General features: G+C 33.9%; 4 protein-coding genes across 4 annotated transcripts; 2 read left to right on the top strand and 2 right to left on the bottom strand.

Annotated features, from left to right (window-relative positions):
• Positions 1-4,663: 4,663 nt before the first annotated feature.
• Positions 4,664-14,813, bottom strand: LOC134245805 (zinc finger protein 341-like). The gene is made up of 12 exons (XM_062728089.1): positions 14,692-14,813; positions 11,930-12,007; positions 10,933-11,162; positions 10,379-10,504; positions 9,913-10,159; positions 9,174-9,454; positions 8,868-8,984; positions 8,399-8,542; positions 7,486-7,685; positions 7,083-7,243; positions 6,184-6,384; positions 4,664-5,793 (listed from the first exon to the last, which is right to left on the bottom strand). The coding sequence occupies exons 1-12, from the start codon at positions 14,720-14,722 to the stop codon at positions 4,760-4,762; spliced, it is 2,850 nt and encodes a 949-aa protein (XP_062584073.1). The 5' UTR covers positions 14,723-14,813; the 3' UTR covers positions 4,664-4,759.
• LOC134245903 (N-acetylgalactosamine-6-sulfatase-like) lies at positions 14,814-35,300 on the top strand. The gene is made up of 14 exons (XM_062728170.1): positions 14,814-14,968; positions 15,990-16,113; positions 16,357-16,431; positions 18,042-18,144; positions 18,482-18,625; positions 19,001-19,064; positions 19,257-19,384; positions 20,069-20,205; positions 20,776-20,879; positions 22,198-22,334; positions 29,473-29,575; positions 30,269-30,390; positions 30,906-31,023; positions 34,691-35,300. The coding sequence occupies exons 1-14, from the start codon at positions 14,816-14,818 to the stop codon at positions 34,778-34,780; spliced, it is 1,602 nt and encodes a 533-aa protein (XP_062584154.1). The 5' UTR covers positions 14,814-14,815; the 3' UTR covers positions 34,781-35,300.
• Positions 35,301-61,029: 25,729 nt separating this feature from the next.
• Positions 61,030-66,219, bottom strand: LOC134245996 (uncharacterized). The gene is made up of 2 exons (XM_062728279.1): positions 66,191-66,219; positions 61,030-62,868 (listed from the first exon to the last, which is right to left on the bottom strand). Exon 2 carries the CDS (start codon positions 62,598-62,600, stop codon positions 61,263-61,265), a length of 1,338 nt encoding a protein of 445 aa, XP_062584263.1. The 5' UTR covers positions 62,601-62,868; positions 66,191-66,219; the 3' UTR covers positions 61,030-61,262.
• Positions 66,220-70,181: 3,962 nt separating this feature from the next.
• Positions 70,182-71,752, top strand: LOC134245705 (histamine H3 receptor-like). The gene has a single exon (XM_062727992.1). It carries the CDS (start codon positions 70,359-70,361, stop codon positions 71,640-71,642), a length of 1,284 nt encoding a protein of 427 aa, XP_062583976.1. The 5' UTR covers positions 70,182-70,358; the 3' UTR covers positions 71,643-71,752.
• The last annotated feature ends 337 nt before the right edge of the window (positions 71,753-72,089 follow it).

Below are 72,089 nucleotides of genomic sequence, written 5' to 3' on the forward strand. Positions count from 1 at the left end.
TATGACAAGTGCATTACCTGTGACAAGATATTTCCGAGCCATGTTATGATTTCTGTTCCCTTGAAATTGACTTCACAATTGACTTAATTTTCAAAAATTCAATTTCGGTGATAACCTCTGAATGACAAATGATAGGGCGTTCAAATTTGACACAATATGCCATTAAAAATGACATTTCACCCACAAAGACACCGAAAGCCGGGGACCAAAATTCTTTGAATTTGCTCGTTTCCTCCGTGTGTCATTTAACAGACTTAATATATATTATTCAAAACGTCTATGCAATTAAGCCGTTAAAGATACTTTCAATTAAAAAGTGAAATCAGGTCTATAGACTGTTCAAATGTTTTTAAAGTCTGAGAAAATAAAAGGATTTGTCTAGAATCTCAATCTCTTTATATACTCGTAATTGAAGATTCAGGGTTACATGAATTCAGTTTTTATCCGGTTTGTCTGAGGTCCACAAAAAACTTTAGTCTTACCCGTAACTTTTGACTTGGTGAGGTTATGGCTTTCATTTTTCACAGAACTTTCCTTTTACCAAACCTTTCCACACTTTATTATCTGGCCATAACGTTTGAAAAATCGGTGCTAGGGTTATATTGTGACACGATAGCGGTGTTTTTCTTTGAAGTTTACTGTTCTGTATTAGCAATACAGAACGGGACTGTGGTGGGCGGAGCTACTTTCCGTTCTGTATTAGCCCTGTATACAGTAAATTGTATTTGCGAACTATTCTGTATCTAAAATACAGCATGGTCTAAAAATAAATCTGATTCAATTTAGCAAAAGCACGTACAAGTAGTAAATGCTGATGTTTTCCTATTATAATTTTGGAGAAATACCCGGTATTTTCCTGAGAATGTAAAATGTCAAAATTTCTCAATCACTTTTTAAAAACTTATTCCACCCAGAATCTACATGTAATTTCGATCCAAAGTAAAGGGAAAATTCGCAATAACTGAAAACATCCTCTGTACGTAATTTCGATCCAAACGAAACGGAAAATTCGCAATAACGGAAAACATCCACTCTCCTCGTGCAAAATAATTCAAGTCCATTTTTTCCGCGTTTTTATTTTTTAAAATCCTTCTCGCTGACGACAGCCTCACATCTCTTTTATTTCGTTTTCAAAGTCGCAATTCCATTTGAAAATGAAATCCGTGACATCAAGGTCCATCGAAGAATTTTCTGTAAATCCTGTTTTTGTTAATCTAGTTAAACCGGGATTTTAAGACCCCTGAAATAAATTATGATAAATCTCCATCTACAATAGATCACAACAATGACGGTTAAATCCTCCAATTTATCCATTAAGAATGCCTATCACTCGATTCTGTCTACCCCGTTAAATTGTCAAAACTAATCTGACCGAATTTTACGTTTTCCGTGGAAATATATATACTGCGGATGCGTACTCCCCGTCGGGGCCTCATGTATAGAACTCTGGCGGAAGTTTGGATGCTGCAAAGTTATAAAGTGGGCGGAGCTATTGTGTCACAAATCATTTAGAGAACTCGACAGGTTCTGTATCGTAGATACAAATTTGGGGGTGGAGACTCGTGCTGCGCACTCGTATCCACCCCCAAATTTGTATCTACGATACAGAACCCGTCTCGTTCTCTAAATAATACATAATTCACGTGTTTTCATTGTGAAAAGATCTTTCAATGGGTATAAATATTTTTGACCTTGAAGTTTGACTTATTTAAACAAGAGGCCCATGGGCCACAACGCTCACCTGAGCACTGTGGCTAGGAAAAAGTAGAAATTGGTTTATTATTGAAAAGTTTAAATCCAAAAGTAGTCCCATGACCAATCATGGCTTTGCTATTCTTAAGAAGATGTTTTTTACAGAATTTTCCTGTATATTTCTATGTAAAACTTTGGTCGGCCATTGTGGCCCCGCCCTACCCCCGGGGGTCATGATTTGAACAAACTTGAATCTAAACTACCTGAGGATGCTTCCATATAAATATGATCAATTATGGCTCTGTTATTCTTGAGAAGAAGATTTTTAAAGAAATTTCCTATATATTTTTATATAAAAGTTTGGTCAGCCATTTTGGCCCCGCCCTACCCCCGGGGGTCATGATTTGAACAAACTTGAATCTACACAACCTGAGGATGCTTCCATATTAAAATGATCAATTAAGGCTTTGTCATTCTTGAGAAGAAAATTTTTAAAGAATTTTCCTATATATTTCTATGTAAAATTTTGATCGACCATTGTGGCCCTGCCCTACCCCCGGGGGTCATGATTTGAACAAACTTGAATCTACACTACCTGAGGATGTTTCCCCATAAGTTTCATCTTTCCTGGCACAGTGGTTCTTGAGAAGAAGATTTTTAAAACAAGCCACCAAATTTTCATAAATTCCCAATTATCTCCCCTTGAATGAGGACGTGGCCCTTCATTTGAACAAACTTGAATTCCCTTCACCCAAGGATGCTTTGTGGCAAGTTTGGTTGAAATTGGCCCAGCGATTCTTGCGAAGAAGTCGAAAATGTGAAAAGTTTACAAACAGACAGACAGACAGACAGACAGACAGACGGACGCCGGACAAAATGTGATCAGAAAAGCTCAATTGAGCCTTCGGCTCAGGTGAGCTAAAAAAAAACTTTAACCCTGGCCATAACTTTTTATAAGTATTATTTAGAGAACGAGACGGGTTCTGTGTCGTAGATAAAAACTTGGGGGTGGAGACGAGTGCGCGAGCACGAGTCTCCACCCCCAAATTTGTATCTACGATACAGAACCTGTCGAGTTCTCTAAATGATTTGTGACACGATCAATCAAAAATAGCTCCGCCCACTTTATAACTTTGCAGCATCCAAACTTCCGCCAGAGTTCTGTAGATGAGGCCCCGACGGGAAATGCGCATGCGCAGTATATATATATTTCCACGGAAAACGTAAAATTCGGTCAGATTAGTTTTGACAATTTAACGGGGTAGACGTAATCGAGTGATAGTCAGTCTTAATGGATAAGATGGGGGATTTAACCGTCATTGTTGTGATCTATTAAATTGAAGATGGAGATTTATCATAAATTTATTTCACTGAGGGGTCTTAAAATCCCGGTTTATCTAGATTAACAAAAACAGGAATTACAGAAAATTCTTCGATGGATTTTGATGTCACGGCTTTTTATTTTCAAATTTAATTGCGACATTAAAAGACGTGTGGCTGTCGTCAGCGAGAAGGATTTTAAAAAATAAAAACGCGGAAAAAATGGACTTGAAGGATTTTGCACGAGGAGAGTGGATGTTTTCTGTTATTGCGAATTTTCCGTTTCGTTTGGATCGAAATTACGTACAGAGGATGTTTTCCGTTATTGCGAATTTTCCTTTTACTTTGGATCGAAATTACGTGTAGATTCTGTGTGGAATAAGTTTTTAAAAAGTGATTGAGAAATTTTGACATTTTACATTCTCAGGAAAATACCGGGTATTTCTCCAAAATTTATAATAGGAAAACATCAGCATTTACTATTTGTACGTGCTTTTGCTAAATTGAATCAGATTTATTTTTAGACCGTGCTGTATTTTAGATACAGAATAGTTGGCAAATACAATGCTGTATACAGGGCTAATACAGAACGGAAAGTAGCTCCGCCCACCGTAGTCCCGTTCTGTATTGCTAATACAGAACAGTAAACTTCAAAGAAAACACCGCTATCGTGTCACAGTGTTTAAACAGAATACGATATACCTGTTCTACAAATATTTTATTCAAGCATGCACCCTTTACCGTGGTGTATGTAAAGTTTTACGTCATTTGAAGGCTCTCTCTCGATCAGTGCAGTCAGATCCTCACAAATATCATTATGGTCTGTTTTTTATTAATTATATGTTTTTCGTAAATATCAAAGTTGCGGAGAAGTCAAGATTTATTTGTATTATTAAAGTGGACATGTAATACTAAACTTACTTACGAGAACGCTTCTGTACCTATATACATGCTGTTATTTTTTATTTCATAAATTATTTATGTTCGTTTGAGTAAATATGACTATCATTAAGAGCATAAACCACAGTGCTGACACTGAACATGTTGATAATGCAGAATATGAAAAATGAAGTGATGTAGGCCTATTTATGAATCATGTTCAACATTAAGCCAACAAAGTCAATTTCTGTAGGTTCTTCCATGTTTGGGGGTAAAGAACGAGAAATGAACATTGAAAAACAACGGTGATCAAAATGCACTTTAAAATCTGCAATATTCATTTTGGCATGCCCTGATCTATGCAATTTCTCAGAACAATGTAGTCAGGAGGGGGGAGAGAATTTTTGGTTTGTATACAAAACCTTTTCTTTAAAAGTCACAATTTTATACAAAACCTTCCAATAATTTACCGCCTGTCAATCATATAAAAAACAATAGCTTCTGCACTTGCAGTGTATGAAAATTAAAACAGCATCAATGTAAAAGTCAAAACTTAAATCAAACAATTGATTCACTCATGTTGAAACAACTGCACATACTTTAATTCTTAAAAAAAAATAATTCAAGAAGACTAAATTTACATTTAATGTATACAATGTACAAATAAATTTTATATTAAAATAATTATTTTACGTTTCACTAAAACCAGACACAAAACACGTAATGTTGACCCTGATTACCAACACAGACTGTGTAATGCTATATATCCCACAAAAACTAAAACTTTCAATAAATAAATTATGCTTAAATAGATCAAAATAAATTACAAATGCAACCACGATCAGAATTTGTACTAGAAAAATACATGCTACTGAGCTGACTGCAGTATTTCAGCATGGGCCTTCAGCAGGTTTTCAGTGCCTTGTAAAACGGGGTCTCCCTCTGGCCCCGTAAAATCGTCCAGCTGTGAGGTGGGATACCCCTGGTCTTGTCCACTGGAGCTTACCACAACGTGAGTAGTCACCATGCTATCGGGATCATCTGAAGGCATCACAACCTGCATGGGGACACTCTCTATCACAGACACATTACTGTCACTCACAGAAACACCGCCTTGTAAGGAGGCCATCTGAAGAGATAGCTGGTCACTTAGAGCTACGTTCTCTAGATTAGTTACTTGTATAGGAATTGACTGAGTCTCTATAATGGTAACTGGTTGATAACTGGTGTGGGGGGACACAATGTTCTGATAACCTGCACCAGAGGTTGAAGTCTGCAGGAAATGTGTCTGAATGCCATGTCCCAGAAGGCTATTAGGCTGGGAAGCCATGTTGACAGTAACGTATCGTGGAACAGGAGGGGTGACTTTGACACAAAATGGTGGTTTTTCTGTTTTGACCTTGCTGCTTTCCTCTTCCTTGACGATGGTTTTTGGAGAGGGTTCTTCGATGGGCGGCTCTTCCACCACTTCTGCTTGGCTTTCTTCCACCACCGCCTCCCCACTCTCAGCCTGCATGACCATCACATTCTGAACTTCCACCTCACTGTCTTCCTCCACCTCACTCTTCTTGTTTCTATCTTTTCCTGCCTCCACCGTTATCATGCGTTTTCTGGGCCGGCCCACTTTTCTTTTATTTCTGGGTCGATACACCTTCGCTGGTGCCTCTCCATTTTTACCCGGTATACACTTGTGCTCCTTGAACAGTTTGGGTCGGAAAAATCCTCTATGACAGACTTCACATTTGAATTTGTAGTCTGCTCTGTGTCCTCTCTCGTGCTCGATCAAGTGTGGTTTTCTGCTGAAACATCTTCCACACTCTCCACACTTGTAAGGACGAAGACCACTGTGGGTTACTATGTGAGATTTCAGTTTATCAGTCCTACTGAATTCCTTAGTGCACCCTAAAAAACAAAAGCAAAATGTAAATGTTAGTATTGTCTAAGAATTAAAAAATCAGACTTATTCTTGTAGGTAAATAACATGTACAAATGTATGATGTACCAAAATACAATTATACTTCATGGGAATAAATTTCACTAAGAATGCTATAAAAGAAAGTGTACATTCCTTTCTTTGTTCCTTAATATTCTATCTTCTTCAAAAAATGCAAATGCCCCTCCATTTACATGTGCTCGGTAATCAAGAAAACATTTTTTTTTCAGTAATGAATTGATTCAATTTAAAGCAATTATCACCATAAAACACCACTAAAACTATTAATATCTTATCAAAAGAGCTGATCTTGAATGTGTACCTTACTCCTTTAATTCCTGTCCCACCAGAATTCTTACCTGTTACTGCTTTGAAAGGACACTTGTACCGCTTGGCTGGCTCATGGATCAGCATGTGTCTTTTGAGTTTGTCCTTACGGTTAAAGGCAGTGTGACAGATTTCACAGGAAAATGGCGTCTCTCCTGTGTGAATTAAGGCATGCATTTTCAGGTAGTGCTCGGCTTTGAATTTCTTTTCACAGATTGGACACTGAAATTGACCTACAAACAAAAGGGAGAACATACTGTATAATGTATTATATGTGGCATGTATGATATTTGGTGGAAATTCATTTTTCTACAAGTTAGCGTAACTTTGATTTAGCTCTCTCTGAATGTGCTAAATACATGTATGATATACCAGACATTTTGGCGATATTCCTCATTTAGTGCAGGGATTTTCCACTAACCCATGTAGGGCCGAATATGGGCCCCATTCCCAATTGCAAAACCCCTCCCTTTTTCCCAAAAATGAACTGCGTCTGCATATGTTCAATTTTTGATTGCAGAAGAACTTCAGAAGTTAACTTCATCATAATTCACAACATACAAACATGGTCAGGTTTGGAAATTGGGTAAAATTTTATCATAATGATCAATTCTCTCATTCAAAGTTCTAAAATAATCGTGTTAAACATCAATTTTATTCATCTTAGTGTTAATTTCTTGAAAAACATCATACTATGATACAATAAAAATTTCCCTATTAGTGATAAAATGACGTTAAATTTCCAATTCCAAGGGCCTGGGTCCTATTCGCAAAAGTAAGTGGAAAATCCCAGTAGTGGTCTCTGCTTTCTTCCTAAAGTGCTAAATAGAATACATTCCTGTATGTTATACATTTACATTAATTTTTGGTTGAATTCAATTTGGAACACCTCGTCGAAAAGTGAACAATTTTTTTAAAAAACACAACAAACCTTCTGATCCATGTGAGGGTAAATGACGACGTAGATATCTCTCACAGGTGAAGGACTTGTTACAGTGAGGACAGGGGTGGTCATGGGAGGAGGTGTTTATGTGGTGCTCCAAGGCCTCGGGGGTGGAGTACTTATTCATGCAGCGAGTGCACTGAAAATGCCTGCCAAAACAAAAGCTGAGTTTTTAAAAATCTATATTTTTAAGCAAAATCAAATCAGGATTGTTTATTTTCCCCATTTTCCAAGTAAATTTACATAATACGAAATTTCACTTGTTTTATTAAATACTTCATTTAATACAAATATAAATATATTACAAATATATTTATTTAGAAGTTCTTAGTGCCCAACATGAAAAGTCCCATTGAATAATTTTTAAACATGAAAATTCATTTTTAGCTACCTTGGTCCTGTCTTGGGCCCCTGGTGAGGGTAGAGACTGTGTGTGTATTGGTGGAGGCCCAATTCATACAAAGACACAAACATCTTACTACAGGTATGACAGCGATAGGACATCTCACATTCATGTTCCTTAATGTGCTCCAGAAAGGAGTCCAATTCTTTAAACACCCGACTACATTTAGCCATGGAACACTTGAAAACCTGTAAATAGTGAAAAAATGTTTATCAACATTCAAAAAAATTGCACATCTATTGATAAACTGCCAACATGTAGAATTCAAAGAACAGAGCCCTAAAAAGATGATTTTGAGTACTTCATGTGTACATCTACTACTAAGGCCATATAAAATTGAAATCTTGGTTCTCAGGCCCGCGCGCATCCGTTTTGAGGTAGCCGCATTGCCAATTTTATTGTATTTTTGATAAAATAAAAAGTTGGTGTTGCGGAGACCAATCCGGGAAAAAAATTCCGACCTCATTTGTTTCGTAGTTTAGTATTCAAATATCACTTCCGGTAGCCATTTACAATGAGATTTTGGCTACTTCGTTTGAAAATACATTCGAGGACATTACCTACGATGTTTACACGCTGTTAAGCAATGGATAAAGCAGAAATTTTGACCAGAAATGGAAAGTATATATGTGATTAAAAAAATTATCTTTATGTTAAAGAAAATTCGGAAATTAAAATTAAAAAAAATACCTCCCTCATCTACTTTATTGCCAATAAAATGAAAAATAAAATGCCGCCCTCCCGCATCTGTTTTGGAGAAAATTGGCCTGAGAACTAGGGAATTAAATTTAGATAGCCTAATCACTGGTAGGAAAAAAGGAGTTGTCTCATTTTGATTAGTTTGTTGTCTTTTGTTGTTGTATTTGATGGTGGAGGGTATTAAAAAAATTAACATACTAACCTGTTGGTTTTTGTGCTGCACCATGTGAGATTTGAGGTGGAAGTAGGACTTGAAGCGACTAGGACAATACTGACACACGTAGGAGTTGTCTATCATGACTTTGGTTCTAGTGTCTTCCTTAGGCTCAGCTGTAGTGTTGTTCTCCTATATAAGAATCACAATAAAATGAAGCACTGTCATCACATGTTTTTCATGATCATGCATGTATATAATACAAAATTTAATGTAATACAATAAATTCTATGATGTAAATTTAATTTTATCGTATGTCCTGTTTTATTTGGATTTCCCATAAATGCAATTTCATAAATTCACACAATTATGTATTGAACTGGATTTCAATTCAAACCAAGATTTTCTTTCTCTCATTAAGAATTCATAACTGACTAGCATTTATAAATAAGTCTGGAATAAAACATTTGATCTAAAACCGCTTTTTATATTAATTTTTCCTTCTATAGACACTGACCTGCTCTTTCTCACTGCCTGCGACTTTAGTGGTTTCTTCCCCTTGTTCAGTAGTAACATTTTCCACCTGTAGAGGGGGCTGTTCTGGTAATGTTTTCCCAGTTCCTGATGGCCAAACCTGAAAATACATGTATATGTATGTAATATGAATGTACATGTAACAACAAATCAATCTTCACTGATTTGATTATTTCTACAAAAAATTGTATCTTGATCACATTGCATTATAATTAGAGCACTACTTAAAATCTTTCCATTAGATTATAAATTAAACAAACAAAAAAAAAATAAGTTGAGAAATCCAAACCTTGTGTGTATTCATGTGTTTTTTGACATTGGACTTTTGAGCGAAGGCTCTCCCACAGACAATGCATTGGAAAGGTTTTTCTCCTGTGTGTGCTCGAATGTGCTGCTGGAGGTCAAAGTTTTTAGTGAAGGCTTTGTTGCAGTACTGGCAGATCAGTTTCTTCTTCTCTCCCTCCACTATCAAGCCACCATTTTTACATCGCCTCATCCTCACTCCTGCAGTTTCAGTCCCACTTGTCAGCACTGTGACTAGGTTAGCATGAGCCTGGGCAGATTTTCTCCCTAAAAAATTAGTAATCCACCAATACACCCCAAATACAACATCCAGATTAAACACATTTCACTTTAAATATGCATTTTTTGTCCCAATGGTTCTTGAAAAGTATATTTCTTAAAAGATACCATCAAATTTTCAGAATACTTTGGCTAGGATAAAGCAGAAATCAGTAATAAAGAGGTCATTTGCAAACATATTTTATTCCTTTCTACCTAAAGATGCTTCTAACTTCTACAAATTTAAAAATGTGAAAACCAATTTTATTGGACAACAGACACTATGTGATAAGAAAAGCTTGCTTGAGCTTTAAGCTCAAGTGAGCTAAAAATACAATGTAAAGTTAAGTATTTTGCTTTCTCTTTGAATTAAAATGTTTTCTAGAAACATGAAATAATCTGGAATGCCAAAGTTCAACTGTAATGTTTAAAAGTAAAAAAAAAAAACTTTAAAAACATGTATTTACCAGCTTTAGTGGGACTAGGTTTGACTATGGTGTTGGCGATACTCTTCTCTGCCCTCGTGACTAGTGTTGGCTGCTGAGTAGGGGCTGGCTGGATTTGAATATGAGTTGCCGAGTTAAAGGTGGTGGTGCCAGTAGGCAGGGTGGAGGCACTGTTGATGGGACCCAAGATAGTCACACTGTTAGGAGACTGGGAGGGATAGGATGCCACCTGAGACAGATAGGATCCACCTGATGAAACAGGAGGTCCCTGAAAGCCAAAAAATAATATATATACATGTACATCTACATACTTTGTTTTGCATCCAGGTGCAAATTTTTTTAACAATGGCTCTTTTCTGGCATTACTGATCATTTTTTTAGAGAGTTACTCTACAATAATGTAGAATTTTTTTAACGTACATTTTCGTACACATCAATTAAATATATAATAATTCTTTAAATCAACATCCCCCTGCCCTTCTCTTACCAGCTGTAATGTCTGGTTACCAAGGGATTGATCAATATTAGCGAATGACATCAGTTCATCTGTTAAGACCACATTCTGAGCAAGGGCTGAAGCTGGTGTCACGTTACTGTAGGAGGGAATGGAGGACTAAAAGAAAAATTCTAAACATATTATTCGTAACATACATTAAACACAATCCATGTACATGTAATCATCATGTTTTTTGTATCAAGAAAGTGCTGCACTCTTTAACTGCATGGCATACAACTAGACGTATCATGTACATGTGAAAAGCAATTGGTTTGTGAGGCCTAGGCTAGCTAGCATTTGTAGCGCATACATGGTTCACCATACTACACCGTATGTTACTGGTAATTTTTGCGTTGTACATGTACATATCTAACAATTGCTGCATTTTTTTAAATACAAGAAACTCTATGCTACACTTCAATCAATATAAAATGTTTTCTGCTGATTAATTTTTTTTTTATATTGCCATATTCTTACTTTCTTTTGGCAAGGAATTTCGATGGATGGAAAATAATAATTTTTTCCCCTACAAACAACAAACAAACCTGAATGATCTGTGGTGCCCTGCCAACAGTAACAGTTTCAGGGGCAGGGGCCGCCCCTCTAGCACTGGTGGCAAGGACAATGTCTTGAGCATTCTGATTGGTCCGAGAGACTGCCTGTTGCACTATGGGACGAGGGCCATTACAGCGTGACTGTTTGTGGCTCAGAAAGACTGACAGGGAGCAAAACTGCTTCTTGCACTTGCCACATTGAAAAACATCATCTTCATCAACTAAAACATGTAAAGAAAAGTTTAATTAAAAATTAAGGCAGAGGGCATATTAGAAAATTCAAGTAAAGAAAAAAATTCTCTCAACACTAATAATTAAATTCTGATATGCATCATTTAAAAATAACATACAATCATATACATTTTCTAATAAGACCTTTTGCGTTCCTTCTATCTCTTATTCTAAATATTATTCTCGCGGGTTGGAATTCCACTGTGTGACCTGGAGTCTGGTCTTTTGGATAAGACCATATAAATCGAGGTCCCGTGTCGCAGTAGGTGCTGGCAAGATGATCACTCACTGCTCAATGGCTCTGAGTGCTAAGTATAGGTCAAAATTTGTAGCTCTTCACCGGCAAGTGGTGGAGTCTCCACATGAGCGAAAAATTCTCGAGAGGGACGTTAAACAACATACAATCAATCAATCTATTGGTACAGAAATTTTGATCATGTCACCTCAACTGTGACCTTTGAACTACATTTGAATTTTGAAACCCTTATCAATAAAACATTGCACAAGTGTATATCACTTCAGTCTTCTCCAACTCTAGAATTGTGTTATCATTGCCTGAGGGCATAGTGTTTCACAAACACATCTGATTTCAAATTATTTCTGAGCATCTAAAACATGTCAAATGCCATTTATATTGAACCCTAAAATTGATGAGGGAGAAACCTTTATATTTTAGCTTTGAAGGTCTGAAATTTCTTTTATGGAACATTTCAAGAACAAATTTATATGTTGGATATTTATAAGTTATCTTTCTTACCAGGAGTAGTCTCCGTGATGACCTGGGAATCAATCAGGGACTGGACGGCCACGGCTGTCTGGTTGTCCATACCTGGCACTATAATGTAAAAGGACATTCAGGATTGAAAGATCAATATTTAACATTTACAAAGATTTGATTATTAATTATTTATATTCCATATAAGTGGACATTTTAGTGAGGATTTTATCTTAATGGCATTAATATATAAACATGGGTGCTGAGATTGCTAAAATTGAATATTGCTAAAAATCAATTGCGTTTATTTTAAAACTTGTAATAGCTTCTTAAGTGAGCATTTTAACATTGCTAAAATTATTTCTCGCTAAAAATAAAATACCAATTTTTAAGGAGAAATTGCTTAATTTGTGTCTCGCTAAAATTTCCACTTATACAGTAAGTATACTACACTGACTCTGACTGAGACTGTATTTCATTTGTATGACAGGAAAGGAGTTAATGGGAGAAAAAAGGATTCAAAGGAAGATAAAAGGGAATGAGAGAAATAATTAAGACCAAATGAGAAAGAGAGAGCACATGCATGCATCAACTGATCAAGACAAGGCTTCATTTATTGTTACAATTAAATGCTTTCTTTATATTTGATTTGTAGAAGATGTTTTGTAACATTGCAGAATAAGCAGGTTTAAGCAGATTCATGAGTTTTTTCTGCAACAAACATTGAATGATTATGACATTTTAATGTTAAGATTTAATTCAATCGGTCTTTATTCATGTGAATGTAGTCAAAGTAAAGATTGTATTAAATATTGATCTCTGATTAGTGTACGTAACATTGTGGAAAATCCTTTTACATTTTCTCATATTGGGAGTAATAGATGGCAGTCGAAAAGAAAACATGCATATATCTTAATTACTATAGTTTAGGACTAACTTACAATCGCAACCAAATTCTCAGGCCTTTTTCACAAGCATTTTAGCTCACCTGAGCCAAAGGCTCAAGTGAGCTTTTCTGATCAAAATTTGTCCGTTGTCTGTCGTCGTCGTTGTCGTCGTCGTTGTAAACTTTTCACATTTTCATCTTCTTCTCAAGAACCACTGGGCCAATTTCAACCAAACTTGCTACAAAGTATTCTTGGGTGAAGGGGATTCAAGTTTGTTCAAATGAAGGGCCACGCCCTTTTCCAAGGGGAGATAATTATGAATTAGAGAAAAATTAATGGCATTTTTAAAAAATCTTCTTCTCAAGCTACACTGGGCCAGGAAAGATGAAACTCATGTGGAATCATCCTCAGATAGTGTAAACTCAAATTTGTTCAAATCATGACCCCCAGGGCTAGGGTGGGGCCAAAATGGAATCAAATTTTTACATAGGAATATATAGGAAAAATCTTTAAAAATCTTCTTCTCAAGAACCACTGGGCCAGGAAAGATGAAACTCATGTGGATTTCATCCTCAGGTAGTGTAGATTCAAGTTTGTTCAATTCATGACCCCCGGGGGTAGGGTGGGGCCAAAATGGCAGATCAAAGTTTTACATAGGAATATATAGGAAAAATCTTTAAAAATCTTCTTCTCGAGAACCACTTGGCCAGGAAAGATGAAACTCATGTGAAATTAACCTCAGGTAGTGTAGACTTCAAGTTTGTCCAAATCATGACCCTCGGGGGTAGGGTAGGGCCAAAATGGCCGATCAAAGTTTAACATAGGTATATATAGCGAAAACTTTTAAAATCCTCTTTTCAAGTACTTCAAATCCATGCTTAGTGATATTTATATGGAATCATTCTCAGGTAGTGTAGATTCTAGTTTGTTCAAACCATGACCCCCTGGGAGGTTAAAATTCAAGCCCCCCCCCCCCCCCCCCCCCCCCCCCCAAACTGAGTAAACTTTCAGTTCTGATCTGATATGTACTTTTTCCTAGCTAATTGCTCAGGTGAGCCATGTGGCCCCTGGGCCTCTTGTTTTTTCATGAATTTTGAAAAAATTTAGATCTAGGTCAACCTTGAAGTGAATTCAAGAACCATGAAGAAAGATGTGATTGAAATAGATTTTTAAAAATATGAGAAAAATTGTTCCATAGAAAAAATTAGAAAGCAGAAAAATATTATTTAGTACATGCAGCATGGGTTAAGTATTAATTTGTAATTAAATTTTCAATAGTGATAAATATTGTCATATCCATATCAGCTTTCATCCACCTTTTTTGTGATCAATCCCAGTATTAAAGTATTGCAGTGGATAAATCTATAAAATTTGTTTATGTCTAATATTTTCTATATTTTTTAAAACGCCATGATAATTAATTTTTATTTTATTGGATTTTCTATTTTGCAAGAAACATTTTAAAAGCCGTAGTATTTTTTTATGATATTTTATGTAATTTCCTTAATTAACAGATCGAAATAAGTTGTATCAAAAATACTTCAAAGCCTCTAAGCACAAAACATGTAATACTATGAATTAGATCCGCCACATAACACTGCCATTCCATTGACCTTCCCAACACCCATTTTACACCCTCCGGGATGCATTGTGTTTCAAATTTTAAAACCAAATTCCAATATGTTATTTAAAGATTCTCGTAAATTTTCCATCAAAAAGGCATTAAATGACGTTAATTTAAAATTTAAATGTTTAATAATTGGAGCAAATGTAAAATCTTATTCAAGATATGTCCAACATTGTTTCGAGTAATCAAAATGGCGGAACACCTGCATCCGACGCTTCACAATTGATAGAACAGCCTAAGTTTTGTATCTCAAAAAATAATCGCTCAAACATATGAATAAAAATGATAACCTGTATATGTCTCTAAGAACTGTTGATTCATGGTCAACTATGTTGCATGTATTCTGACTAAAATCTGACACCAATCTTCATTTCCAATGTCAATATCCCAGTTATCGTTCCTGAATGATGACGTATGATCACGTGCCTCTCAAAACTGAAAGTAAAAGAAGGCCGGCAACTTCACACGAAAACAAAAAACAAAATGATTTTCTTGTTTATAATAACTGTGCAGTTCAGCATTTTGAATGCTATGAAGCCAAACTTTATTTTAATGCTGATGGATGATGTAAGTTTGATAATGTGTCATTCTATAGATCTTCTGTATCTGACATCCGTATTGATCAGTTGATCAGATCCTGTTCGGCTGTTGATCTGCTGACAGCTGACAACCTCTTTACCTGTTCTACATGTAGTGGGTGTGTTTGAACGATGTAACCAAACAAGAATGTTTTGCATATAATCTGAGAGACATTGGAAGAAATAGAGATATAAGCTTAGGATTTAGGATCCAGGATTTTTTTCCCTGGGAGGGGGGGGGGGGGGGGTTCCACGCCAGTCACAAAAATCCAGCACTGAAATTTCTTGGCAAGCAAAGCAAAAAAAACCCTCCTTTTTCAAACTTGATAAACCATTTTTTTTTCAGCCACTTTGCAATCACTCTTTCTTGGTTTAGTATATACATTTAAAATCTCTGAAAAATCTGGGGGGAGGGGGTGGGGGCTCCCTAACCCCCTTCTAGCTCGCGCATTAATACCAACATTTGCAAGATTTGTGAAACACTTAATTAATTAAGTCTATATATAATCAAATGATTATAAAAACATTTAAAGGCTAAAGTACATCAGAGAACTATAAAAAATATATATTTAAAAATCGTTTTTAAGTGTCTCAGGTACTATGATACTTCGATGATCACAAATCTGCCCCTGGACCTCTTCATAAAAACTATTAAAATGCTTGTGAGTTCAGATTTCTATTGATATCTATCAGTCAGGGAGAAATTATGTGATACTCTGGAGACTCCAGCTAGATTACCATGTACTAGTATAATCAACCACTGAGTTACTGGTTGACATGTACAAGTATCCAATCCTGGTTCTGCACTTTTCCTCTTTTTTAAGGTCCTCAAAACACTAATCTAAGACGACTCATAAATTCTGCTGTTTAATTAAGCAAGAATGATTTTGGCAGACTTGTCGCTAAGGCTTTCACCCGAGGTACTCTATTCAAAGGATGAAATAATAGAAATATGTCTTAGTGATATGTGTAATTCATTATCCATCTAATTTGCATGATTGTACATATAGATGGGATGGGGTGACCTAGGAGTATTTGGAGAACCCAACAAAGAGACACCATTCCTGGATCAGATGGCAGAGGAGGGCATGCTGTTTCCTGACTTCTACTCTGCCAATCCATTATGCTCACCATGTAGGTTTCAAAAAGAACTCTGATAATTCAATATTTCAATTATTTAATATATGCAGAGTTGTTCATATATTGATGTATTTCTGCACATAAAATTATAATTCTTGGAAGTTATTTAAAGGTAGAATTTCAATTACCAGTACACTTTTCTTTCTCAACAATGTAGATAATTTTTACTGGAAATTGATTTAAATCAATCTCTCCAATGTGGCGGTATGTAAATTATGTCTTCCTTCTTTCTTGTAGCCAGGGCTGCACTTTTGACTGGACGTTTACCAATAAGGAATGGATTCTACACTACGAATGACCATGCACGGAATGGTACTTAAATTATTAATCAAAAAAGTTCACTAAAATTGTTAATTTTTAGCTCTACTGGTCAGAGACCAGAAGAGCTTATGCGATAGTAATGCGTCCATCGTCCGTCCGTCGTCCGTCCGTCTGTCTGTCCGTCTGTCTATCTGTCTGTCCGTCTGTCTGTAAACAATTTTTCAAAATGCTACTCCTCCTACAGTTTTGCTCTGATTTTAATATAACTTGGCACACAAGTAGATTATACTAAGATACATGATTCTGTATATCGGTTTTTGATTTCGATAAACGGTGTTGCCGTGGAAACTAAAAATAGAAATTTCTGTGAAATTCTTTCAAAATGCTACTTCTCCTACAGTTTTGGTCTGATTTCAATATAATTTGACACACAAGTAGACTACACTAAGATACATAATTCTCTTTATCGGTTTTTGATTTCGATAAACGGTGTTGCTGTGGTAACTAAAAATAGAAATTTCTGTGAAATTTCTTTTAAAATGCTACTCCTCCTACAGTTTTGGTCTGATTTCAATATAACTTGGCAAACAAGTGGATTACACTAAGATACATAATTCTGTTTATCAGTTTTTGATTTCGATAAACGATGTTGCCGTGGCTACTAAAAATAGAAATTGCTGTGAAATTCTTTCAAAATGCTCCTACTCCTCCTACAGTTTTGCTCTGATTTCCATAAGCGTGGGATTCAATGAGTCTTGAACAAGAGACATAATTCTGTTTATCGGTTTTTGACTTCAATGAACGGTGTTGCCTTGGTTACTAAAAATAGAAATTTCTGTGAAATTCTTTCAAAATGCTACTTCTCCTACAGTTTTGGTCTGATTTCAATATAACTTGGCACACAAGTAGACTACACTAAGATACATAATTATTGATATCGGTTTTTAATTTCGATAAACGGTGTTGCCGTGGTAACTAAAAATAGAAATTTCTGTGAAATTTCTTTCAAAATGCTACTCCTCCTACAGTTTTGGTCTGATTTCAATATAACTTGGCACATAAGTAGATTACACTAAGATACATAATTCTGTGTATCGGTTTTTAATTTCCATGAACGGTGTTGTCATGGTTACTAAAAATAGAAATTTCATTAAAATGGTTTCAAAATGCTACTCCTCCTACAGTTTTGGTCTGATTTCAATATAACTTGGCACACAAGTAGACTGCACCAAGATACATAATTAGATTTATCGGTTTTTGATTTCCTTGAACGGTGTTGTCGTGGTTACTAAAAATAGAAATTTCTGTAAAATTGTTTCAAAATGCTACTCCTCCTACAGTTTTGGTCTGGTTTCAATAAAGCTTGGGACACAAGTAGACTACACTAAGAACATAAAGAGACTTTATCAAGGATCATTGTTCTATTTATTGCTGTTGTAAAGTTTCAATCCCCAATTGCTTAAGTACTTTTCTCTTCCTTTGCTATAAGTACAAACCAGTAGAGCTTCAGTCTTGACAGAGACTTCTGGTTGTTTGTTTAAATTGTTTTTGCTGCAGCTAGACTATTACTGATATTTTTAAGAGAATGTCGTGAATGTAACCTTTCATTTTGCATATATAGTGCAAGACTTTTTTTAAAATCATTCTATTTTTCACAATAGCATACACCCCACAGAATATTGTGGGTGGAATTCCAGATGAAGAAATTTTGCTGCCAGAACTTCTTCATAAAGTGGGATATCAGAATAAGCTAGTTGGAAAATGGTAGGTGCTGGGTACTTGTATCTGCATGCAGTTAAAGCCGTCTGAAATTGTATACCACAGTTAATATAAGATGGTAAAGTCTGCCATAATTTGCATTGGGATCAATGTTGAATGCTTGTAGTAGTGTAAGATACAAGGCATCCTACTGGCTTGGGCTAGTAGGATAACTCTTTTGGTGGAGCAATTGACTGGCAAGCCAGAGGCCCAGGTTCAATCCCTTCAAGCAGAGGCATTAAATGACTCTGTTACATGCTGTCTTGATTTAAAGATCTTTTTGCTTTTTGAGAGGGGATGCTCCACTTCATGAGTTGCTTTGCTATTTTTAACGTCATTTCAGGCACTTGGGTCAACAGAAACAATACCTACCTCTCCAGCATGGATTTGATGAATGGTTTGGAGCACCAAACTGCCATTTTGGTCCCTATGACAACGTTCACACTCCTAACATTCCGGTATATAGGAACTCAGAAATGATAGGGAGGTGGGTGAAATCAAATCTCCACTGGAAAAAAATTGATGGAATTGAATGATAAATTTGAAATGTATTTTAATCATTCAAATAGAGAACTTAAATACTGTATTTTTTAATTTCTTGCTGGTAATAGATATATTATACTTTAAATTATTGATCCGTATTTAATGAGTATGATAAGAGAGAGGAAAATCAAGAGGCTTTTATTTAAATTATATGCTTCATATCAATTTTAAAAAAAAGTCTTGTACAATGTTAAATCTTGGTACCTTGAACACTGATATCTCAAAAACTTTGAATTTGTCAAAGTGATTTAGATGTCCCAACCATTATGCTTTAAGTATTTTACATTTGGTAAAAATGTTATTATGTAATATTTTTCAGATATTATCAAGATTATAAAATTGAAAAGAATGGGGAATCCAACTTAACACAACTTTACATGCAGGTTTGAGAATTTTGAATTTCTTTTTCTGATTCATCTTTCAGTTAATTCTAATGTTGAGATATATACACATAGCATTTTGGTGCTATGCATAATGGGATTAGAGTATACATGTACATTTATAATTATCCTTTCTACCATGATTTGATTTTCTACCATGATTTGATTTTCTACCATGATTTGATTTTCTTGAAGGAGGCAATAGAATTTATTACCAGGATGCACAATAAATCCAAGCCATTTTTCCTGTACTTGGCTGTAGATGCTACCCATGAACCATTGTATGCTTCCAAGTCTTTCCTGGGAACCAGTAAAAGAGGATTGTGAGTACCAGTCAATAGTAGAATTTTTAGTGCTTCTTAAATCTAAAAAAGTTTACTTTCTATTTATTTGGAACCAGATGTACATATTACATATTTTAATCATTTTTCATGCATCATTATTTTACACATGTTGTGTATTGATTATGAAAAACATATTTACTGATCAGAAACACTGAGGTTTCCATGAAATTTAATACCAGTTCCTTGGAAAAAAATATGAATCAATAATTTTTTTGTGATTATTTTAATTTGTGATGTCTTTAATACATTATTTTAATTTCTTAAAAAGAAATGCAAAAGGTCTGTTCATAACAGATATTGACACACACGATGTGACTCTTAGTTATACCCCCCGCAAATGAAGTTCAAGGTCACTGGAAGTAAAATTCATAATTTGTGTCCGGTCCATATCTTTCTTATGGATAAACTTGGTAGGTTCTCATTCCACACAAAGATTGCCCATGACCCAAGGGTTTGTAATAACCTTGACCCAAGGTCATTTGGGGAAGTTCAAGGTCACTGGAAGAAAAATTTCGTAATTCATGTGTGATACATATCTTTATTATGGAAAAACTTACTTCTGAAAAACCCAGCGGGGGGTATTTTGTCCCATTTGGACAGTTCTAGTTTATACCTGATATGAACAGTGTTCAAAATGATAGTTTTTTATCATCAACTCTTTAGGTATGGTGATGTTGTAAGAGAACTGGATTTTGCTGTGGGAAAAATTCTCACCACATTAAAGAAGCTAAAAATAGACAATAATACTCTGGTATTTTTCTCCTCCGACAATGGTGGTGCTACATATGCCAAAGAACATGGTAATTTTATACTTAGATTTTCTTGAATTTAACAATTAAAAAGAAAAGAAGAAAAAAAATAACTATGAAATACAGTGCATCAAGTTTCTAAAAGCCTTAAGAATTAATAAAAAGCTTTTTATCAAAGGCTGTTTGAGAGATAAAAAGTGGACAATAGGGGAGGGGGGTTAATTTGTCCATCTACTTGTACCATTCCTGTCATACTGCATGATTATATGCAAGTTTATCTTTTACTTGTATCTTTTTATTCCATCGCAAAGAGTTTGGGGGATATAGTGATGCAATATTGAGTGTTTGTGATTGAAACGAAAGTGAAGTAATTTGCATTGCGATCACTGTCAAATGCTACCTTGATTTATAGATCTGCTCTTAAATGTGAGGGAATGCTCTAAAGCAGAGCATTCCCTCACATTGTTTTCTCTGTTTTGTAAATAATATGATACCTTTATCTTTTTTTTTGATTTTTCAGGATAACAAGATTATCTCTTTTGGTCCCGTATCTGTGTTTCTTTAACTCAGAACAATATCCTTTTTAGCTAGCTGATACTTATAATTTGATTTATTATGTAGGGGGCAGCAATGGACCATTTCTGTGTGGTAAGGAAACAACATATGAGGGAGGTATGAGAGAACCCACAATAGCTTGGTGGCCAGGGCATATCAAACAGGGTCAGGTAGGGCAGTCAATCATTGAATAATTAGTAATATACAAACAATGGTCAGCAAACACTCTTAGTCCATTGACGTCTTATTTTGAATGTAAGAAATTCAAAAACTATAAAATTGAGGTAAAGAATTACAGTTTTAAGACTTGACTTTTGATCTCTTAGGATTGTGGCTCAATAATGCTGCATTTTGCAGTAATACAAAGTCAAAAATTTCATTCTTATTTTAAAATGAGTCTTGGGTAAGGAATTTTTTTTTATGATATTGTGCACTAAAAGGGACATTCAGTTTAAGTCTGAAAAACTTTAATTGTTTAAAATAAACACATACCTGTAAATGTCAAGGGGGGTGGGCTTAATTGTGGTTGGTGAAATCAGTAACCTCCTTTTACCTTCTTCACTTAAAAAAATTAATTTCTTGGTTCTCAGGCCCTCCCTCATCTCTTCCAAGGGTGCCTCATTCACCCTTTTTATTTCTAAATCAATAAAATAAAAGCAACAAATCACCTCCCTCATCATTTTTATACCCCATGCAACAATATGCATGAGGTATAATGTTTTTGACCCATCCGTCAGTCAGAGTGTCAGTCAGGCAGTCTGTCAGTCCTGTTTTTTTGTCAGCACAACTCCTCATAAACTGCTGCACAGAATTTGATCAGACTTTGCACATATTTAGGACACAATATGTAGGTGTGCATATTACTAGGAAATTCCGATTCCTTTTTTTCTGAGAATTTCGGCACTTTTCAACTTAGATTTTTGGCCATACCTCGAATATAGAGATGATCAGTTTGTCAGCGCAACTCCTCATAAACCACTGAACAGAATTTGGTCAAACTTTGCACATATTTAGGACACAATTTTTAGATGTGCTTATTACCTGGAAATTCCAATTCCTTTATTATTTTCGGGAATTTCGGCACTTTTAACCTTAGATTTTTGGCCATATCTTGAATATAGAGATGAACAGTTTGTCAGCGCAACTCCTCATAAACCACTTCACAGAATTTTGTCAAACTTTGCAGACATTTTGGACACAATATGTAGATGTGCATCAGGAAATTCCAATTCCTTTATTTTTTTCAGGATTTTCGGCACTTTGAGTTTTGGGGAGTGTGGGATGTGGGAGCTTTCTCACTTTTTCTTTCATGAGGTTTTGTACACTGTAAAAAGCTGCCTCATCATGTTTTGGGGCAATAAAAATGTAAAAAAAAAAAAAAAATGCCTCCCTCCCTAATCATATTTCTTAAAAAAAAAGGCCTGAGAACCAAGGAATTAACTTTGCATGGCCTAATATTAATTGTAATAAATTCTTTTCTTTGAACAGGTTTCAGCTCAGGTAGGCTCTTTAATGGATCTGTACTCCACGTTTGCAGATTTTGCGGGCGTCGATAAACCAAAGGACCGTGTCATCGACGGAATCAGTCTTCGCACTTCATTGCTTAATCACACAGAAGTGCAGAGGTAAGAATGGGTGTTGCAATTGCAATATATTAGGGAAATTTAAACTATAAAAAGTTTCGGATTTCATACAAATCAGATGATTGGTAAAATTATCTTTATTTGTATAGAATCTGATTCAAGTTTGTTAAATTCATGAGATCTGCATGGGAATAAGGTAGGATGGCAAAAGAGGATCAAGTTTTATGTAGAAATAATTAAGAAAAATCTTAAGTTTACTTTACAGCCTCTCAAGAGAGCAAAGGGCATATTCATATGCAAGCATTTAACTGTGAATCAATTTAAAGCATGGTCTAAGGAACTCTGGGATCAAAATTTTGATTAAACATTTTTAAAAAAATGATGCAATATGGAAGAAAAGGGGTCAACTTGTAATATGTTGCCATCGAGCTTCAATGTATATATACGAGGGTTGTCCCGTAAAATCGTGGACAAGTTGTTTAGTGTAAAAAATAAACATCACTGCATTCTGAAATTTTCACTATTATTTAGTACATATTTTAGTAATATACACAGCAAATTTCAGATAAATATATGCATAAATAAACAAATTATGAGATTTTATGCCATGTATTGTATCACTTTAGGGCGCATGGATTATAACGTCAAAGTGTCTAAAACAGCGTCTCGTTTTATCTTTGCTGAAAATGAAGTTGGATGAGTCCGACTTAAATTTAGGAATTTCATTGATACACATTCTTTAGTCCCCATAAACAGTCGAAGAACCAGTTGGCACCCTCATGCGATCTTCTGAAGATTTATCAGTAAGTTACGGACAATATTCCCACCATCATTCAACTAATAGAAAATCTCATATCGGCGGTCTACTGTGACTGTGTCTTTTGCTATTACATTAGGAGTTTGTCCGTGTGTTTTGTACTCCCCAGGGACTCGATCAAAAAAGACTTCGCTAAGAAAACTCCTATTTCATTTGTATACTTAAGATATGGTGATATTTTTATAATCTTTTTTCTTCAATGGTCATTTCAAGTCTCTAAAGGTGTCATTTCAACATCGAATTAAAACGGAACTACTCTCCGGTGCGCCGTAACGTCATAAAACGTCGCCATTTTTCGTGTGTTGTGTTTACCACTTTCCCATTTCGAATGCTCGAGAAATTGCCAAAAAATAACCAAATGCCTTCAAATTTTTACAAAGACTACAAAATTGATTGTGGAATTGAATTAGGATAATTTTAATCCAAATCTTATGTATTTAAAACTTTTATTTTGAATTCAAACTTGTGTATTCTTTAATAAAACCTTGGTTTTTTGTCCGTGCGCCGTAGGACAATACCCCGTGCACATTCAAGCATAATAAAATCTTTATTTTTGACTATATTTTATCAAAAAAATTATCATGCACTTAAATATGATAAATAAACATTTACTGAAATTTTCAGCTTAGTGCGCCCATTACTTTTCGAGAAAAACGCTTTGTCCACGATTTTACGGGACAACCCTCGTACATGAACTATTTATAAATTAATTGTTGCCATCATGTACTTAAATTTCATGATGACAATTAAAGGTGTCAGGTCATTTCTCTCTAAAAATTTTTCTCTCCCAGGTTATTTCTCTCTCCTACCATTTCACGGTAGGTCATTTCACGGTAGGTCATTTCTCTCTCCTACCTGGGTCATTTCACCCCATTTTTAATCTGGTCTTATATAATTATTTACATATCCATTCTTGTGTTATTAACTTTTGTCTTGTAAAATAAATTAATTTTATCAATTTATGACCAATAAAATTCGAACGAGAGAATGTGTCGGAATTTTATTTACAGGGGAAAATTCAATATTTGATATTAATGAAAATAAATTGATACCATTGTCCAGCCCTTGCTTCGCGGAGGCCTCCTCTGTTAAGGGTAATAATTTTGAAAGAAAAATTTAAACTCAATTAAAATAAATTAATTTGTTAAAATAATTAATTTTTATCATAGCCGATGATGAAGTTTTGTCTATAATCTAAATATTATATAGATACTGATCAAACTCGAATCTTAGAAAAATAATACAAAAAAATTTTGCTTTTATTGATTGATTTTGTTTGGCAATACAAATACGTTGGAATAAAAAAAAATAAAACAGTTTTAAATTATAATATGTCAATTTTGATCTAAGTAGAAAAAAGGGAGAAAATACCCGTGACGTAAAATAACAGCTGCAGAACTGTAGCTCTCCGAAAAGAAGTATATTGACAGACTGGTTCAATACATTTTCGTTTTGGAAAACTACAGTTCTGCAGCTAAAAATAGATAATTTTTAGAAAACAAAGGATACTTCAAAATATATATTATGAAACCAGATACACAAGTAAAAGTATGTAAATATTTACCAATATTTATTTTGAATAATTGTATATTATAAAATTATAAATAATAAGAACGTGAAGAAAATAATGACGTAAAAATGCTATCAATATGAAAAAATCTAAAATGCAATATTTTCAAGGTATACAAGATTAACAAAGTAATCAAACCACATGAATTAATGGGAATGTAACAACGGAAAAAATATCTCTTAAAAATGAATTATAAGACATCGAAAAGGAACTTACTCGGTGCGGCAATAGGGTTCATACTTCATGTAAGAAGTCACGAAATGAGATGAAATGGGTTGGTGGGTGGGGCAATTGTCCAAGACAGTGCTTCTGATAGAGTCAGCGGCATTTGTCCAAGACAGACCTTCTGGTAGAGTCAGCAGCATTGAGCAGCATTTCTCCAAGACAGACCTTCTGGTAGAGTCAGCGGCATTTAGCGGCATTTGTCCAACACAGACCTTCTGGTAGAGTCAGCGGCATTAAGCGGCATTTGTCCAAGACAGACCTTCTGGTAGAGTCAGCGGCATTTCTCCAAAACACACCTTCTGGTAGAGTCAGCGGCATTTAGCGGCATTTGTCCAACACAGACCTTCTGTTAGAGTCAGCGGCATTTAGCGGCATTTCTCCAAAACAGACCTTCTGGTAGAGTCAGCGGCATTTAGCGGCATTTCTCCTAGACACACCCTCTGGTAGAGTCAGCGGCATTTGTCCAAGACAGACCTTCTGGTAGAGTCAGCGGCATTTAGCGGCATTTCTCCAAGACACACCTTCTGGTAGAGTCAGCGGCATTTAGCGGCATTTTTCCAAGACAGACCTTCTGGTAGAGTCAGCGGCATTTAGCGGCATTTGTCCAAGACAGACCTTCTGGTAGAGTCAGCGGCATTTAGCGGCATTTCTCCAAAGCAGACCTTCTGGTAGAGTCAGCGGCATTTAGCGGCATTTCTCAAAGACAGTGCTTCTGACAACATTTAGAGAATTTGTTTAACAAGATTGAGTGCTTTAATTCCTTTCTCCTTTATTTTCAGTAAATTCCTTCATCTTGAAAAAGATGTAGGACTCAGGAATAAAAAACAAGTCCATAAATACTGTTTTGTATAGATCATAGATAAAACAATCTTAATTACAATTTAATCTGTTGTTTTTCCATGGATTTACTGATATACAGTAATTAATGGAGAGATGGTTTACACTTTTATGTAGGGGTGGGACGATATACCGATACACCGATACATATCGATATTTTCCTCTAAGATACGGTTTAAGATACAAGCATTCAAATATCGGTACGAAACGATACATGAACGACCTATCCAAAAATTGAAAATGAAAGTACCTGTCCTTGGAAAATGGCGGCTTGTACGAAGCGAAGAGACGATGATGATATTGAAAACATAATTTAGAACTAATAAGTCGTTGATTAGGGGTAAAACGTTTTTACTTTTAAGCAGCCTCGGAAGATTGGACAAGAAAAGTTCAGTATGTAAAGCGTGCTATACACAGAAAGTATCGTTTCCAGAACATTTGATATTATTAATTGTTAGTCCATCTCGTGCTTTTTTGTAATCTCAACTAGGCTACAGACTTTCAGCAATTGATTATAATGTAAATGTGCTTTTTTTTAAATATGAAATTTTAGTCAGTCTTCTTTGATGAACTGCACAACTGTTTGTAAACAACTTGTTTATAGAAATTTGGTAACAATAACATGTACATGTATTATTGTTTTTGAAAGTTTTAGTCAATGAAATTGATGAACTTCAAGTATTAATTTCAAAGCACACATGATTTTATATAGTTTAAGAATAATTTGTTGATTTAATGTCAAGACAAAAAAAAAAATAAAATAAAATACGAATTCTTTTGCATAGTTTTATAATTTATCATGTAGCAGTTGATTTAATGTCAAGACAGAAAATGAAATAAAATACTTTTTTAAAATAGTTTTATAATTTATCATAATATCGAGATACGTATCGTATCGTGCTAATATATCGAGATACGTATCGTATCGCAAGATCTGTGTATCGTCCCACCCCTACTTTTATGTATGAGAGATACTTAAATAGTATAATATTTGTTTTTCCTTAATGGCAGGGACTTGCTCAATTAGTAATATTTATATTTTTTTCATTTAGTTTGATGGTATTTCCAGTATTATTCTAAAAATATTACACGGTAATTAAATATCAGTTTAAATTGTACAAAGAGCTCTTTGTACTTTGGTAATATCTTTGAAAATAATTCAATTAACAGCTTTATCTTGGTCAACACTAGCCATGAGTATCATGCTGATTAGCAATTCTGACTCTACCAGAAGGTCTGTGTTGGACAAATGCCGCTAAATGCCGCTGACTCTACCTGAAGGTCTCTCTTGGAGAAATGCCGCTAAATGCTGCTGACTCTACCAGAAGGTGTGTCTTGGAGAAATGCCGCTAAATGCCACTGACCCGTCCAGAAGGTCTGTGTTGGAGAAATGCCGCTAAATGCTGCTGACTCTACCAGAAGGTCTGTGTTGGACAAATGCCGCTAAATGCCGCTGACTCTACCAGAAGGTGTGTCTTGGAGAAATGCCGCTGACTCTACCAGAAGGTCTGTTTTGGAGAAATGCCGCTAAATGCTGCTGACTCTACCAGAAGGTCTGTCTTGGACAAATGCCGCTGACTCTACCAGAAGGTCTGTCCTGGTATGATGAAGTTGGCTATGATTTTCGTGACTTCTTACATGAAGGAATAGCCCGGCAATAGACACCTCCACAACTTCGCCGGAAATTTTATTATGTTTAAAGTACTGGTATATTACACCATTAAATTGATTCTTACATGTTTGAATCTAATGTAAGAAAAGTTATTTAAACCCACCTCCCTTTTTAATATAATGTAATCTGCTGTGTTTACCATAATATTTTATGAAATAGAGAATACATTATCAGGACTGTATAAAATGTTGTTCAGGACTTGTAATCTTGATACTCTCAATAGATGTCAAATAATCTACTGTCTCTAGAAGTTCACATATTCTTGGATTCAATTTAATAAAATCATCTCATTTTTATACGTATTTTATCCATGGCGTTCAGTTTCCATTGTTATACCACAGATCATAAATTTTAAGTACAAACAAAAATATTCCAACTATAACACAAACTTGAACTAGCTTTTTGAAAAGGCAAAGACTCGATCTCATGTTAGCTAGAATGATGTTTCGACGTGTTCAATACTTCCGTTTTATTATCAAGGAGACATTCATGAGGTGTTTTACATGTATGCACATACATATTTACGCAAGATAAAATAATGTAGAAAAATGTTTGTAACAATCGGGACATTTTAAATTAAAAATCCACGCATCAGTATATTAATTTTACGTTCTTATAATAAACATGTTAATGTTGGGGGTGGGGTGGGGGGGCTTCCACTGTTGCACAGAGAAAACATGTAATTTGGGGAAAAATGAAATCTAAAAAGTTAAAATTTACTTGATTGTGAAAATGCATACATTTAGGATTAGTCATCTTGCCTAAAAATTGTGATCGCTAGCAAGTATTACAGTACATGTAAATGAGTTTGTATTCAATGTAATAAAAAGTTGGAACAAAATTCTTATTTATATAATAATCTGGCTGAACACATCTTTGTACAAGTTGACATTTTTTTGTCTAAAGACTAAAGGAGCTATTGTGTTGTCAGTCTGTGAAATCGACAATTTACGGATAAACATATGCACCCAGCATGATGATAAAAAAAACCACCTTGTAGGGTACCATAAAACCGCAAGACAACAATTACAAATTCTAACATTTATTTATTTATTCCTGATGAAGACCATAAACGACAGATGACAGGACAATAAACAAATTCACTTGAAGTCTAATTGATATTGAATTTAATTAAAGAAAGAAGATTAAAATAAAATATTTCTATTATCGCATTTAAAGTTATTTTATATTCTATTATTGCTGCAGAACTGTAGCTCTCCGATTTTTTTTTTTTTTTTTGACAGACCGCACTGTCAATACATATTTTTCAGAGAGCTACAGTTCTGCAGCTAATTCCATTAGAGAGAAAGACAGTAAGTCTTAGAATTAATGAATAAAAATAAATAATCATGTGCCTCTGTCCTTTTGAAAAGCTAATTCAAGATTGTATAGATTGATTAATTAATACAAAAAAATAATAAATAAAGGAATGAATTAAATTATAAAAGAATTCTAAAAAAAAAAATTATTATTCAAATAAATAAGAGAATGCATAAATGTTTAAATTATGAATAATATAAACAATAAATGTGTGATGTCATAAATAAATAAAAAATAAATTCAGCATGATAATTAATAAACTTAATAAAATTAAACTTATTACACTATAATTTTTGCGTTGGAGTGAAATGACCTAGGTTGTGGAGAGAAATGACCTGGGTAATGGAGGGAAATGACCCAGGAGAGAGATGACCTGGGCAGAAATGACCTAGGCGGAGCAGGTACTGGGGAGAAATGACCCGGATTCCAATTAAACAAATGTCAGGAGAATACTGTAAACCAACTTTTATTCGCGACGACTTTATTTCACGATTTACCGGGAGTAAACTAATTCGCGGCGATTAATTTTCAAGATCAAGCCTCTTTTGAACTGTTTTTAATATAAAAAAGGCTTTAAAGACCCGTTCGCGGCGAGAAATATTCGCAATGTTGAGGCTCTCGCGAACCTTGCGAAAATTTCTCGCATGCGAATAAAAGTTGGTTTACAGTAATAGTAACTTGTGATCCACGGGTCTCTTGTATTCAATATATTATTATTATGTGATGTTTTATCTTTCAGACCATTGTTTTACTACCGTGGAAATCAAATAATGGCAGTAAGAATGGGTAGCTATAAAGCTCACCTGTGGACCTGGACTAATTCAATAGAAGAATTTAACAAGGTAGGTTAAAAGTATAATCAAAATGGGATGTTTTGCGAAAATATCATTTTTCTTATTATAGAAAATGAATTTAATCTCTAGCTTGTTTGAGATCATACATTAGAAAATATGTTTGCATGCAAACATTGAATATACTTTCAATGGATAATTTCTTTTACTACATGAAGCTTTTATTAATATACATTGATTAAAATCTGAATGAGCCACTCTGAAGATGATTTAGATATACTTGTTTCTTGTTAAAGATATAATACATTATAAAATATGGTCATGTTTAAGCTGGAAATTATCCAAACATCTTTAGATCAGTACTGTAAATTCATAAATATACATGTGGAATTAATTATCGCGTAATTTCGCAAGGAGCACCAGTCGCGAAATAAAATTACTCGTTTTTATTTTTATGTTGCTAAAAACAATGTAAAATGTCTTGATGAACTGTCCATTCGTGAAATATTATTCTCGCGATTTGACGTTGCAGAGGCCTTTCGCGATAATAAGTACTCGTGAAAAATAAGGAATCTACAGTATACAAAATACAATTCACAGATCCACTTCCAAAATGCAACTTCATAATTCAGGATTTCAGAATGCTTCCTTCAAGTACATAGTTACATGTAAGACTAACAAATAATGTAACAAACTAACCGATCCTGTGAATTATAAATACATATATTTATTCTCTTTTGACAGGGTATAAACTTTTGCCCAGGACAAGAAATTAAGGGTGTGACCACACATAACCAAACTGACCACACCTCTCAGCCTCTTTTGTTTCATATTGGAAGGGACCCTGGAGAGAGATATCCAATCAGGTTTGATGGATACTGAGATTGCTACTTTTGAATAAGACCATTAAAAACAGATAAACATGTTATTTTCTTTCAAACTTTTCCAATATTTTCTATCTTAATACCAATAATAACAAAGAAGTTTGACTGTTCCTTGATTACTTACAGATGAGTTTGTTAATTCATTAATGGGTATTTAAGGACATACTGTAAACGTATTACATTTGGCTGTGTATCTTTTTTAGCGTTTTTGGCAGAAAGCAATATCCGCTAATTCAAGCACTACGCTAAATGTCTGGTACATATACCTATTAAGAAGTACATTAAGATATGCGCTAAATCAAATCCACGCTAACTAATGTTCAAAATCCAATTTCCACCAAATATTGTACGCCCTAAATATAATACATTTACAGTACATGTGAAAGCATGTTACAATGCCTACCCACACCTGCACAAGGGATATGTATAGTACATATAAACAAATCCTTAATCCTTGTAACTCCTTAATAAATTCTTTTCCTTTTTGGAAATTTTAGTGCCACTAGCCCTGAATACAAAAAGGCAATGCTTTTGTTAATGAAAGAAATACAGGATCATATGACAAAGCTGGTGCCAGCCACTCCACAACTTAATATGTGTGACCAGGCAGTCATGGTGAGTTACCATCCAACAACTTAATAAGTTTGATCAGGCTGTAATGATCAAGTAGGTTACCATCCAACAACTTAATAAGTTTGATCAGGCTGTAATGATCAAGTAGATTACCATCCAACAACTTGATAAGTTTGATCAGGCTGTAATGATCAAGTAGGTTACCATCCAACAACTTAATAAGTTTGATCAGGCTGTAATGATCAAGTAGGTTACCATCCAACAACTTAATAAGTTTGATCAGGCTGTAATGATACATGTAGGTTACCATCCAACAACTTAATAAGTTTGATCAGGCTGTAATGATACATGTAGGTTACCATCCAACAACTTAATAAGTTTGATCAGACTGTAATGATACATAGGTTACCATCCAATAACTTAATAAGTTTGATCAGGCTGTAATGATACATGTAGGTTACCATCCAATAACTTAATAAGTTTGATCAGGCTGTAATGATACATATAGGTTACCATCCAAGAACTTAATAAGTTTGATCAGGCTATAATGATACATGTAGGTTACCATCCAATAACTTAATAAGTTTGATCAGCCTGTAATGATCAAGTAGGTTACCATCCAATAACTTAATAAGTTTGATCAGGCTGTAATGATACATGTAGGTTACCATCCAACAACTTAATAAGTTTGATCAGGCTGTAATGATACATGTAGGTTACCATCCAATAACTTAATAAGTTTGATCAGGCTGTAATGATACATGTAGGTTACCATCCAAGAACTTAATAAGTTTGATCAGGCTGTAATGATACATGTAGGTTACCATCCAATAACTTAATAAGTTTGATCAGGCTGTAATGATACATGTAGGTTACCATCCAATAACTTAATAAGTTTGATCAGGCTGTAATGATCAAGTAGGTTACCATCCAATAACTTAATAAGTTTGATCAGGCTGTAATGATCAAGTAGGTTACCATCCAATAACTTAATAAGTTTGATCAGGCTGTAATGATCTAGTAGGTTACCATCCAATAACTTAATAAGTTTGATCAGGCTGTAATGATCAAGTAGGTTACCATCCAACAACTTAATAAGTTTGAGTAGGCTGTAATGATCACGTAGGTTACCATCCAACAACTTAATAAGTTTGAGTAGGCTGTAATGATCACGTAGGTTACCATCCAACAACTTAATAAGTTTGATCAGGCTGTAATGATCAAGCAGGTTACCATCCAACAATTTTATGAGTTTGATCAGGCTGTAATGATCAAGTAGGTTACTATCCAATAACTTTATAAGTTTGATCAGGCTGTAATGATCAAGTAGGTTACCATCCAAAAACTTTATAAGTTTGATCAGGCTGAAAGTAGGTTACCATCCAACAACTTAATAAGTTTGATCAGGCTGTAATGATCAAGTAGGTTAACCATTCATTAACTTAATAAGTTTGATCAGGCTGTAATGATACATGTAGGTTACCATCCAATAACTTAATAAGTTTGATCAGGCTGTAATGATCAAGAAGGTTACCATCCAATAACTTAATAAGTTTGATCAGGCTGTAATGATCAAGAAGGTTACCATCCAACAACTTAATAAGTTTGATCAGGCTGTAATGATCTAGTAGGTTACCATCCAACAACTTAATAAGTTTGATCAGGCTGTAATAATTAATTAGGTTACTATCCAACAACTTAATACGTGTTAACAGGCTGTAATGATCAAGTAGGTTACCATCCAATAACTTAATAAGTTTGATCAGGCTGTAATGATCAAGTAGGTTACCATCCAATAACTTTATAAGTTTGATCAGGCCGTAATGATCAAGGAGGTTACCATCCAACAACTTTATAAGTTTGATCAGGCTGAAAGTAGGTTACCATCCAACAACTTAATAAGTTTGATCAGGCTTTAATGATCAAGTAGGTTACCATTCAATAACTTAATAAGTTTGATCAGGCTGTAATGATACATGTAGGTTACCATCCAATAACTTAATAAGTTTGATCAGGCTGTAATGATCAAGTAGATTACCATCCAATACCTTAATAAGTTTGATCAGGTTGTAATGATCAAGTAGGTTACCATCCAATAACTTAATAAGTTTGATCAGGCTGTAATGATCTAGTAGGTTACCATCCAATAACTGAATAAGTTTGATCAGGCTGTAATGATCAAGTAGGTTACCATCCAACAACTTAATAAGTTTGAGTAGGCTGTAATGATCAAGTAGGTTACCATCCAACAACTTAATAAGTTTGATCAGGCTGTAATGATCAAGCAGGTTACCATCCAACAACTTTATAAGTTTGATCAGGCTGTAATGATCAAGTAGGTTACCATCCAACAACTTAATAAGTTTATATACAAGTAGGTTACCATCCAATAACTTAATATGTGTGAACAGGCTGTAATGGTAGATTACCATTTTATATAATTATGTGACCATGCTGTAATGATTCATGTAGGTTACCATCCAGTAATTATAGGTGTGATCAGGCAGTTATATAACATTTTTGAATAAGTTTCCTTATTACATCACAAATGTAGTAAGTTTTGCTATGAACCCTGAAAATGCTGAGTCACACCGGAAACAGTTATGTCACCCTTTCGATCACGTTCACGTGTTTTTACCTTACGCATTTTAGTTCGTGTTTGAGATTTTATGACGTCGGTTGCTAAGCAAAAGTAAACAACACAGCGTATTTCTTAACGTCAAGAAGGCATTTTTGGATTATTTGTGTAAATTTTAATGATTTTGAATGATTTTAAATTTTCTTTAAATTTTAAAAATGTCATATAACATATACCACATGGTATATCACAAAAATTTGCCCCTCGGTACAAAGCCTAGTATTATGTCACTTCTGTTGATGGATAACATAGCTTTCCTGTCATGTTGTCTGATATGTTTAGCCATGTGATATATTTAATTTTGTTTACCATCCAATAATTATATAGGTGTGATCAGGCAGTTATGATACATGTAGGTTACCATCCAATAACTATATAGGTGTGATCAGGCATTTATGTTACATGTAGGTAACCATTCAATAACTATATAGGTGTGATCAGGCAGTTATGTTACATTTAGGTTACCATCCAATAACTATCTAGGTGTGATCAGGCAGTTATGATACATGTAGGTTACCATCCAATAACTATGTAGGTGTGATCAAGCTTATCTGTTTAAAAGTCTATATAGGTGTGATTTACAATTGATATATTGTTTCAGGCAGTTATGATACATGTGGGTTACCATCTAATAACTATATAGGTGTGATCAGGCAATTTTGATACATGTAGGTTACCATCCAATAACTATATAGGTGTGATCAGGCAGTTATGATACATGAAGGTTACCATCCAATAACTATATAGGTGTGATCAGGCAATTTTGATACAATTTTGATACATGTAGGTTACCATCCAATAACTATATAGGTGTGATCAGGCAGTTATGATACATGAAGGTTACCATCCAATAACTATATAAGTGTGATCAGGCAGTTATGATACATATACATGTAGGTTACCATCCAATAACTATATAGGTGTGATCAGGCAGTTATGTTACATGTAGGTTACCATCCAATAGCTTAATATGCATGATCAGGCAATTATGATACATGTAGGTTACTATCCAATAACTATATACTCAAAGTATGTACTTTATAAGTGATGTTTAATTTTTTTATTTTATAGAACTGGGCTCCTGCTGGATGTGCCAAAGGAAAGAACAAATGTTACAAAGGACCCCCTTCTAAACCTTACAAGTGTAGCTGGCCACATTAGCACTGTATATCATGAAGTTCTAGGGTCAGTGATGTAACAATTGAAACAAACTATACATTAAAATTTTATGTTCATAGTGCCAAGAGATAAGGATTGTGCAATATCTATAATCATTCCACTTACTGCATACAGGAAATTTTTCACCCCCTTTTTTTATTTTGCCAATTTCTCCCTTATCACAAGGGAAACAAAAGAAAACAGGGAAAATTCAAAGAAGACTTTATTTTTTTTTATTTCTCAAACAGGGCAAACTTGTTTTCAGGGGTGAAAGGGCAAGAAATGGGATGAGAAATAATCTTGTATACAGTACTTGTTATTTCTTCCTTAGAACCTACCCTTGAGAGAGCTAGGGCATTACATTTTTGACATATCCGTCATTCCGGTTTTTTTTTATTTAAATATACTTTTTTTTAAGCAAGTCAATGGACATTAATCTGAATTTTCATTTTATGGACTTGTGTCATATCGATTATGTTTTACAAATATTTTATTTCTTTGTCTTTAGGGTTACCGAAAAATATTTCCATTTCTATTTTTTTTTCTCTGTGATAACTCTTTGAAAGTTAGGGGAGTTTATTTCTTGAAAATTTTGCCGGAATGTCAGTTAGGCAGGTCGATAGGTCAGGAGCCAAGGAGGCCAAATATGCATGTAAAACTCATGCGGCTGCCTTTGTGTTTGATGTCAGTGGGCATATGATATTGGCATGGGAGTCCTCGTGTAATTTAAATCGATTAGTTTCATTTTTAAAGTCTAAATCTACAATTTTATTTCACAATTAAATGGAAATATAAGGAATCACTGTCTAGTTAGTATAGTATGCCAGGGACATCAACGATAGTGGGAAACATGGGATAATTTATGCATATGCTTCGCCCGTTATGCAAATTTTGTTTCCCACTAATTTTGACAGATTCCTTCAATATAATATTTTTTGCTTTTGAATTTTGAAAAGTTCTTATCTCTGTGTGCAATGTTTGCATACAGGGAAGTTGATCTTGGCATTAAGATAGGTAGCAGATTTACAAGTTTAATCTCCTTAGTTTTTTATAGAATAAAATTATTATTGAACAATTAATAAATTTGGCTGTAATTGAAGTTTATAATAATTTTTTTTTTATTATACCTGCTGGTAATTAGCCAGTTTAAGTTTGTATGTGTTTTTTAATGTCATGTTTGACAAAAAAAGTTTTTTAAAAATTGTGTTTTTAGCGGAAATGTGGATTTTCACTTCTGAAGAAATTAAAACTCAGCATTGGAGCATATTTATTTTCTTATGTGATCAGGAATCTCTATATTCTTTACCCTTCAAAGGGAGCTTGAGTAAAATATTTGTAAGTGAAACAAAGTGGGCACTTTTCATTTGAATACATTCTATATAGGAATCTCGGTGCACTTTTCAAAAATCTGGATGTTTTTGAAAAGTTTAAATGTCATTAATACGTTATACATTTGTAATTGTTTTAGCATTCTCTTGATACATGTATACGCATATTTGGGTTCCTGTGATATATGAAAGGGAAACAATTTCCCAGTATTGTTTTTGATTTGCTTAAAAATGCTAGCTAGTCCTGTTGTGCAAATGATGCATTTTCAATATGTGTTTCTATAAATTAAAATTGGTATCTTGGTGTTATATTTTATGCGCAAAGATTTATAAATGTTATTTTTGTGCATTATTTGTATGAAGCGAGAATTTTTTTTAATTTATGTGTTTTACAGCATTTTGACATCAATCATATTGAGATGCTACAACTTGTTGGTGGGGCTTGATTCAGCAAATTTAAGAAATGGTCTTCTGTGTTTTATTATGCTTCAGTGCTTGCTATGACACCAACCTTTGTAAAAAGTAAGCTTGTCATGGTACATGTATATGAATATATTAATGTTATGAAAAATGTTTTTATTTGAAGCCATCATTGGTTAACTGACCAAAGTATCTGCTTGACTAGACATTCTTTGAATAATAATTATTCATATGCATGGTTTCAGCATATTACACACACCCACACTCTCTGTAATGGTGGATGATTTTTTTTAGTTTTATTTTGTCTAATTGAGACAAAAATTAGTTTTAAAAAATTGATTAATATAATATGCCAAATTTAGTCACAACCACAATATATGTGATATATATTAAACCTTAAAGCAATATGGGCTGCAATTTTGACATGGGAAAATTTCGTTGCAAATTTGTAATCAGCTATTTCAATGAAAGAAAAATAGAACATTTATAAAATTCTGTTGTTAATATTTTCGGTGAAAGATTTTTTTATAAGCTGTAATTGAAGCAAAATGACATTATTGTCGTCCTGTACATTATTGATTTCTTATATAATGCTATATATTCGATTGTACGGAAATATTTCTTTGGAAACAATTTAAGTTTTTATTTTGGTTTTTTCAATCATAAGGGTTTAAATTGCATACAAATTAATCAATATAACACATTTTAAAAGCAAAATAATTTTCTCAAATATGCAGCTTATATTGCTTTAATTTTTTTTCTTATATGTACTTTGTATGCACATATTTTTTTATATTCTATATATCATAGGAGCGGAAATTTTTGAGAGGATTCCATTTCTTATTTATGTTGAAGAGATTACAGAAATTGAATGTAGCTTATAATTCATACTGCATTCTAGGTTACCATTATATATCTAAATTTCATAAAATTGCTAAAAATTACGTTTTATTAAAATTATATTGATTTATCAGAACATGACACTAAATATGTCTCAATAAAATTTCCTGTAGTTATTATTATATTCTACATGTAGCCTTTAAGGCATTAAAGTAGATATTAAGATCTGTTTTATGTAAGCTCAATAAATCACATTTATATTTGTAAAACACTTATGATTGCTGCAAAATTATTATTATTATTATTATTAAACATTTATAAAGCGCCCTATATATTAAAACTCTAAGGCGCTGTACAATCATTATATGTAAAACAAATAAAACTTAAATATTTACAGATGTCATATTCGAAAATAATAAGATAAATACCGGTATATATAAAAATTTACAATGTTCAATATCCAAAATAGTACTAAAAAGATGATAAAAATTTAAAATGTGTCCAAACTATAATAAAAGGCTTAGATGCACAATTTATAAGTCATATGCTTTTTTAAAAAGAAAGGTTTTAAGCTTTTTCTTAAAAATTCCAGTTGAGTCACACTTTCTTAAATATATAGGCAGAGAGTTCCATAAAGTGGACGCCTCTTTGTCAAATCGTCTATTCCCATGTGTCACAGTCCTTGTTGACGGAACCACTAAAAGATTTGCTGATTCTCAAAATCCCATTGATGATTCTGTTGCTTTGTTTATGTCTCATATTCTATTTTCTATTAAATAAATTTTTGAAACTAATATTTTGAGTTTTTGGGGTAGTAAATAAAACGTTTGATCACGTGTCATCATTTTATGAAAATATTTGTATGAAAATATTGTCTTAAAAGCATGAAGTACTTCTTTGGCGAAATGTCCAGTTCCTAAAATATTCAATAGGGCATTGATTCTTTCAGATAAAATTGTAAATACTTGATGTTCTGGCTTAGATTTTTTCCATTTCTGTAAAAGTCTTGAATATCTGCTGTTTGGAGCTTCCGCTTTCCTGCCTGCAATATTTTGTCTTACGGTTCTCGAGTGTTTCATTGCTGAAGCGTCCCTTTCCCTACACGTTCCCTGGATTTGTCCTTTTTATTAATGCTCTTCCAGCTTCATTTCTGTCTATGTTCACATAAAATAAAAGGAATTTCTTCCTTGGAATTGTTTCCCTCCTTTTCTAAATTCTGAACATACAGTTGGTAAACTAAATAAGGGAAAACTTAAGGCCCCTGGCTGATATATCATTTTTCTTTTACTTCGTCTGATGCCGAGCTGATTGACTGATATTCCTTAGATTTATTACTTGTCCATCATCCAAATATTTGAGTTCAATACAACAGCAACGTTCTGAACTGAGGAAAATTTCCGTAAGAGTTAGGAATTTCCAGGAAGTAGGAGTACTGTGCCCTAAACGGTGTTGCATTAACCACTTGAAAAATAGTTTACTCGTATAGTTGGAAAACCAGGTCGAAACTGTCCAAAATCGCAAAGAATAAATGTCGAGTTGGGTCGTCTCCTTGAATCTTTGAAAATAACTTCCAACAACAATCATGTCTGGTCTCACTTTGATTGAAAACCCTATCTAACTTGGCGATTTCCTAGATGAGCGAGGCAGGTATTTTGTACAGCATAGATAGGGAAAAGGATGTATGAGAGTTATTATCCCCAAATAATTTTTAAGACATAGATATACTGAGTAATATATAATACTTTGTGGATGTCATTCATTCATGGTTCCTGTTGGAACATAGAGGCTCGGCAACAGTCCTCCTTCGCACTCTGGATTGAGCAGCCTTTTTCATTAGTTCCCAGCTATGTCCAAACTGTTTGATTTCCTCTTCACATGACCTTTGCCAAGTTGTCCTGGGCCGCCCAACTCGACGTTTGCCTTGGGAGTTCAAATCGAGTGCGTGTATTGTCTCCCGATGTTTTCGGGGGATATATGTATGCCTATCCACCGCCACTTTCTACGGGCCATTTGCTGAGTGATAGGGTCTTGATTTGTTGTTTTCACAGGTTCTTTTTGTATATATTTTCTGACCGCCTGATGGTTATTATGTGGCGCAGACATCTGTTTGCGAAGGTTTGTGTTTTTTGGAGGTGGTGTTGGTAATTCTCTTTGTTTTCAGACCCGTAGAGCACAGACTTAACATTGGTGTTATATATCGAGATATTCCAATCACTGAGAGAAAATCCACTGGACTCAAGTCTTGCTACCTCTAGTAGTTTCCCGCATGATCCTGTCCATTACCACTAGGAAAATCATTGGTGACAGTAGAGAGCCTTGTCTTACCCATGTCTGCACCTCAAACGTTTATGTAAGTTTTCCATTGTGGATGACTTGGCATTGTATCCTTGTATCGTCGTATAAGGTTGATGAAGGTAGGAGCCTTTCCATAATGCTGGAGTAGTTTCCAAATGAGATTTATGGATGTGCCCCTTTAATGATATTATCATGTAAATCCGATGATCTTTTGGCATATCAAGAATTTTCAGCTTGGTAAATTCCCACCCAAACTGAAAATGTTTGGATGTGCTCCCAATTGAAATTACTTCCCAATGCCAGTTTTATGATATCAGCTTTTCTTCTGATATACTCAGTTCTCTCAGGATTGAAATTAAGCAGTCTACAACTAACATATCAGTCGACTGTGTGGCCAACGATAAAGCGTCTGCTCTAGATTCGTGGAGTAAGGAGTTGATTACGTTGCAGCTTAAAATCCCATTGTGGGACGTGGAAACCTGGCCTTGGTGCCATAAAACTTAGACGAACTTTCTTTTGGTCCCAGTCTCAGTTTTAACAAAGGGATAAATAGCAGAAAAGAGAGACTGATATCAAATGTGAGTTCGTCTTAGTTTTATGGCCTCCAGACATATCCTTCGGATGAGACCATTTAAACCGAGGTCCCGTGTCGCAGTAGGTGTTGGCATGAAAAAGATCCCTCACTGCTCAATGCTCCTCAGTGCCGAGTATTGTTCAAAATTTGCAGCTCTCCAAGGGCGGGTGGTGGGTCTCCATATTTGTGAAAAATTCTCGAGAGGAACGTTAAACAACAAATATTTACATTCCTTGTATTTTTCCTTATGAAATTCATTAGAGATCCACGACATTCAAATTTCCATAACACACGCGAAACCTTGTCACCGCGCGTTAGAATACACAGTAGGAACTATATGCATTTTCTATAATCTAGGAACACAAAAATGTACAATGTTTTGACTCAATTTAATTAAAGACTATAATCCTGTTAAATTACCGTAGAAATACTACAAATGTGCGTTTAAAATTAATTTGTCACTTTTTTTCCTCGCAATGTTTTTTTGCGTTATTTAACTTTGCAACGTCATCTGACGTCACAAACGGCTCTTACGTTTATTAACCACGTCAGTTTTGAAGGGCGCTAAATTCACATTAAAGATTAACAAAATAAGCAATTATGAAGAATGAAAATTAGAGAATGTAAATATAAGCATTGAATTCATATTTTTGGCTGCCTTCGGTCCTATAACACACCTGGCCCAGCCGACAAATTTATCATACCGCGCTAACGCGCAATATTCAATTTGTCGGAATGGCCAGGTGTGTTATAGGACCGAAGACAGCCAAAAATATGAATTCAATGCTTAAACATAATCGACTGTCTGAACGATTTCCTTGTGTGTGATTTCCTTATCAATTCGTCGTATTGTTTCTTGTTTAGATACTTGTTTGATTTCATGTTAATCTTTTTTTTTTAATTCTACCTTTCGTCAGATTGAATGTTACCCAATGTAGCTTTTAAACACTGTAAATAGTTACCAGCGATAAATTTGAGGAATTCGTAAATATAAGGCACTGTCTCATTTTAAACACTGTTACATTATGCAGTAGAAAATTGGACGGTGGATGGACTATATGTCATTATATTAAAACATACTGACCAATGCTGTTCATCATATAATCAAGTTTGAGACAGACTTCCAAGTGTGCAGTCTTCAAAAAAGGTCTGTGCAGATTTGGGTTCTTCACGTAACATTTATTGTGATGGTTGGCAGGATACTATATAAGTATTCATATTATGTCGTCTGTTATTGTTGCACAGTTTAATTTTCGTCATTCGTTTCATCTAGTACGATACCAGCAAGAGCGATAGCCCTTTGCAGAATGTCGCCCTGGTCAGATTCTGAGTCAAAAGATAATTTTCCGAAATGTTTGTTATTTTGAAGTAACTCAACATTATCAGCGGTTTTTGCTTCGTCTGGATTTTCAACTGTATCAGTCGCGGTTTCCCAGTTCATATCATTATCACCAATATCGGCGTTTTTTGTTTCGTCCGGATTTTCATCTGGGTTTGTGGTTTCCCAGTTCAAATTATGAACATTTTTTCCATCTGTTTTTGAAAACAAAATCGAAAGAGTGAAAGCTTACTATTTTCATACTTATGTTCAACTATTAAGGTATGAGATAAGTCCCTGAAACTGAAGTCCCAAATGCCACAGGAAAAAAATCAGTGATAGTACGTCCTTTAGGCGACTTACCTATAGGACAGGCTAGTCTTTCCCCTTCTTCCAGCAAAAATGATTGTGTTCCGTCCTTCCTAATGCGTGTTTTGCGGATTCCTCCGCCCCTCTTTCTGCGTAAATGAACATCTGGATTTAGCCCCTTTAACTCGTTCTTTTGAAAGTCTCTGCTACTCGACATCCTCGCCTTTTTATGTTCCAAATCATTTTCAGAAGGAGACGCTGTTCTTGTCTTCCTCTTTTCTCTGCGATCTTCTATATGTCTCCGTAAGGCATTGAGTATCCTCTTTCTTTCACTTTCTCTATCTTCTTTCTTTTCTTGTTTAGATCTTGTTAGAAAAATTTTCAACCTGAGTCTGTCACCATGTAATGGTATGTATCTTGAGAGATCCTCATCACTCATCAACAAAATCAAATCCGCGTCAATCTGAAAATACAAAATTAACAAATTTTACTGATATATTGGTATAAATATAATACTTATTCCTGTGTATGTATATACAAACTACTCCTGCCTTTAGGAGAACTTCCAATGTTTTTTGCCTTTGTCAAGGATGATGGAACGAAAATAATTTTCCTGAAAAAAGATATAATATCGATGTTATTTTCAAAGAACACGTTAATTTTTTTTGCATTTAAAGATACATAATTCAATTCAATTGAATTCTTTATTCGCACTAAAGCACACATATACAGAAATGTGTTGTTAGCCATATAATACAAAATATTACACTGTAGCAAACTTGTTTACAATATTAAAATAGTCTCCGATATGTAGACAGATTTGTTTTGTAGATACAAAGTTTTTTGGATTAAGCAAACAAGATCATGTATTTACAACTAGTAACCTTGAATACTTTTTTCTGACTTCTTTATATATAGGACAATCAAGTAAAAAGTGTTTTTCATCCTCAACAATAGTTTTACAATAGAAACAAAATATATTTCTCTAGAAATGACGGGATTACAATATCTAATTGTTTCTGCATACAGCTTATATGCACTTATTCTTAATTTGGAAAGATAAGAAAGTAAATAATATACAATGTAGATTCATTTGTTAGGAAAAATAAATACATTGTAACAAATCAGGATAATAAAAATGACAAGGCAGTCGGTCCCTAACATCGAATCTGTAATGAAATGCAGTATTTTCATAAATTTTCAAAAACAGTTGAAAAAAATAAAATCCATAAAAAATAGGAATTTGACTAGATTTCAGACTGCTGAATTAGACAGACAGCAGATAAGATGATTGAAAACGCCAGTTAAGGACACTTGATTATGGAATCCGGATAGGGCCAAGCAGTTTACTATCGCACCATCGAGCATCAACTTAAAGGTCGATGGCGCGATAACGATGAAACAATGGTGTGATAACGATGAAGCGATGATGCGATAGCGCGATGTCGATGCTGCTATGGCGCGATAATGCGATGACGATGGTGCGATGGCACGATTGAGCAATAGTGAATTTCGGTTCATCGTCATCGTACTATCGCACCATCGTCATCGCACCATCGTGTCATCACTATCGCACTATCGCGTCATCGCATTATCGTACCATCGTCATCGCATTGTCGCGCCATATAGCATCATCGTCATCGCGCTATCGCACCATCGCTTCATCGTTATCGCACCATCGCTTCATCGTCATCGCATTATCGCTTCATCGCACTATCTACCTAAACCTCGATGGCGCGATGATGCGATAGTGAACTGCGTGGCCCTATCCGGATTCCATACTTGATTGAAGAGAGGAGCGGTTGTGGACAGTGAACATCATTAGGTAAGGGCCAAGATACGATCAAAAGTAATTTTAATTCCATGAAGGAAAACGATATTGAACGATTTGATATGTAGAAATAAAATACAGTGTAGTGATGAGGTCAGTAAATGACTCAATGTAGAGGTGACAGAAATCTCAGATACTACACACAATTCAGATGATATGAAAAATAGCCGAACCTAAATGGAAAAAGTGAGAAGAAGACCATAAGAGAGAAAAAGAAACAGAGAGCAAATAAACATGACTATAACGACGGGATGAAGAAAGTGAGAAAATAAAGGAAAAGTTAGAGAGAATCAGACGAAAAAATAAACGTAGGTGATTAGCAAAGGGGGATAGCTTCTCCCAGTAGACAAAAAGTTAATAGAGCCTGTCCAGCATCAGAACACTTCACCAAGGTAGTGATCAAGAATTTCAAAAGAATAATCAAATTTCACTTTGGATTCAACACAGTCCTACCTTACGACTCAGTCGTATTCGAGAAACGAACGGCTGTAAAGTTAAACATATATCTTGGAAATTCCTTTGCAGAAGCTTATGATAATTTGTACACGGTTTATGAAGACAGAAGAATTGCCAAAAGTATAGTCATTAATTGGATTGATTGTTTAAGTGAAGGAAGGGAGATGTTAAAAATGATGTTTGTTCTGTCGCATTGAAACCAAGCTGGGGAAGAGATTTGTCCTTTATTAAGCAATTTGATATAAAAGATCGCCAACTTACAGTTTGAAAAATAGTTGAATAACTTAACAATAATATTATTATTTAATCCCTAAAATATCGTCTACTTTACACTTTAAACATATCAGATATGATAACAAGAAGGCACCCATACTTTATCCACATTGAATAAAGGACGCTCCAAAAACAGATGACCTTGGTTTTGATGGTCACCATGCTCATTCTGCAAAAGGATATCATTATCCACCCATACTATTGCCGAGATTTGGCCATTTCTGACAAATGGACTGTTTTTTGTTGTAAAAAAAAAATAACTTGGATGGTAAGAAATATTAGAGTCTGAAAAATCTTTAACCTTCTAACGCTAAGGAGAATGTCATGAGACCGCCTATATAAGGTGATCCGCGCATGGGCAGAACGGTTGCAGATACGCATTAAAATTGGAGAGGAATACTTTGAATATTTTCAACACTGAAACCCTATATCAGTTCTTTTTTGGAAGTTATTCAATTAGCTCGCGAACGTTTGATCACCCCTCGTATATCTGAAAAAAGGCACTGTTTCTTTCAGCATCAAAGTTTTCAGAACTGTGTTTAAAGGTCAGGACAGTAACAGCAGAAGAAACAATTTAAATGCTAATTGTAAAACATTAAAGGAATTTTTCATGTTGAATGAAGATGTTAGCAGAATAAACATGATCAAGAAAAGATATGAGCCAATTTTTCAAGCTTTAGAATTAAGAGTGTGATGAAGGCAAATATGGAAAATTTCAAAGGAATATATCGGAAATTAGAAGTACATGTACATTATTTTTTAAAGCTTGGTTACATCATGCAATCATATCGATGTGAAAAAAGGAAATCACTAAAAAAAATCAAACGCACACCCGAGTGCATTCTAGTGCCGAAGAAGAACTCTAATCAACAGATGAATTTCATACCTTATTTGTTTTGTTTTTAGATAACATATTTTAGAATTTTATTTTGAAAAGTTTCATATTTTTTATTTTCTATACCGGAAAGAGGTGTTATGAATTTTATTCGTTGTCATATTCACAAAAAAATTGCAATTTGATCTCTTGAAACCTGTAAGTGTTTGTCTTTCATTGGTCTTCAAAACACTGTTAGTCTTCCAGCAGCTGAAAATAGATTTTACTTCTTTACAGGATTCTCTAGTTGCTGCTGAAAATAGATTGTCGCAAAAATTACGTCTCGATTATTTCAACCTTGTTTTTTCATTGATGAACATGTACAACAGCATTGATTATTTACTCTCAAAAATCAATACATTTTCAATTAATTTATGTTGAAAAAACTTAAATGAAATTTCTTACAAGGCACAGATAACTATTCTGTATTGCTATCAAGTGGCTAAAACCTCATTGAAGAGATGTTGACAATGCCAGTTCTAACACAAGAGCTCATTTTTTAAAATACAATTTCATGAAAGATGCAGGCGATAACTTACTAAACGATGAAAAAAATATCCATTATGGACTTTTATAACATACATGTATGTCAGGTTTGAATTAAATAATTGTCACATATATAATCTTCGTGCATTTTACTTCTTTTTCATACCGCTTTGAATATAAAGGGATCTACTGTCATGTCATTTCCATTTGGTTCTTTTGGACATGTTCAACTTGCGTCAAAAGCAATATCATGAAACAGAAATGCTTTAGATACCTTTTCAGACTTCATTTTCGGGATACACTCCTCCGGAACCAAATTCCAAAATTCTTCTTCCATTGTACTTTGCGGTATGGATCTGTCAGGAACACTCTCCCAATTTATAGATAGCGATTTTCTACATGATACACTTTCAAATTTCATAAGTCGTAATAATAAATTTTTGACGCTCCATTATTTTTCATCATCTTTTCATTATACACTTTCAAATTTCATAAGTCGTAATAATAAATTTTTGACGCTTCATCGAGAGGTAATTAAAAATGAGCCTTGACATACATGCCTTTACGCATTATTTGTTTTGTTTTATTTCTATTGTTTTGACAGAGATTGGTCTAGCAAAAAAAAAAGTTTTTTTTTCTTTTTGACTTCTATTTTCGTCTTCTCTTTTATTGTTGATTACTGAGATTGATCTTGCAACAAAAAAAGGTCATTTCTAATTTGAAATATATTTCTGTTCTCTTTTTTGAGGTTTTTCAGCATCCGAATCTCGTTAAATTTTCACGGCTTTTTACATGTAGAGGTACGTAAACGTTATCCTGAAACAAACAAAAATTTCATCGCAAAAATATAGTAAAGTGTTTTTCTGTTGTACATAATTTTTTAACCAAAAAAAAAAAACTTCTGAATAATAATACGGACTAAAATTTAGATTTATCGTCTTAAAATCTGAACATTTTGAAATGATGATATGTATATAAGTATTGCTTTATCACAGCTAATTGAATCTCAAACATTTGTTAAATCTTCCAATTGACAAACTCGGATGAATTCTTGCTTTTTACGATCTTTCGAATTCTAACTTTCCCAAAACTAATAAGCATAGCTGCTTCTGTGTAATTTTTAGTTTAAAAAGTTATTTCGCCAAAGATAGGATTGTAATTTTGTGAAACCAGTGTTGTTTTTCGACAAGTATACGTCAGTCTTCCCATCAAGATAAATCAATTTTTTACGTCAAAATGGGCAGCCATAGCAGTCACCATTGGAAGTTATAGTATGAAAACATAGTATGAAAACGTTGGCTTTTTTTTCAAAATCAATCAACGCAGAATTTTTAATTATTTCTCCTAAAAATTATTAATGTTGTTCTAAATTAAAAAAAAAAACCACAAAGCTTATATTGAAAAAGTGGTAATTTCTTGAAATTGAATTCTAATGATTACATCTATAGATTGCAAAACCAAATTATCAAATTCTCTTGAAAAGAGGAGTTGTTTCATCTTATGTAAATCCTAAATATAAAAATAAAAATATACAAGCCAATGACTTTAATCACCATTTGTGTTTTATTTCTTTTAAAAATGGACTCTACATTCTCGAAAATAAATCTTTGCCACGGTATCTTTACAATGTGGCAAAGTTTCAATGAAATACCTCTTCATGTAGTTAACGAGAGAGAATAACATTTACAATAGTTTCAGTCATATGAGAAAAACGACTTGCATATTCTTACTGCAAGGGATTCCTATGATTAAGAAAGAATGAATTTTGATTTCGCATATCACTTTCATATAATTCTTGCAAACTGTTGTGCAAGAAATATTGATACTGTATTTGATATTTATGCATGCATTTGACGTAAATAGTTTTGAATATACTATATTTTCTAGATGATAAAAACAGACATCAACTTGACAAAGTCCAACTAGGTTTGACAAACTACCCTTCTCACTAAGCGAAATAAGCTTGTTGACTACCAGTTGCATGCAACTATGCTTACATGTGTTCATTTTGGAAAGTTTAGGTAGATCGTAAGAAGAATGACTTCATCTGAGTTTGATTATAGGAAGATCTAAATGTTTTCTGATTTTTAAAAAATAAATCTACACTAAACAGAAACTTAAGACAATTAGTCAAATTTAAAATGTTGTAAGACATGCACAAAAACTTAATACGTTTCTAAAGGTTAATAATTATTATTATTATTAATGTCCAAGAACTTTTGCACTCAAATGTAGTAAAAATCAAAGTCATTCAAGTGTTGGAAGGGAGGATGGAATTATAGTTCAAATAGGAAAAAAATATTGCAGTTTTTTGCGAGACTAATCTCTGTTATCAACAATAAAAATAAAACAAAACAAATTATGCGTAAAGGCATGTATGCCAAATTAGTTATATTTTTGATTAACTTTCAATGAAAATAATAGAGCGTCAAAAATCCATTATTACGACTTATAAAATTTGTTAGTTTAAGATAGAAAGTTGAAAACTATAAATTGGGGGACTGGTTCTAACAGATTTAAACCGAAAAGGGTAATGGAGGAAGAATTTTGGAATTTAGTTCCACAGGATTGTATCCGAAAAATGAAGACGGAAAAGGTATCTGAAGTTGGTTTCTTTTCAGGATATACTATTGTTTTAATTTGATGCAAAGTAAAAAGCAAAAAAAAAAAAATTTCAATGGTTAAAAAATAAGATTTTTTCCGTTTTGATAGCAGTTGGGTTTTTTATTTGAATTAAGATTTTATTTTTGACATAAGATGTTAATGAACGTTAAGGATTCATTTCTCATCCTTTTTTATGAATTTAAATCAGCATTTTTAAAATTTAATTGTAAAGAATATAATTTACTCTTCTCTTCTTTTGATTTGCATGGTGTTTGGTTGTTAAATGATCTTTTAACCAATTGATAGCAATAAAAAGTATCAGTTGAAGACTTGTAAGGAAATTCCTTGTAAGTATTTTCGATAAAATACAAAATAAAAACGTACTGATTTTTGAAAGCAAATAATTAAGATTGTAAGATATCTCCATTTATGCCAAAAGTTGAAACAAAAATAAGACGTAAAATTTGCGACAATTTATTTTTAGCTACAAATTACAAGATTCTGTGAAGAAGTAAAATCTATTTTCAGCTGCCGATCGACAGGGAATTGTAAAGACTCACAGTTTATGGAAACCTATAAAAGACAAACAATCACAGTTTCAAGAGCAAAAAATACGAAACGTTTATTTTGTGAACAATAAGAAGAGATAAAATTTATTTTAAAGCTCATTTACAGTTGTTGAATTTTTTTTTTTTTTTTTTTTTTTTTTGAAAAATCAGAATGCACTCAACTCTAAATTTGCTAATTAAAAAATTAAATGAAGAATGACAATTATTGACGAATGAAAAAATAAAATTAAACTTGACATTACAATTAGATTGTAGAATTAATAATCCTGGTAAAAGAAAATATACAGCACTGTAGTAAGGGTACTATCTGTGCATTTGTCAAAGATCGCATTGAATCTTTAAAGTTAAATAAATGTCACATAGCGTAAGAAAACCTTCGCCGCTCAAAGTCCGTAAGCGCCACTGAGATTGTAACTACTAGGGCGGGGATCTAGAGATCAGATATCGAAAATGCATAAATTTTTTAAATACCTTCTCTCCGCCTTGGTGGTACACATTTGAGCAAAGAGGCGTAAATATTAGAGCGTTTTCTAGAGTCGCGAAGGAAGAAGTTCATACTTACGTCGCTAATTCGAATCCTACCGTGGAAGACGGAGACGGAGTCTTTTGAATAAAAGCGTATAAACCGAGATCTCACGTTGCAGTAGGTGCTGAGAATGAAACGATTCCTCAATTCAAATTGACCCTGAATCCCGAGTGCATCTCTAAGTTTGCAACCCTCCACCAGCAGGTGGCGGCATCTCAATATGAAAGTTTTCAAATGGACGTCAGACAATTAAATAAACGGCTGATGTGAAGAGACAGTGTAGAACAGAAGAGCAAAGCTTGGTACATATAGGTACTTAGACACCTAAATAAAGTCTTAAAGGCCTGAAATAGGCCTTTTGACTTTGGTAGTGTATGTTTAAAAAAAGATCAGTCAAATCCGATAACATGACTAAGAAACATTATACTCAGTGATATTACTCAGCCGAAGGCTCAAGTGGGCTTTTCTGATCACATTTTGTCCGTCGTCCGTCTGTCCGTCCGTCTGTAAACTTTTCACATTTTCAACTTCTTCTGAAGAATCACTGGGCCAATTTTAACCAAACTTAATACAAAGCATTCTTGGGTGTAGGGGAGTTTAAATTGTTATAATCAAGGGCCAATTCACAAGGGGAGATAATCAAGAAAGGACAAAAATAGGGTGGGGTCATTAAAAAAATCTTTTTTCTCAAGAACCACTGGGCCAGAAAAGCTGAAACTTATGTGAAAGCATACTGGGGAAGTGTAGATTCTAAATTGTTCAAATCATGACCCCCGGGGGTAGCGCAAGGCCACAAAAGGGAATAAAAGTTTTACATAGATATAGGAAAAATCTATAAAAATCTTGTTCTCAGGAACCACTGGGACAGAAAAGCTGAAACTTATGTGGAAGCATCCTTGTGTAGTGTAGATTCTAAATTGTTCAAATTATGACCGCTGGGGGTAGGGCGAGGCCACAATAGGGAACACAAGTTTTACATTGAAATATATAGGAAAATACTTTAAAATTCTTCTCGGGAACTACTGGGCCAGAAAAGCTTAAACTTATGTGGAAGCATCCTTGTGTAGTGTAGATTTTAAATTGTCAAAAAAATTATGACCAATGTGGTAGGGTGGGGTCACAATATGTATTACAAGTGGAACATTTGGTAAAGAACATCATGGTCAAAGCTTCTAAGGTGAGCGATGTGACCCATTGGCCTCTTATTTACACTACTTTTTAAAATGACTGCAAGTTAACTATTATATTTTGCATCAAGTTCATATACCCATAAATCTGCAATATAAATTTGATTTGTATATAAGATATTTTAAATATTAATTTCAGCATTCGTTACTCTTATTACTTAGAGAAGCGAGGGATTTTTTTAAGTGTCAGCACCCACTGCAACAAAGGACCGGTCTCTATGTCTTTAGAGCACACGCTCCGTGCCACGCGGATGATCACATCAGCCATCAGCAACTGACTAATAAATCAGCTCGACAGTCTTATTATATATATCTTTAGGTCACATGACCTACTGAGAACCGAAGGGAATAGCAGAGAAACAATAAGTCATCGCAATGTAACTACTGTGAAACGAAGGGATAGTTTCATTAACTTAATTACAACTTCGCTTCAATTGAATCAGTGGAAATTAATTTCTATGAAATTCCTTCATCCAAAATAACTAAATACTTATTACTAAATGGTAATTTGAAAATACCGTTAATTCAAATGTCGTGTGCAATATATTAATTGATTACAAATGTCTATTAATAATTCATCAAATGAATGAATGTTGGAATTAAAAATTCTCCCTGTGATAGGAGTACAAAATATACACAGATTTTATTCAAATATCAATAATAAACTGTTTGATAATTTTGTCTTTTCAGATTAATGCAAATATGATTTCGTTGATGAGTGAGGAGGAACTCTCAAAATACATACCCTTACACCGGGACAGACGCAGACTAAAAAACTATCTGACAAGATCCCAACTAGAAAAGAAACACGATAAAAAAATCAAAAGAAAGGAGATACTAGATGCCTTGAGAAAACGGATAGAAGACCGAAGAGAAAAAAGAAAGGCAAAAACAGTTTCTTCCTCTAGCGAAAAAGCGCTGGAAGATAAAAAGCCAAAGCATTTGAATGGCAGAAATGTCCAACAGAACGAGTTTCAAGGGTTCCACACAGAGGTTCAAATGCGCAGAAAAGGAGGCGGAGGAATCCGCAACAAAACTCCCTTGATGGAGGGAGGGGACCTACTGTCCTCTCCTTTAGGTAAGTCGGCTAAAGGACCAATCAGTGAATTTGGCTGTGACTCTAGGGACTTCAGTAATATGTAACACGAATGTAATTGCTGATAAATGTATAGCATGAACACGAGCAAAACTATTGACAAGTAAATAAACACACTAAGCTGCCACTCTTTCGATTTCTTTTTTTAACAACAGGTGGGGAAAATGATTATAATATGAACAGGGAACTCACAGAAGAAGATATTGTCGAAAATCCAGACGAGACTAAAAATGTTCATAATGATGAATATAACATGAACAGGGAGATCACGGAAGATGCACTTGAAAATCGGGAAGAAACTGAAAACACTTATAATTACACTGATGATCACAATATGAACAGAGAATTCTCGGAAGATGCAGTTGAATATCGGGACGAGACTAAAAACGCCCATAACGATGGGTTGCTTGCAAATAACAAAGGCCATAGAGATGATAGAGAGGAATTAATTTTTGAACCAGAAGCTGATCATGGTGACCTTCTCCAAAGAGCCATAACTCTTGCAGGCATTGTACTTGATGAAACAGATGATTAAAATGAAAATGAAACAACAGAAAATACTTAATATTCAATCTATTGTCAACCATCACACATAACGTGACACAGGGGCATATCTTAAAGGAGACGATTTATTATTTTAATTAATCGAAGCATCTATCAGTCTCATTGAAATCAGAATAGAATATTAGGGAGAGGGCTAAAATAGGCTTCGCCTGCTGCCCAATCCCGTTCACTTATGTGAATAAAATTTTGTATAGATAAAGAGTATCATATTGAAAAATGAAGAGCCCAGTTTGCAGAGAGACAAGGGACTCCTTTTTTGAAGAATTTACAGTTGGAAATCATTTCAAAATACCTGCAATATATCAGACTGGATTAAAGAACTTGTTGAATGTTTTCCAATTACTTTGAATTAAAAACGTATTTTGTTCCTCGTGATTAAAGTTTATTCATTTTGTGTTTTTACTGCGGATATTTCACGGTAATTAAATTTTGATAGAGTCAAATAAAAACCTAAATACATATGATTTCTATATAAATAGATGGCGATCACATGAATGTTTGACGTTAAAGACGTAAATCATAAAACATGCAGCCGTTCAAGGTAATCTTACTAAAATATACGCGATAAAATCTGGGTTATACTGCGGCGTTCAGACAGAGAAACTCTCCTTTTTAATTTAATCAATATTTTATTATGTAAAGTCAGATTACATAATTGGATTAGACATCAGGCATGGCCTATAAAAATCCTCTCCAAGGTCAACGTCACAAATGTTAAGAATTGACAGTGGTTTACAATGATGAAAAATTTCTTATAAGGTACATTAATTTCTTTTGTTAACTAGAAATTGAAAAAAAAATGAAAATATATAAAAAATTAAGTATGTATTCCCACTGTACAATATAATGACAAGAAAATAAAAGAGTACAAACAAACAACAAAGCAGAATAAGTAAGTAAAGTGCAAAAAAAAAAACAAATATGAAAAGAAAATATAAAAAAAAAAGAAGAAAAGAGTAACATTAAAAGATAAAAAAAAAATTTGGAACAAGCAACAACACTGAATAATAAAAAAAGAAAAAAAAGAAAGAAAATGCAAAGATAAATATCCAAGGATAAATACAACAAATACATGGATATGCTGAGACTAAAAGTGAGTATCAATATCAGGATTTTTTAAAACTTAAATACTAGTATGAAATAATATTAAAATCTTTTTTTGAAGACGTGATGTACAGTTGGACTGCTTCAAAACTTAACCAGTTTATTTTATAAGAAAATTGCCTATCACCAAATATATAGCAAAGTATTCAAAGTTTGATCAGGAGACATAGTTTCTTATTCTATTATACTCTGAAGACTTTCAAAAAGCATCGTTCTCTGATTATTACAGACACTCTTCTTGAGAATAATATTTACTTTCCTTGAGAAAACTATTTGAGTTTTTGTCTTATAACACGTTTTAATCCACTTTAAAAATCACAAAATTAAAAATAGAAACTTTTTTTTTCATTTCTTTTATATAAATATCTTTATAAAAAATTATAATGTAAATGATTAATCATAGTTGTTATCGAAAAGGAGTCGGAGGTTATAAGAATAATGCCTGTTATTTAAAGAGATATGGAGATCTATACCTACTATCTTCTCTATATACTACAGTTAAAATGACAAGCTACGTATACTCTAGGCCTAATTTAGCAAGTTTCTTAATTTTAATTTCAATTTTCCTCTTTTAATGAATTTTAGGCTAATGACATATGTGAGCATAAACATTGGGTTTTTTTTATCATTTTAATATTTTATACGTATAAATTTTGAAAAAGTTCATTTTTCTGTAGTAATTGAAAAGGCACAAAAGAAATTCAGATTTCTGCACTTTTTTAAGCTTGCTAATTTGTTGTTGTTAACTATGTCAAAATGTATTACTCTTTCTATCATCGGATTGTTGCCTATGATTTCACAGAAGTGTGGTACTGAAATTCGATTGAAGTGTGCATATCGCTGCATTTGAATTTCAGCTCTAAACTTCTCTTAAAGTATGCCTACAATAACATTTGTTGTATTCAGTATTTTGATAAATAACGTCGTAAATAAACCGAAGGCTTTTAAAGTTTTTTTTTAAACAAATGCATCAAAATGAAGCAAAACGATACCCTGAACAATAAACAATTCAAGGAATTTAGCGGAAATTGCACACAAGGCACTCGTTCAATCGACCAGGTTAGATATGAACTGCCTATTGTTACGTTTAATTCTGAGAAATCTGAGTATACATGTAACAGAAAAAAACTTGATATCATATATACAGAAAATGTTTACAAAGAAGATGGGTTTTTTTTAGTGTGTAATTTGCTGCAAGATCTATGTGTATGAAACATTCATTGTTTGAATGTTTAGTCGAGCAGAACATTGGTTTCGTACTAACCAAGGCTCTGGCTTTATCATACGTCCATATTAGTCCTTATTATAAGAAAACAGGTATAGAGTTGTATGGCATGCTCTAATGCTTTATGTGTTTGTTTGTGTTTTTTTGTAAATTCAATAAACAAAATCAATAAAATAAAAGACAAGCGAGTTGATTGTTTGTAAGAAAAATTAAGATGAAAAAGATGACAATTACATTCGATGGTCGAACCAAAAATTCTTTCCTCACTGTCTTGGACATGTATCACTAAATACCAGTACCACTGTGCAACTGTTGCATTGTTTTAACACTGAGATTTTAAAGCTGAACACTGCTCGTTATAGACATACATGTACGCCATATTCGATTATACCATCGACGATATCAGCACCGGGTTACACTGGTGCTCATACACCCTTTAGTCATGACTGTTTTATTGTCACGAGCATCGGCTTTCAATGGCGATACGTGTTCGTACTGGTTATCTTGCATTGTTTACATTTTATTGCAGTTACGGGTATTTGTGTTTGTGTATACAGCACTGGCCACGCAACTGTTGTAAGTTTCTTTGGTACCTTTTTCTCCTGCCATGGAAGAAGTACGCAATACTGAGTCCGTAAGTCTGCGCAGATGATAATTTATTATACGGAGAATGCAGTGATTGTGAGTGGCTTATATAGGGGCTCTTAGATATAACGAGCGAATAAACTAGAATGGCAGACAGATTCCTTTTACGAATCGTGGTCAGCTTTAAACGACATTTAAGAGCGCATTTTCAGAACGTCTTATGGCACACTAATCGGAGCGTTTACTCTTTTAGTGGCTTGCTCAAATAAAAATTATGACGGGGAGACAAATCCTTTGGTAACCGTATAAATCGAGGTCCCCTTTTGCAGTTAGGTTGCTGGCACGAAAAAGATACCTCACTGCAAAATGGCCATCAGCAAATGGTGGCTTTTCAATATGAGTGAGAAATTTTTGATATTTTTTTAGGAAAGGCCTCGTCTTACCTCATTCAAATTAATGCATATAGCAAATTAAAATACAATATTTGGATTTTTTTCTCATAGCACACTTACCCAGGTATATCGACAGTAAGCTTAAATACCGTGATTGATCAACGAAATTTTCCCTATTCAATGCATCCACATCCCTTAAAATTTCACCCACACAGATTCCCGTTGAATTCAAATTATATTGTTTTATTGGTTTCAAAATTTAACCCAAGCTCCATTTTAAGAGTAATGAATACAGATATTCCTGATCAAATAATTGAATGAAGCAGCCTAATGCTATCTTCAAATTACATGTACAGTCATCACCGTATACAACGGGTAACGCGGGGGAGTCGCTAAAAAGTAAGGGGGAGTCGTTTTCAACGTACGGGGGAGTCGATTTTCACCGCTTCAGAGTCAGAAGAGATGTGGGTCACGTCTTTTTTCGGTATATGTAAGATGTATTTACAAAAACCAACTAGCCCACGGAAGGTACCAATGGTTAAGCTTTCTGTTGGTCATTTGTCCGGCTAGCATATACGTCTAGTTTTCTCAAACACTTCGAAATTATTTGACAGATTTCATATTTATGTTGATCGAGTGGTTAAAACATGCATAGTTTGCACAATCTACGACTTGTATAGGGATTATGACAGTTAAAAGAGCAAAGGCAAACGTTTATCTTTCAAATGAAACTATTCAAACATGGCTAGACTTGATAAAAATTAATAATTAAGACGTTTTCTCTTCAGACAATAATGGTTCCGTAGGGGGGAGTCGTTTCTGGAAAAACACAACGCATAGGGGAGTCGCAAAGTAAAGTGAAATGCATGCCTAACCTGGTGTTGTTAGTTCAAGAAAATATCAGCAATATGTACATGTACAATTGGATTTAATATCTAAGGAGCACATGTGTTTGGGGAAAAAGCCTTCCATAGCTCAGTATGAACTTTTCTTATACATCACAAAAAGTCAAAAAGATCACGAACCCTCACTTTCAACAATGTCAACCTCTCCATAAAAATCAGATTTATAATATGGAAAAGTTCTTCACAATAATATCAACCATGTTTTTTTTATTAGAAAAGTGGAAATCTCTGACGCTGCATTCCAGCCCCTTGACTTCTTTTTTCTGGGGGGAGGGGGGGGGGTTAGAAATTTTTAAACTGGTATATGCTTTCGATTTGGTCGACATATAAATAATTTATTTTTATTCATTTATTTATTATATAAAATAACCCATCTTTAGGCACAACCAACGTATTTTAAATGAGAATATTTGGGATGATCTGGATTTGTAAAACACAGTCAGTACTCCATGCATACATTCATAGACAGGGTTCGAGGGCAACATGCGGGTTTTTTCGGACCGAAGAACCAAAGTGTTTGCCCGAGGTTGTTAGACCGAAGGCAAAAAGTTTTTGTTTGAGGGGTCGACATAAATATATAAATTTGTTTTTTCTTTGTTTGTGTTGGAGAGGACATTCAAGTTGGAAAAACTTGTGTCTGATCCAATTGATTATCGATAAATGATTTGTTATATAGTTATTGTCAAGATGAAATTTTGTTCACGCGCACGGCAGTTTAAACTTGGTCAGTTCCGTCAATATCTCATCGACAGGTCCAACATCTCACTCCACTGTCCAGCAGATTAATTTGACCGCTCAGGAAAACAACAGAAAGGCCTAACTTTTTTAAGTTATAGTTTTTTTTACAATAACAATTTTCATAAACTAGCCTAGTATGAAAAAAAGAATTACAAACAACTTATCTGAAAAATTTGACAAGCAAAAAATGTTGGTAGAAAATGTTACAATAGAGTTTCTCCCCAAATTTTATTAACACATTTGCAAATATAACTATGATTTAACTATTCTGCAACAAAACGTTGGGAGACCTTTCATACTACGTGCCTGTTTCGTGAAATGTATTTCAGAATTGTTATTATGGGTAAGGGTAGGGTCTGAAGTTCTAATTATAATAAGAGCTATAAGAATTCATAGAGAAAAATATCAAAATATCATGCCCTCATCCCGAATACATGTATACTCTTTAGAAGAGTTTGATGTTATGTGTGAAGGAAATTGGCAAAGCTGAAGTCCACTTTCCTTCACCCCCTCCATATATTTGTAGTTATTTTTTTTTCAACATTGTCTGCCTAACGGTATTTAATTTAAAATGCTGAAAATTTTGGTATATGCCACTGCTCATCCGTGCAGAAACCATCAAATGTACGTGTAGTAATGTATATGAAATACTGGTACATGTATATACTCACTCACAGTAAGAAACGATACATACATGTTTTTATTTTTACATGTACATGTTGCTTATATTTATCTTTAGTCATGTTACATTTTACTAAAATTATCAAAATAATTATGTAAGGAAGCATTTAGCAAAAGAAAAGTCGAAATTTAAATAAACAGTACCATTCAATTGTGCGACTCCCCTATGCGTTGTGTTTTTCCAGAAACGACTCCCCCCTACGAAACCATTACTGTCTGAAGAAAAAATGCCTTAATTATTAATTTTTATCAAGTCTAGCCAAGTTTGAATAGTTTCATTTGAAAGATAAACGTTTGCTTTTGCTCTTTTAACTGTCATAATCCCTACACAAGTCGTAGATTGTGCAAACTATGCATGTTTTAACCACTCGATCAACATAAATATGAAATCTGTCGAATAGTTTCGAAGTGTTTGAGAAAACTAGACGTATATGTTAGCCGGACAAATGACCAACAAAAAGCTAAACTATTGGTACCTTCCGTGGGCAAGTTGGTTTTTGTAAAAACATCTTACATATACCGAAAAAGACGTGACCCACATCTCTTCTGACTCTGAAGCGGTAAAAATCGACTCCCCCGTACGTTGAAAACGACTCCCCCTTACTTTTTAGCGACTCCCCCGCGTTACCCGTTGTATACGGTGAGTCATGTATTTCAGAAGCGAAGATCTAAATTTCTACTAAAAGCCTACCCTTTCCTCTCTCATATTTCTTATCATTATAAAATCACACAAATTTGGCTAAACACTCAAAAAAAATATATATTATATAAATTTTTCACCCCTTGATATTTTCGTCTCTGTTCTCCTCAAAATTAAAGGGACAAATTAGATAAGTAGGTGAATTATATATAATTATATATTATTTTATGACTCAAGGAAACAAATACCTCTTAATAAAACATTTCATTTCTAGGAAACATGAGAAAATGAATTTCAAATACATTTCATATACTATAGGAATGTTTTCGTAAAGTAGAAGAAATATACCCTTGTTGGGTTCATTTATCTGTAAACGGCTGGAATTCGGTTACAGAAATGTGGAATTCTACCCACGCTGAAAAAGCTTTGATAGATTTAACAATCAAATTATAATGCAACTGTTTTCTGTGAAAAGTTACTTTCCATGAAAAATCGATTATTTCGTAGAAAAACGTGATTTCATGAGTCAGTCGACTCGGTTTGGTGTCAAAACTGCGCAAAATACAAAACATCGCATTTTCTCCAGACAGTTTACAATATGGACAAATAGAAACATAAAGAATAATGTCTGATCTATCATAATAAATTTTATGAATAAGGATTTTTTCTTAATTAAAAGAAGTTTCTTTTCACAATTATCATGCGTATATTTCCAAAGCGGAGGAAACCAACTTTCTAGCAGATGATGAAATATGTTTGAAGTGAGTAGGTTTCTTGATCTGTTTTTAGAGTTTGGTCGTACGTTATGAATCTCGTCGTCACTTCTTTTAGATATTTTTACAGTTTATATCAGTGATTATTGGACACTTGTCAATCAAATAAAAATATGATACAAGGCTTCTTTAATGAAACGATTGCCCATTTTTGGATCATCTACTGATTTTTCTTTAGTGAATCTTCGGGAAGAAGTTAGAGGTACAGACGTATAATTGCAGCGCACAATTTTCATAAAAATGAATAACGATAATAATCGCAAGTGTCATGTTGAATTGGCAGTTTACCAAATCAAAACGTTTTCTTTTGTTTTGCTTCAAAATTGATTAATTTCATGGCACCTGATCCCTCCTCTGATGTTTTAGAGGTCTGTGTTTTCTCTGCTCCTATTTTGATTTGTTTCATGGACCTTTGAGCTTGAATGTTGTTCGTTTTCTCAAAATATTTCATTCATTTTTTAAGAATTTTGATTTTATTGCTTTTAATGTTTTCCCCTGAAAATTTAAAAAGAATATTTTAATGATCTTTTGATATCCTTTAAGATTTCGAAAAGATTTTTGTTTAACTTCATTTTTATACATCTCATTTTTATTCATATCAAGGACTAAGTTTTTCTCGAAAAGACCCTAAACAATGATTATTCAGCATTGAAATTATCTTCCAGATGACACTGCTCTTACAATTGACAGTGTATACATCTATTTTAAAATTCAATAGATTCTTAACTAAGCTCAGTTTTCTATATTAAGATTGTCAGTTTGTTTAAAGAAAGTATTTTAAGAGACATCACTCTAAATTGTTGAGATATCTCTCTAAGTTAAAGAGATATGAGTATGAGTGTGGCAAAAAGAGGAAGCTCTTTTAATTTGGTTAAAGATATAACTTTTATGATTATTGATATAACTTTTTTTGATTATAGAGATATATCTTTGGATTATAGAGAGATTTCTCTCTTTATTATAGAGATATTAAGAGATGTATGTCCACAATATTTTTCTCTCTAACCTAAAGAGATATCTCTTTAACCTAAAAAAAAGATATCTCTTTTATTGAAAGTGATATTCTATTTTTCGAATAAATAGTAAAAAGTGATTGTCGTATCTATTTAGGCCTTGTGACTTGGAAGAACCACTTGTCTGTCTTCATTTTTATGCTATTATTTTTTTTGATACGTCACAGATAGCGACAAGTCAACAAAACACAGACTTTAAAACAACATGCTTCCATTTCATTATGTGTTTTGTACATTAAAAATTGATCTACATGTTTAAGAACACTGGTTTTCGCAAAGGAGACTTTACATCATCTCCAAATATGTTCATAAAATTAATTTGCAATTGATATGTAATATTACATTAATATTCACCCAGCACCTAACTTTAATCCCAGGGTTTATAAAAAATTATTTCACCTATTAAATGTTAACATAGGGTACCATTCATTTACCTTAAAAAAAATTAAAAGGAAGTGGTGGCTCGCGGGGAGCAGTGGTTAGAGCGTCTGCTCTAGAGTCGCGAAGTAAGGAGTAGATCCTTACTTCGCGTTACTGTCACTGCCGAGTATAGGACAAAATTTGCAGTTCTCCACCAGCAAGTGGCGGGGTCTTCATATGAGTGAAAAATTCTCTTGATGGACGCTAAACAAAATACAAACAAACATTAAAGAAAATGAAGTATTGATGAACAAAGATGACTCGCTCATTTAACAAAAGGGAAAATAAATACATAAAATGTATAATAATTAATCTTAACATAAAAAATGTTCAGAACTTCATCATCCTCGAGTTGGTTATAGTCCAATGCAGAAGTAAGGTCACTAAAAAGCTTTTATAGCATTGTTCTCGATGGCTACGATATTGTTCAAGTCTTAAAGCCTTTTTGTATTTTTGGTATTATTTTTTTTTAATTCTGTATCTTTTTACGGTTGCATTTTTCCAATTGGATACCCATAAATCATTATTGTGATCGAGACAAATTCCAACTGGTCCGCCTTCTTTGAAATTAACATGGGTGAGAATGTAGCAAAGTAGTCTTCCATCTGGATCAAGCATATGGATTCTCTTATTGTTTGGATCGCAGACGAAAATATGACCATGTGCATCAGTGCAAATCCCCCATGGGTGCCCTAGGGTTCCCATTGGATCCCCCGTGTAGTTAAAACGAAGCTTTCCAGTCTTGCTGACGACAACCACTGCCTTCTTTCTATTGTCAGAAACGCAAATGTCACCTTGAAAGTTTTCAGTAATATAAAAGATACTTGAGAATAAAACATCTCCATTATCCCCATTCTCTATTTGCTGGACCTTTTCATGTCTTTTGTTGAACCTTGCTATTTTGTTCTCTTTTGCGTTTGTCAGTCCAATCAGGGTATCTCCATTGAAATGACTGGCATAGACGCAGATAGGAACCCAATTTCGAATTGAAATAATACGTTCCATTGAGCCATCCTGCTTAATTTTGCTGACGCATCCATTTTCCTGGTCTGTGAATAGCAACTCGCCTTCTATGGAGACAGTATGAAAACCGACACCGCCTCCCTTTACATCTAGTTTATTCAAAATGTTCCCATCAATATCAGTTTGAAGTAGTGACCGATAGAAGTCACTCATCCAGATCCGTCCACTTTTTTGGTATGAAAGATGGAAGCCTTTGGTGATCCCATTCAGTAAAATGCATCCTGGTGCATTCAATTCCTTCTTGAGGCTAACTGAACTGAACATATTTTCGATATCCTTTTTCTTAATGTTATTTTCTTTGAGAGTTGGAAACGAAATTTCCTTGATTTTTGGAGCATCTTTCAGTTCTGCTAAGCGTGTTTCCAAGTCCAGTGACAAGAAACTGGCATATTCTGTTGTCTTCTTCCATTTTTCAAAATCACTCCAAAAACGCCGTGTTTGTGCGATGTATGTGTTTATTTTCGTCTCCTGTTGAGTGATATCTTCCATTAGAGTCTTTTGTGTTCTGTCCAAATCCTTCTTTTTTTCATCCAAAACTTCATCTACTAGTGTCTTCATCTCTTTTGCTTCAGATTCCAAAACATTCTTTATTTTCGGGATTTCTAATGTGCATTTCTCCTTTTTATCACTGAGATCTTTAACCATATCTTTGTATTTGAGAAGATTTTCTTCGCATCGAGGGATTTTTTTCATGACCCCCTCCACTTTTTCTAGGAATGCCGCCCTTAAATCTTTCAATTCGTGTCCAACATGTTTCTCCATCACGCATGTCATGCAAACTGGTGTACTGCATTAATACAGCATGCGTCATACATCTTGTCCATGTGTATTTTGCAGGGTTCTGGATAAAATGGAGGTCTCCTATCACTATACAGAACAACGTCATGTTTTTTTGTCGGCTTTTTCGTCTGATGACGTATTTTACATGTTTGGCAGAGATCAAACTGGCATGTGTTACAGTGATATAATGCGTTCCCCTCGCACAATGTGCACTCTATGAAGTGCTGTGCTAAACACGTCTCCATTTTCGTACGATTCTCTCCTGTTGAAGAAAAAATACTGCATTTATTTTTTTGCTATTTTTAAGAATATGAATAATCTGATTGACAAATTTTTTTAAGTTAAGTTTAAATATATACATCAGTATTTTGTGTCATCTGCAAAGCAGATGATATTTCGATTTTTCTTCCCGTTAATTTCCCGATCATGACAAGGATCACAAGGCGTATGTGACGGTTGGCAGGGGATTCTCAATCCTCTATGGCACCTGTTCCCACCTTTGATGTTTTGGAGGTCTGTGTTTGCTCTGCTCCAATTTTATATTGTTTAATGGACCTTTGAGTTTAAAATCTGTTCGTCATCTCCATTTCATTGGGAAGAATTTTGGTACACGTATGTTGTTTTATGAGTTAAAAATTAACTTTGCTTCTTGTTCCACTTCAATGTCTTTTTGAGAGAATTATGGCATTTTCAAGTCAATTGAGTTAAATACTAGTTTTCAGTTGAAGTTCAATTTTTAATTGGAACAAGATAACGCTTGATGGTAGCGGATTAATATTTAAATAATGCAACTTGCTTTCAGTATGCTTGTTCAAAGACATCTTGCTTTTTAAACAAAAAACACATTATCTTCTCAAATGCACTGATTGTAATCTTATATTTCTTTTAATGCCAAATAATAATAAAAAAAAAATTAAATACAACACCGAAGAACCCATAAATCACAGAACTCGTCTTCCTGTTAACCATTAGAATTGTCAACAAGCATTATCAACCCAATTCACAAATCTCAATGTGAACCAACTGCACTCATCTCTAACCTTACTATTTTAATCAATAGTTTAGGGAAATTTGCTGATTTTGCGGTCTTAAAAGACACCAAAGCAGGGTTTAGAATAATTTTGATAGTGTGTTCATACTTTATTCTCCAAATAATCAGAATTGTGCTTACGTCTTGTACCACAAATGCTTTTAAAAAATAGCGTAAAAAAGAAATTATTATATAAATATTGCATGTAGTTGAGTGTAAAATTCAAAATTTTCACCCCAAGAAAACCATTGTCAACCGAGGCGCACTCAACTACATGCAATATTAATTATATTATACTGAATGTTTTATACAAATACATAAAACAGTGAACCGTGCGCGCATAAATTCTGCGCAGTCGCTATTTTTTGGAATATCACCCATCGTCAATCACTGTTGACTGTTGCTACGCTGGAGGGCGTGGCTTCATTATTCAGGGGGCACTAGTGTTTTAACAAATGTTTCTCGACCAATCAGATTCAACTAATTTACATGAAAGTATAATGTTATAATAGATCCCACATGTTTTGGAGACAATTTAAATGATATACAGATAAAACTCGATTTCACAATTTCTAAAATTTGCTATCACGATTTAAATTTAAACGAATTTTAAAAATTCTTTAACGAATTTAATTTGTTGAATCAAACTTGATTTAAAGATTTAGGCCCTATAGTTCAATATTTTACGAAACCCATTTAGGACCTATAAAAATAATTTCGAAAATTGATATAACGAATTGTCGAATTTGTTATAAAGAATTTGATTCATTATAACTGTTATAACAAATTTGTTGAATTCATTATAACGAATTCTTTAATTTGTTATAACGAATTAAATTCGTTAAAACGAATTCAAAAATTTGTTATAACAAATTGTATTCGTTTAAATAAACTCTAAAGTTTTGTTATTAAATTAAATTCGTTTAAACAAATTCAATAATCAGGTCCAATAGAAAAATATATACGTATTTGATATAACGATTTGTCGAATTCGTTCAAACGAATTTAATTCGTTATTACAAATGATGGAATTCGATTAAATTCAATTCATTATAACAAGTTTTAGAATCTGTTAAAACGAGTTTAATTCGTATTAACAAATTTTTGAATTCGTTATAACGAAATCAACAAATAACAGATTAAATTCATTACAACGAATTCAAAGAAATTGTTATAACGAATTAAATTCGTTATAACAAATTCGAAAATTTAATTATATCGGATTCAAAAATATTTTTCGATAGGTCTTAAATGGGCTTCCGATAATTCAATATTTACAATCGGCAATCCTCGGCTGACTCCGCTACGCTCCATTCAAATCTCGGATGTGATAGGTGGAGGAATACGCAACAGATCGCTACATTTCTCCGCCGGAAATTGCCTTGTCACTCATTTCACATTTCGCTCTGCCTAAAGTTCTTAGAAAAGGTTTCTTTATTAGTGTAATTCCTCGTGTTAATTACAACCAAATGTTAGTATTCTTTGAAAGCAAGAACACAGTGTTGGGCGTGCATCAAAGTAACTCGGATTTCAAAAGTATAATATTTGAATGAAATTCAAATAAGATCACATGACTGAATCAGCAAGATGGAAGCTCGCCGTTGACGTCCGAGGTTATGTGCGAGGTACGAGTCATCCGAGGAACTCCGATTGCAATATTTATGAATCTGATAAAAAGAATTACGGAAGCCCATTTAGGACCTATCGAAAAATATTTTTAAATCCGATATAACGAATTGTTGAATTTGTTATAACAAATTTAATTCGTTATAACAATTTCTTTGAATTCGTTATAATGAATTTAATTTGTTATAACAAGTTTGTTATAACGAATTCAAATAAATTGTTATAACGAATTAAATTCGTTATAACAAATTCGACAATTCGTTATATCGGATTCAAAAATATTTTTCGATAGGTCCTAAATGGGCTTTCGTACAGAACTGATGAACTCGTTCAATGAATTTAATTCCTTATTTTAAAAAAAGTTAAACAGATTTGAGAGATTTTATTTTAACGAATTTCATTTTTTGATACAAATTTTTTAATAAGTTTTAAGGGAATCAACAAATTTGGTTTAGTAATTTGCAATGAAGAAACCATAACATTGATATAACGAAAGAAATTCGTTTCATCAAATATCGAACTCAAACATATTTTGACTAAGTTCTGAATGGGCCTCCGTATACATTCCTTAAAAATAGCTCGTGTACTACTATTTATTTTTTGTACCGCATTCATGAAATAGTTATACAAATAAATGAACTTGAAGCAATTAATTTAGGCAAACAAGATAACAATTATAAACATGTATGAAATATAAACACTCTAGGGATAACTAGGTCAATCTGAATGAGCGAAATAAATGGTTTCTTCTTTTTTTACGAAACGAAACAAACTTTTACAGCGGTTATCTTACACTGTACGTAAAAATTTACAAAGCTCGTATACGGATAAATCTCCTCCTAGTATTATGTAACGAATATTTATCATACATAAAACGTTAACCATATTAAATCTAGGGATCGAAGACTCAAATAGTTTCTTTACTTACAGTATATATGGACGCCAGTTGTCTAAGTCTATACTGCATTTTTTTGTGTACACACTTACTGTTTGTGTAGTTTGTTCATGCGCAACCAGCGAAACATTAAATCGAAAGTATATACCTTTATAGTTTAGATATAATTTTTTTTTTACACATACGCGATTTATGATTTAAAATCAAATAATTTTGCATTTTTATGTAATGTAAAGAGAAAATGATAACCTATTTTTAAAAAAAAAAGGATAAATTAATGTATCCATATTGCGACAGATTATAATTAAGGGTTCATCAATATGTAAGTGTGTTAAATTTACGCCTCCTATATTAACATCCACTGAATATTTTTCCTCTCTTTCTTATGAAGACCATTTCCGTTAATCAGTGCATAAACAGCACAGAGCAAGCCACGTGTGTAGTTTGAACAATAGCTGTTCCATCAGTTTTACATACAATGACATATTCATCTTAATATGTTGCATTACCAAAGTAAAGGCTGAACAGGGCTGATTTCAATCAGTCTATGACTATTTTTCTGCAATAAACAGATAAATTCATTAAATCAAGGCAAGTTTATTTTTCTTTAAATTTTGACGTTATTCTCGCGTGAACATGGCGTTAGCGTTTGTGTACGAAGCGATGCATTCTGGGTCAAAATTACTGCGGAAAAAAATAGCGTCATAGCTTAATTCCTATACTAACAACCAAAGAAAGCATTTTATTATTTAAGATACTATCTATTTTTACTATACACTATATTCATTATTCCTAAATACGCTCTAAATGAATTTTATGCTGTACTCTATGGGAAGTGTTTTGATTGTGGATTGATTTTCACTATATCTTTCTGCTATCTTTAAAGGCCAAGGTTCTTTTTTCATAATAATTTCTTCACATCTCGTTTGAAGCATATTATAAAACCTTTATAAATACCAGAAGTACCATAATGTTAAAAGAAAAAAAAACTTTTATTGATCTTAGTTCTGGAGTCGCAGAGAAGGAGTTGATCGTTACGTCGCGGGTTCGAATAAACCGAGGTCCCTTGTCACATTAGAAAATAGTAAAGTAAAGATTCTACCTGATGCTCAATGGCCAAAGAAGCGAGATTTATTTAACATTTTCCTCGTGGTATCCCATATAAAACATTGATCCCCCATGTGACTCCACCCTACTCCGGGGAGTCATAAATTGAACAAATGATTTACACTACATGAGGATGCCTCCGAATAAATATGACTAATTGCTGCTATTGAGTTCATTTTTAGCAGTCGGTAGAGAAATAGCATATATGTTATTTTTCAATGACTCAGTTGAAATCAGACTTTCTTTTGTTATCAGTTTTTATGATCTTGAGGCCTTATCCCTTAGCTTACAAAAGATCTAGGGGTTATTGAAAGAAGACCAAGTTTAAAAAGTTCACAGCTTTGTCTAATAGTCTGTTTTAAGGTGTGTGTGGTTTATCATCCTTCTTAAGAATTTTTCACTCATATGGACAGGTCAATACTTGCCACTGGTTGACAAATTTAGACTTATACTTGGCACTAAGACCATTGAGGACTGAGTAATGAGGGATCTTTTCCGTGCCAGCACCTACTGCCACGCAGAATATCGGTCTATTCGGTCTCTTCCGAAGGACCGGTCTCCACGTCCCACAGTGGGATTCGAACCCGCAATGTAAGGATCGAATCCTTACTCCGCGGCTCTAGAGCACATACATATACCGGTACTTTATCCACTGCCTGGTACTTTTATATCATCTTTCATTAATGAAGAACTACTCGGCATGTAAGCAGATATACTCTTTAGAGTAGACGTATTCTGTATTTTAACTAGTGCTATGAGCTAGAGAACTTTAGGAATTATTTTGATATTGGATTCTTTATGATGCTAAGGGATTTTTCTCAATCTTTCAAATTCTGGAATCCCATATGTCATGCATGTACCATATCAAAAACCCTTAATTTAATACAAAAATTGTTGACTTTTTTTCTTTTTACTTTTATATACTTGATCATCGTCCCAAGTGTATAAAACAATGGTTCTTCAGTTGTCGTGTTTGTAAAGTGCAGAGTTTTACATTAAGCAATTCCTTATGGATCTTTATTCGAAAACTTTGTCTCTGTTTCATTAAGGCACAGAATCGCTCGCAAAACTTAATCGTTTGAGGATGTTTCATGTGGATCTACAGTCGCAGAAAACTTAGAAATTCAACCTTACATTGCATTTTCGAATCCCACCGTAGAACATGGAGAGAAATGGTTCTTCGGATGAAATCGTATAAACTGAGATCCCTTGTCGTATTAGATGCATTACCAGGAAAAATATTCCTCGTTGCTCAACACTTAAAATGCCGAGTAAAAGTCTAGCTGTCTTCCCAATGGCATTTGGTGATGTCCAAACATGAGTGAAATATTTAAAAGATTATTATTTTTTGTTTCACTCTTATACGAGGGTTGATCCAAAGGTAATGTCACAGCGTCCATATCTTTTATATTTGGCGTCATATCATCAAATACAATATACCAAAAGATGCACAAATATAAATCTAATTAATATTGAAATTTTAATTTAATAATGTTAATTTGAATTTATTTTATAGATATTTAAAACATAGAGCATAGGGGGTGTCGCCGCTTCACAGCGGAACGTCACGTTTTAAAGTGTATTTTTTCTTAGAATACAAACGACAAACATATTAAAAAGATTTTGAAAAAGCACCTAATCTCCCACTTTTGTTAAAGACACAATTCTTGTCATTTTCTAGTCTTTAATTGAAAATTAAATGACGGCATTGGTATTTTTTATCATAAACATTGTCGTTTTACTCTATTGAATTGAGCAAAGGGATTGTCGAAGTGGGGGAAAAAAAGGCTCGACGAGTTGTAATGCATTTTTGCTTCAAAATATGGTAATCATCACTAGCGACATTTTCGTTAATCAATCAGACTTACAGAATAAAGAATGTAAATAAGAGACATCTTGAAAGATGGTTTCAATTTTGGGCGGGTGATTGGTCACTGAATGAATAGCAGAGGACAAAAAGACCAAAAGAAAGGAGATCGGACGGAAACGTTAAGTGGTGTCTGACGTTGTGAAAAAAGACAGACGTATAGAGTGACATGTGAATTTTTAAGTTTATCTTTATGCTACTGTTCAAAAAATTTTGACAGAGGGCTGAATTATGAAAAGAGTGGGTGTATAATGGTACCAAGAATTCCTTTAAAAAGTGGAATTGGTGAAAGTGTCTGCAAATCACAAATAATTTTTAATTAAACGAAGGGGAAACGCTTAAAAGTATGACGGTGTGTATCCGTCATATGATAGGTGCAGCGACTACCATAAACGCGCATTGTTTAAAATCCGATATTTTGAAAAGTATACATCATATTCCTTTGAATTTTTCAGGTCTGATTTGAAATAAATAAAGCTTCCTTCATGTATAATTTTGTTGCTTTACGTCGATTTATAGCAATTTTAGCAAAGTTGTGACATTACTTTTGGATCAACCCTCGTACACTATAGTTGCTGTTCTAGAAAACAATTGATTTCTTTGAAGCACTTTTATTTAATGCAAACCTTTTGATACTGACAATCAAAAGAAAAGCACACGGGGTTAATTAAGTCCAAATAATCCGCTTGATATTTAATTCAGGTTAAAAATTGATTTCATTTGCATTTCTATTTTTATAGTAGGAAAAATATTGCCATTGAGGGTTCACATGTTTCCGTTAAAAGTGTGTTCTATCCCTTTATCTACCCTCCCACGCACGTTCCTGCCCGCTCCGGACAGAGTTTAATCGTCTGTAGTCTGTCTAATTTCCTCGCCTCCTTCATAATCGATTGTATGAAAATGCTTTTGTCTTTGCCTTTTTTAACAATTTATAGACCCGCCTTCATTGTGAATCGATAATAATTTCCCACTCATTCATGATTCTTCTGTCAAGTCTGAAGAAGAGTTCTCAATGCGACGGAGACCATTCTCAGGAGACGTTAGAAGTATAGTGGATTGAACTCTATACGTAAAGCCTTTTAAAAAAAAAGAGTTGCTTGTATAACTCCTCTGTGTCAAAGTGTAATCACATTAAGGAACGGAACGTCTGACGTAAGCCGTGAGATCGAATAAAAGAAACTGTAATCAGTTTACGTGGCTGAATTGAACTTATTAGAAAGTAGCGATATGGAGAACGGAAAATACAACATTTCAGCGTTATCGCTTTCGAGGCCATCAGAAGTTTTAGAAAAGTTGACGTTAACTGGAAGTTCCTTACTACTTATCGTGGCCACAATTGTGAATATACTGGCTCATTTTGTGATCGCCTTAATTTTTTTAAAATCTCGTCCTTTTCGTCAAAGCCGACATTATTATATCCTCAGTGTGGCTTTTTCAGACTTTTTCACTGGAATGACTACCCCCTTTTTGATCGTGGAGTCCATGAATTCCCGCTGGACTTTGGACCCTTATTTGTGCCCGATGTTTCTGGTGGTAAGGCATTCCATGATGTTCATTTCTCTTCTGAGTGTTTTGCTGTTTACTTTGGATAGATGGTGGAGTATAACTTACCCATTGTCCTATCGAGCGCGCCAAAGCCAACAAAAATCGGTCCTCGTTCTTATCATTGTCTGGATTTTTGCAGCAATTGTTCACATACCTGCCATTTTTGTATGGAATTCTCAGTACATGAACAACGGATTCAAACTGACGTTCTGCTTGTATCCCTATAATTTTGATCGAATATACACCATTTCATCGACATTGCTCGAGTTCTTCTTGCCCATTGCTTCCCTTTTGACTCTCAATGTTTCAATATATGTGGTATTAGTAAGACGTCGCAATGCCACGGAAATTAGAAGATCCCTCAGCACCAGTGAGAGAGCAGTCCGCAGTCGGAAAGACAACCTATACCCTTGTTGTATTCCAAACTGCCATTGTAAATCGACCAAAGCTAACAGGTTACAGCCCCGTTCGACACAAATGGTCAAAAATCACAGTGCCTCAGAACTACCGACGCCAGCAAACAATATAAGTATTGACAGCAGAAGCAGGTCTTTAGAGGCTGTCTCGGCAGTTTCTTGTCAGTATAATTTTTTGCGAAAGGAAAGTGATAACCTGGTACGAGATTTTCTCTTACGTCAGAGCATGAGAGCGTTGTGTTCGGTTGGTATTCTCACCATTTGCGCCATTTTGTTTCGCTCACCATACGTCATTGCTATACTTGTCAATGTGTTTTCATGTCCTGTGCCTTCGGGAATACTGATATTTCTTCAGAACCTTACTGTAATCAATGCTTCTATTAATCCATTTTTATACAATCTAGGAAATAAAACTATCAAGAAAACTATCCGGTCCTGCATAAAGTCTAAACTGAAGAAGACGGATAAATTTGGAGAAAATTTAGCAAGCATGTATTGTATTCTTGAACGAAATGGCAAAGTTTCTACCATCCTCAATCAAAGAACATAACCATGAAATATTTGTTTCTGATATTTTATGTTTAAAAATGAATTTCTTCCATTGTGAACAATTCAATTTGTTACATTCATATGTTATCATTAACATATTGGTGCCATATTCTTTCAGTCTATATATTAGACTTTTTTAATTTTTATCGTTATTTTATTTTTGTTGATAAATTAATTATATGGAATAAAAGAATATTTTTAATTTTGTTTTTTTATTCTTGAGCAATTGCTCTTGTTTACAGTTTTTATTTCATTAAAGCTCGTCTGGAAATGTATGTAAAATGCCTCTTGATTCATACATAATGGTGGTATGGAAACGAGGCTACATGACCTAATTAACCTGATATAAATCACGGAGTTAACCTCATTGCATAAGAATATCCGGCCAGTGGCTACAGATCCTTACAAAAGTAATCAATGAATAATGAATCCATTTATATTCCACCGC

Source organism: Saccostrea cucullata, unplaced genomic scaffold (genome assembly GCF_032062105.1).
Source record: "Saccostrea cucullata isolate Sc308-1 unplaced genomic scaffold, CSIRO_AGI_Scuc_v1 ctg1722, whole genome shotgun sequence".
In the NCBI taxonomy this organism is placed as follows: domain Eukaryota; kingdom Metazoa; phylum Mollusca; class Bivalvia; order Ostreida; family Ostreidae; genus Saccostrea; species Saccostrea cuccullata.

Excerpts from the sequence above, each read along its gene's own strand:
- LOC134245805 (XM_062728089.1), bottom strand. The coding sequence starts at position 14,722 with ATGAATCAACAGTTCTTAGAGACATATACAG. Across the intron at positions 12,008-14,691 it reads GTTCTTAGAGACATATACAG|TGCCAGGTATGGACAACCAG; the intron begins GTTATCATTTTT and ends TTTACATTATAG. Across the intron at positions 10,505-10,932 it reads GGGCACCACAGATCATTCAG|TCCTCCATTCCCTCCTACAG; the intron begins GTTTGTTTGTTG and ends TTTTTCTTTTAG.
- LOC134245903 (XM_062728170.1), top strand. The coding sequence starts at position 14,816 with ATGATCACGTGCCTCTCAAAACTGAAAGTAAAAGAAGGCCGGCAACTT. Across the intron at positions 19,385-20,068 it reads GGAACCAGTAAAAGAGGATT|GTATGGTGATGTTGTAAGAG; the intron begins GTGAGTACCAGT and ends TCAACTCTTTAG. Across the intron at positions 20,206-20,775 it reads TACATATGCCAAAGAACATG|GGGGCAGCAATGGACCATTT; the intron begins GTAATTTTATAC and ends TTTATTATGTAG.
- LOC134245996 (XM_062728279.1), bottom strand. The coding sequence starts at position 62,600 with ATGACATGCGTGATGGAGAAACATGTTGGACACGAATTGAAAGATTTA.
- LOC134245705 (XM_062727992.1), top strand. The coding sequence starts at position 70,359 with ATGGAGAACGGAAAATACAACATTTCAGCGTTATCGCTTTCGAGGCCA.